This window comes from Euphorbia lathyris, chromosome 2, assembly GCF_963576675.1.
Source record: "Euphorbia lathyris chromosome 2, ddEupLath1.1, whole genome shotgun sequence".
Lineage (NCBI taxonomy): Eukaryota > Viridiplantae > Streptophyta > Magnoliopsida > Malpighiales > Euphorbiaceae > Euphorbia > Euphorbia lathyris.
In genome coordinates this window covers 77667290-77728237 of record NC_088911.1, presented here as the reverse complement: position 1 = coordinate 77728237, position 60948 = coordinate 77667290, and the positions used below count along the sequence as shown (strand labels likewise).

Genomic DNA, 60948 nt, shown 5'->3' with positions numbered 1-60948 from the left:
ATAAAAGCGTCACTAACCAGAGCTCTATCCAGCTTGCATTCAATATGTCGAGAACCCAATCTCCCATTAGACTAGGTGTATTGAAGGCCCAGATTATCAACTTCAGTTAGATTGCCATTACTGATAAAGTTCCTGAAGTCACGATAGCTGCTGGCTGACGGTGGGATGCTAGTTTTTTCATGGGCTCCCGTCACAACATTAAAATCCCCCAGGACAAGTCTTTTCTCGCCTCCTCTGATAGCTAAGATTGATTCCTAAAGTAACTGGTGCATACGCGAGGAGTTGCTACCATAGACAAAGGAAATCTGATAGTCAGCCCCATTCAAACTGTACTTTATAGTGATGTGCTGATCATGGATAGTAATGATGGAGCACCGAACTGCAGATTCAATTCTGGAGAAAATCCAGATAGTGTTGTTGTCGTTTTGTGAGACAAATTGCAAACCAAGAGAAATCCAAAAAGAAGAAGAGACTGAATTAAATTCTACCATCGGCTTCGAGATGCATACTAAATCCGGTCGATTATTACTGCATAGGAGCTTTAAGGCTCTCTGTGTGCCCGGATTATTGATGCCTCGACAGTTCTAGTACAGAGTAATCATGCGGAAATGGTGGAAGAACTAGCCCCTCCCTTCAAATTTGAAATAGTTTTCCTAGCCTTGGGCTTTTTCCTCATTGTAATCCATTCAGTTCCTTCATTTCTGTTCATGTCATTCATTTTCGTGTTATTGGATCTCATCATATGCTGCACCCATTCTGGTGAGTCACACAGGAAGTTTACCTCCTTTGGCAGGGCTGAAGTCAAGTGCAGAGTGTAGCCTTCGGATTCTGAAGCCGATTGATCCTCTCCCTCATAGCAGTCACCCCAAGAATTCATTCTGATAGGCTCCTTATCCTGGGTCGCTTGGTGAACTACCAGTTGTAGCGAGTCATCATTTCTGTGTGGCTCATCTGTTGTCACTGCTTTGGCTTTTTCAGCAGCAGAGAACTTACGATCAGTGACATTGTTTTCCTTAGTCTACCTTTTCTTCGGGGCCTGAGGCTTGCTAGGTTCCGTGTTCCGTCTGCACTGCGTAGAAGAGTGCCCAATTGCAGAGCAGGAGCCACATAACACCGGAAGATGTTCATATTCTAAGTAGACCCAGTGCTTTTGATTGTCAGTGTCCACCCAAATCTTTGATTGGATTTCCCTTATCAGCTCAACGTCAATGAGGACCCTGGCATAGTGTCCAAACTCTCCACTTACTGTGTTCTGATCAAATCTGATAGGAACCCCAGCGGCTCTTGCAATGCTGGCAATTATTTTCGTATCCCAGAATTCCCATGGAAGATTGTAAAATCTCACCCAGACTTGGGCTGAAGTAGATTTTTGCATATCAGGATTAAATCCAGGGGACTAGGGTGAAAACCTTATGATGCCTGGTTTTAGCGAGATAGGTCCATTTCCCCAAATTAATTGGATTGCAGATGCATTAGGCATTATAATCTGATAAAACCCCTTCCCAAGAGAAATCAATTTCCAATCTAAATTGCATTTCCATACCTGGCTCAGTTTTTGCTTTAATTCAGCATGTCTCCATGGGCGGTCACCCTTGCTCAACGAGAGACGACTAATGACCGAGTTCTGAAGAGACCTAACCCGTTCTTCATAGATATCCTGATGCACCTTAAATCCACCTTTTTTAGTTACCAACGGCTGTCGCGGTGATAAAGATTCCACAGGGATCGCGCCCTTTAGCACATCAACAAAAGAAGACTTCGCAGGGATTTTAGAGCCATCATCGGCTTTCGGAGAAGTGAATCGGGAGAACGATGCTCGATCGAAGAGGTGCGCTATTGCAAACGGCGCTTCTCCGGCAACAGCGGTGGATGACGACGGCGACATCAATCGGTTATCGCATCTCAGCTTAATCCTTGATCTTTTAGACTATGAATTGATATTTAAACTGAATTATCAGAAACCTTCAATCCATTCAAGTCGATTTCAACAAACCCTAAAGTGTAAATCGACTTCAACCTTAGACAGATCAATTGTTAGAAAACAATGAGAGAGTTTGAGAGAAAACCTAGAGTTTAGGTGAAAGAGATGGCGAGCCAGAAAACGTAATACGATTTCCGCTAATGCTTCAATATAAAAATTGCAATACAAGACAGATGATAGTCACTTTTTATCCTAGCTAGTTTGATGTTTTGTGTATAAATTTACCTTATAAGATTTATCTTTTGGTTTAACTAATTTAAAAATGGTTATGTGGAAATGTATTCTAATTTCAAAGATCATTTGAAGGATAAAATTAATGATAATTTTGCTCGGGACTAGCAAAAGTTTAAGTGTGGGAGTGTGATAAGCCCAAAACAGGGGAGTAGGAGAAGGGTGTACAAGGAACTCTCCCGCACAGGGCCCCAAATTTAAAGGGGTCCAATTTTTTATTATACAAATCTAAATAAAGTTTTGTTATTAATTATTATGTGAAAAATTAAATGAATATTAATTTATCTAAAAAATTAACGCTATAAGAGTCTTAAGGGGTCCAATTTTTTTATTGTTATTATACAAATGTCTAATTTAATTATTTTTTATATATTTATAATGCTAAAAATCAAGTTAAAAGTATTTTGGTGTTTCATTTTATAGAAACATTATTATTATATGAAAGTCTTAATTTTTTTAATGAATAGAATCCAATTTTTTTTCATTTAGCACAGGGTCCCAAAAATGTTTAAGACGGCCCTAACCCAAAATATACCTAAACTATCATTAATAATTACATTAGTTTTGTATTAAAATCATGTTAATTATATTCATTTAGAATATTTTGACGTCTATATTTGTTTCTATTATGCAAGGTACTTAATTATTTGGAAAAATTCAAATAGGAGCAAAAACGGAGCAAAAACGAGAGAGAAATCTAATTTACAAGCTAAAAGGCACGTACATTTTAGAGGCCGAAACAAAGAGTTGGGAAACGATCTACGAACGGAGACAAAAGTCTCTGTCGCGACCGAGATTCCCAATATCTCGATCGCGACACGCGTGTTTCAGACTTGAAAACGCGTGTTCATACAACATTCTCCCTCAACCCAAAGCCGCGACCGAGATTCCAAGAATCTCGACAGAAACAACAACTTTCCTGCACATATTTCACATGTTTTAATTCGAAACAACACGTCTGTTCATCCGGATAGAAGCGACTCTTCATTAACGGATACGACCCTTCAAACACACCTTTTGGAATATTATAAATAGATGTAAAAATTCAGAATTAATGTTAATCAGTTGAATGTTTCTAATTTATGTTAGTTTTGTTACACAAACTTGTTATAAAGTTACAAGTTGTGTAAATAGTTTGAGATACAATATCTAGTTATTATAGTTGTTGTTTGGAGTTCGAGTTTTGTTCGAAGATGAGTTTACACTCTGATAGTGGATTCAGCGATCTCTATTTCGAGGATTCAGTGAGAAGAATTAGCGGCTGAAGCGCCCCAAGGTCTGACAAACCTACGAAGTTTGAGGAAAGGATTGACAACCCGGAACTCAAATTAGTTAAAATGCTATCCATGTTTCTTCTTCTCTGTGAACTTGTGACGATTCACAGTTCATTAATAATATATCTTTTCAATTCAATTTATGTTTAATGTTGTTATTTTGAAGTCTGTTCTAACAAATGTTCTTCAAAATAATAAACTTGTTTTTTCAATAAAACCCTTTTTACACAAAATATATTTCAATGGAAACTTTGTTTAACACTTAAAAGAATTAGGATTTATGGTTGATATGATCGATAGCTCGGCTTATCAAACATAGAACACTAATTTGATTAAGGTAGCAATCTGTTCCGACCGTAGAAAGATTGTCTGCAGTTCGAAGCCCAGTAGTTGCATTATTAGATAAATTGTTACATCTTAATAATCTGATCAAAGTTATAAGTTGCTTTCTTTCTTTGCGTAAACAAGTCTTGAATTCTATTTTAACCTAAACATAATTGCTATAAATTGCAATCTTAACTATAACCAAAATTAGGATTAGAAACCAATTTAAAACATTTTAAACCATTAACGATTTCTTATAAACCTCGCGAAAACGAATGTAATCAAGACAATAAGTTCTAATCAAATTATCATACGTTCTCTGTGGGATCGATATTTTATTACTACAAGCGAAATCGTTCACTTGCGGAATTCGCCTAACATTAGGAAGCTAGAACTGATTGAGTATGTGTATGAATGTTCATTGGGCATGTAGTTGATTAGGCTTAGTCTAAAGCTATGAATGTTCATTATGATATGGGAAGACTCTTATACCTACGAGCTATACATATAGAACTGATTGAGTATGTGTATGTGTATGAAGCATGTTTATGTTTGATGTTCTATTTAGGAAGCTAGAACTGATTGAGTATGTGATGAATGTTCATTGAGCATATAGCAGATTAGGCTTATTCTAAAGCTATGAATGTTCATTGTGATATGGGAAGACTCTTATATCTACGAGCTATACTGATAGAACTAATTGAGTATGTGTATGAAGAATGTTTATGTTTGATGTTGTTGTAGGTGATGTTGAGATAGGTTTACGATATATCATCCATGTGGCTTGTTATCTGATTGAAACCATTCAGAATGATGATGGGTTTTCGATGCTATCAGCATAAGTTATGAACTTGTGGTTACAACATCTCAAACTTCATCACTGTGCTCACTTTTCAACGAGTACAATCCAAGTGGCAAGTATATCGTAAAAGGTTATGTATGTGCATTGTTATTAAATGTTTAGGAAGCTAGAACTGATTGAGTATGTGTATGCATGTTCATTGGGCATGTAGCTGATTAGGCTTAGTCTAAAGCTATGAATGTTCATTGTGATATGGGAAGATTTCTTTCACTTATTGAGTATATATATTGTTATGTTGGTTTGAACTGATTGGTTACATGTATGATGTTGTTGTGGGTGATGCTGAGATAGGTTTACGATATATCTTCCACTTGGCTTGTTATCTAACTGAAACCATTCAGAATGGTGATGGGTTTTCGATGCTATCAGCACAAGTTTTGAGTATGTGTATGTGAATGAAGCATGTGATTGGCCATACTCTTACGATGTTCTTTTCACTTGGCTTGTTATCATCAACAAAACATTCAGCATGGTGATAGGTTTATGATGCATTCAACATATAGAGAGTCCATTGTGGTGACATCATCAAAAACTTCGTCACCATGTTCATTGTTCAACGACTATAATCCAAGTGGCAGGAACATTGTAAAAGGGTCATTGAGCATTGTAAAAGGGTCATTGAACATCATAAACTTCTTTACCTTGTAGTAAAGGGTCAATTTAGGCTACTTGTATGTTCTGATATGGCTTGCAGACGATAAGATTTCTTTTGATATGACTTGAATATACATATACATATGAACTAAATAGCAAGCTCTACATTATATTACAAAAGGGGGGACAAGTGTTACCTTCTGATTCTCCTCATTTGGAGCTCATATCCACAGTGCATGCTCCTCAGTCCATCTCCAGGCGATCCTACCATAATTTACCTTGTTGCTGAGGTATTGTTTAGCAACTTCTTCTTGCCCAGGAAATGGCACCTCAGTGTGGGGATGTAGTAGTAGATCATATATGTGCCACAACATCTACAAAATGCATAAAATAATTAGATCACAAACATGATTAAGTGTTTATCAAATGGACTAGATAAATTGTGCTATGTCTATACTGTGGCAGTGGGATAGGGAGGGTGAGTAAGGAGACGGGGAAGATAAATCATCTCCTCAGGAGCCACGTTAAGATAATAGATCTTATTCCAGAAGCGAAACTGAGAATAAAAGGATACATTGATTAGTGTATGTGTATACAATGTCATGTAGCTCCATATATCTTAATGAGATAAGTTAATATTATTATTCGAGGTATTTTTGGGAACTCCAAAGGGTAGCTGGTTCTGATTTCAAATACACCCTTTCATATGGGGTGTATTGAGGACCTTTTATTATGACTGCCTATTTTAACATGCTATCATCCAAAGGATATGTTATCATCAAAGAAGAATCTTTACAAGTAGAAAGAAGAAATCAGGAAGAGTTAAAGAAGAAAATATGGATTGACAATGTAATACCTTCGATGGCCAGAAGCCACCCTGGGTTCTCGAGGTACAAATCTTATAGGTCAGAAATGACCTGTTCCTAAACACTTGCAAGGGGATCCATTATACAATGTAAGTTTTCTGGGTTGAATGTATATGGATTGACAATGTATGGAACTGAACAATTGAATAATGCCTATTATTTATACTGATGTGATAGTGGCTAAGTGAAAGGGGAAGGGTCCTTAGTGCGTTTAGGGTTTTGTGTAATGATGTTAGTGTATTAATGACCTGCTTTGGGTTTTATAGATACATCAAGATCTCGATTTGTTTCAGAAATTGGATATGTATTGACAGTATTTTTTTTAGTTTTAATCCAGAAATTTATGTGTACAAATGTAAACAGATTATGAGCATTTGTCTCTAATAAAATTAAAACCATTGATATAGAATTTCATGTTCATTTGAGTATGTTTCATTATTCAGGTAAAAACCAGAAATTTATACGAAGAAGGCAAAAAGTGACATTTTATTTTTAAAAATGTCATCTAAACAACAATAAAAAGACAATAAAATGAACGAATCTATCATCTGAAATTAAATCCATTGACATGATTGATTAAGACCTATACCATCTAAAACAAGCTAGAATGAGAGAAATTATTATACGAACTGTCATCGCAAATTCAATATGCCAATTTCCCATACGTCAACTGATGCGTGTCACCTAGTAGTGTTCTTTTTTAACGACGAAATGTATATCACGATGATTACGCTATGACTATGGGTGTGGTCTTTCTAAGTGCTTTATATCTACTAAATGTCACTACTTAGGGGCAAGTGTACCCCGTCGTATCAAGTAATAATCCGGTTAAGACCGGGTATCGAATCCACGGGATTTATAACTGCAAGTATTAGACGACTCGGTTTTATACGTTATTTAAGCGGTGAATACTTTGAGGTTGGTGTGAGACACAACTACAAACTACTCCTACTACGTGTGAGGCGAATTTATATAACGAAACTCTATGGAGTGATATGAATGCGATAAGTTATAACTATGACAAATAATGACTTCTAATGTTTATACGGTTGATGGTTTGCTCGTGCAAAGACGACTACGTGTAGAGAAACCGACCCGTGAAGTACTTAGACTACGTGGTTCCTAGTCAAGGCGTGTCTAATGCTTGGGACCAGAAATTAGGGCCCGTAAGTTCCGTGGTTTGTCAATTCCTACGGTTTCCGATTTGTCACTTCCGGTAAGGCAACACCTATATGAATCCCTAAAAATAGCCCGAATGGCGTCGGAAGTCGCGTTCTCTTACACAACAATCAATTATAAATATCAAAACAAGTAACAAACATCAACACATATATAGAAAAGAAGATTACGAATCATAAATTATAAATATGGAAAGTGTAAATATGGATTACAAACAAGCCTAGTACATAGGATGAGATCAAGCTAATTAGCAAGTGTAAAGGGAAGAATCCACCCTCGGAACTAGCTAACCGGACTCAAAAGCCGTCTCTAAGGACTTGAATGGTGGAGCTCTCGAGCTTGGTGTGCAGAGATGGAGCGGGACTTTGATGAAATATCGGGAGCAACGGACAAGCTCTCGAGATGGAAGAGTTTAGTTACACAAAGCCTAAAAACAAATCTATACGACAACAATCCAAACAAGTATAGTTTTTGCTATCTCTAATGTATATTCCTCAAATGAGTGCTAGACACTCTTATTTATAGATCAAGCTAGGGGCAAGTTTGTAATTCCACAAGGTGCAAGCATGGAGGAACAGTATTTTGTGCAGAAATCCCATGATACGCCCCGCGTATGGTGGTGTACGCCCTGCATGTATGCCCATTCCGTCAGAAATCTCCTGCATGTGGACCAATTCGGATCTTGTTGTCTCAAACATGCCCCGCGTTGATTGGGATACGCCTCGCGTGTTTGAGTCTCTGAGATTTTATTGCTTGAATTGAGCCTTTTACGCCGCGCGTAGCTTGAGGCACGCCCTGCATAAATGAGTCTCTGAACTTTTTGTATTGACGAACTCCCTTACACGCCCCTCGTGTAAGGTGGTACGCCTCGCGTATGGATCCTTGACTCAGGAGACAATGCAGTCTGACTTTCAGGATTAGGCAATTATTTCTGACATATGTTTATATGCCTCGCGTAAGTTGGCGTACGCCTCGCGTATGCTGACTCGATACCACGCGGCGTCTGTGGATAGGGCAATCATTTCTGACTTTATGTCTCACGCCCCGCGTATAGGATGATACGCCCTGCGTATTGGCATGAATTTTGCTTCTTCCTTGTACCTGAAATACAATTCTTGAGAGCCGAGTTAGCTTGACGTTTTTATTTCCTAAATATATCAAAAACAAGGGAATTTATCCGAAAATACAGAATTTATTATTATTTCGTTATTTTATTCAAAACACTCTATTTTTGCAATTAAACTTATTTATTTCTTCTAAAATTAACCCGTAAATCACGCTAAAAGATAGGGGTAAAATACCCCTATCATCAACTTGACGGTTTTAATTATTAGTATGTTATGCGATGACATTAAAAGTGATGGTAGTAATAAATAAGCTGCATCGTAACAAGAGTAAGATGACCGTACGCAAATGAGCTAATATCATGTGTCGTGCCTTCACATGACAGAACCTAACCGTCGTTTGACGGGGCAACAGATGGCAGCGAGCCCCATGACAGTTTTATATCTCGCAGGACGACGGTTTTTAATCGTCGTCTGAGAAGCTATTTGGCGTAGTGCATACTTATTCAAGTCAATGAAACATATATATGACTCTTTATTTTGTTGCAGCATACTTATTCAAGTGAATGAAACCAGATGTATGGCCATTTATTTAGTTGCAACATACTTATTCATGTCACACCAAAAGATATATGACCCTTTATTTAGTTGCAGCATACTTATTCAAGTGAATGAAACATATATATCCATTTACTATGCTTCATATATAACTATGCTTCATACACAATGATATGACTATGCTTCATATACACAACCCTTATCTACATATTCATGTCTAGTTAAGGTATACAAGCGAAATCAGTTCATACCAATATACCCCACTATGATTCATACACAACCTTTCACTAGATGACTATGCTTCATACATGCAAGTTCAGTTTATACTCATGTCTGACTGAGGTATACAAACGAAATCAGTTCATAGCAATATAACTCACATGCAAGCTTTGTACACATACCCAATTTAGTTGCAGCATACTTATTCAAGTCACACTAGAAGATATGTGACTCTTTATTTAGTTGCAGCATACTTATTCAAGTTAATGAAACCAGATCATGATAATCAACTAACTTGTTTTGTCTAACTTGTGCATATATGACTTCATACACAACCCTTCACTATATGACTATGCTTCATACACAACTATATGACTATGCTTTATACACAACCCTCCACTACATATTCATGTGTGGTTAAGGTATACATGCGAAATCAGTTCATAACAATATAACCCAATATGATTTATACACAACCCTTCACTATATGACTGTGCTTCATACATGCATGTTCAGTTCTTACATACTCATGCCTGATTAAGGTATACAAACAAAATCAGTTCATTGTAATATAACTCACATGCAAACTTCATACATAACCCTTTACTTGGCAGTTCATACCAATATTCATACAAGCTTTATGCACATACATATTCATACAAGCTAACATACAAGCTTCATGCACATACTCAATAAGAATTTTTCCCATGTTATAGGCATGAACTGATTGACCATCTCTTCCATCAACCTTCCTATGTACATAAGCATTCTTACTATCCCTGCAAATATTATTTTCAAATAAAAAGGGAATCGGATCAGTTCATAATCCTTATTGTTAATAATATTTGCAAATAAGAAGAGCAAGATCTACTTATCTCAGCATCACACATAACAACATCATGGAGTATATTGCCCACCTGTAAGATAAAGACCCAAGTTTTCATTGGTGAATCTCACAATGAATACAGTAAAATTAGTGTATCTAAGCGAGAGATCTAACCTTTTCAACGGTAACTTTCAAAATTAATAGATCCTTATTCTAGTAGCTGAAATCCACATCCTCAAGAGTAAATCGGATGAGGAAAAGATAGATGAAGGAACAATGAAACTCTAATACATCGAGGAACGAAGTAAATATGGCTTACCATTACCGTGTTTTGATCTCAGTCTCAGTGATTTGCATGTAGAAGCAACCAGAGATAGCCAAAGAGAGGGGTGAGAGAGATGAAGCCTGACCTGAAGGCAAAACCTAATTTAGTCTCTAAGTTATGCTTTATATATGAGCTAAAATTTTAGTCAAACATTTTGAGCACCTTAAATTTGGGACCCGTTTTAGCTGGCCGCGTAAGTGAAATTTCATTTGCCGCCTTTTTTGTTTTCTGAATACAATGACAGTCATTTATCACAAATGTCATCTGATGGTTAAGTAACTTTTTAATTAAACACGTGTTTTCTTTAGATGAGAGAATTCTGTCATTGAAAGGCCACATGTGAATTTAGCTGGTTTACAATTAAGCTTTCAGATGACATAATTTTAATATATTGTCACGAAAAACAATCAGACGACACGAAAAGAAATATTTGTTATGTATCTTGTGTCATATGAAAGGAAACATAGTATAGTGAGAATAACAGTGAATATCATGAATCAGTTTTGAAGAGAAAGAAATACCATGGGTTTGAGATCCATAAAAATAGCGAATAACACGTTTTACCCCCGTTACAATTCTCATCTGTCGGTTTGTGAAGAAATTAACATAGCTTGTTAACAGAAAAGGCAATATCAGATCGAGTTAATGTTAAGTACTGTAATGCACCAACAATACTCCGATATTCATCCCTGGATGCCAATGGAGAACCATGTTCACGTGATAAGTTCGGGATTGTGGCCATGGGTGTAGCACACAGTTTATAATCCTTCATCTCGACCCTATCAATTATGTCACCCGCATACTTGGCTTGCGAGAGATGAATACATTGACTATTGTAAATGATCTCAAGACGTGTTCTAGAGAAAGGGAGCGTATTTTTGAAATCATAAATGTCTATTGGTCCACGTATCTAGTTAGTTAAGATGGTTAACCTTCATGTTAAAGCTCCCAACCGTTACACATGTTACAACTTATTCATTTCATTCAGTGTGGGCCTATGGTGTAAGCCCAATTCACCGATTCGGTGTAGGCCTGTTTATTTCATCCTATATCAAAATAAATTGAGAGATAAAATTAGTGTAGTTTATGAAGGAACAAATAATGTTTGAAATGAAAAAGGTGTTAAAATTTTATTTATATATCTATGTGAGCTTCAAAAACAATCAAATATAGATATTTATATACTTATTATATATGAATCTATTTATATAATTAAAAATAGATTTTTTTTATCAATATGCATATAACATCTTTATTTATATTAATAACTCATATTAATTAAAAGTATGACTAGGGGTGTAGATATTAGGGATGGTTTTGGTTCCCCTGTTTTCGAAAGACTGAGAGTTGAGAGTACAAGCCAAATTATCTTTTGAGAAAAATTTAAACTGAGAAATATGTAAAATGAGATTAAATAAAAATTGGTCGAGAAAAATATAATTAGATTTTATATCGTGAAGAACAAAATTATATACATAGATGTAGAATTGCCTCTTAGCGAAACATTTCAGTATTGGTCATTGAATATGACCGAAATTAAAATTATATTCGTCACCCAAATTTAAAATTATAATTCTTGATTGTATTATTTAAATTTTTATTTACATTCCTCAATTGCATCATATTTATGATTTTAAGTCTTTCATTTTACCTTATAAAAGAAAGAAAAGAAGAAGAAAGAAGGAAAAAAAAAAGTCTTCCATTGTACCTAAATTTTGTAAAAGTTGTCATTCAATTGTATTATCCAATTGGATGGATGATTATGTGACTCACAAATTAAAAAAATTGTACCTAAATTTTGTTAAATCGTATAACCGCATTGATTATGTGACTCACAAATTTTATTATGCGACTCACAAATTGTGTTCTAGATTGCCATAGCACCATATAATTTCTTCTTACATTGTGGCTAGAGGCGAATATGAAATTGGTGTATTAGAGGGGCCAACTTTTTTATGTTTGTATGTAAAAAAATTTGCTAAAATGAATTTGCTGAAGTTCAATTTTATATATATATATATTATTTGAATGGTTCAAAATCAATTTTTACCTACGAATGTAAAACCTTTTAAAATTAAGTTAGATTTGAATTTTAAAAGTAAGATTGAGTCATTTTTATAAACTTAGAGAAATTTATTGCATATCATATATTAACAGGGGCGGAACCAAAGGGGCGGGGAGAGTCGTCTAATCCTCCGGCTCCGCCAGAAACACCCTAAATGGGGGTTTTGAATCTTGGCTTTACCAGGGGCCGCCATGGCTGGAGCCCCTCCAGCCATGACGGCTGAAGAAAAAGAAGACAGAGATGTCTTCTTCTTCGAAGATGGGAAGGGCATTTTCCCCCTTCCATCTTTTATTTTATTTTTTTTAACCCTAAACAGTTCAAAACGACGTCGTTTTGGGCTGTTGCGGGTTAAAAAAAGAAAGAGATGCCCTTCCTATCTCTTTCTTTTTATTTACTTTTGCTTTCTCTTTTTTTTTTCTTTCGACCCAGAGAAAGCAAGGAAGAAAATGTTTTGACATTGGATATTTTTCAAATTGATCCTTATTTGTTTTGAAATTTCAATTGATCAATTAATTTTTATTTTCACTCAACTTCTAACTTTAAGTAAGTTTTTTTATTCTTTATTTTATTTATAGATTTAGTTTCATGATTTTTAAATTAGAAATTGTTAAATTGGGGTTTTTTTTTGTGAAATTTCTAATTTAGGGGACTATTAATATTTTATTTTCTTAGAGATCCTTTAGTAATTATAACTAATTTTAAGATTTTTAATTTAAAATTTAAAATTTAGAAATTTCTAATTTAGAGTTTAATTTAAGGTATGTAATTTAGGGTATAATTTAACATTTCTAGTTACTTTAATTTAAATTATGATTTATTTACTATGCTGGGGATTAATTTCGTTTATTTGTTTTTATTAAAACTTATTAAAAACTTGGTGAATTGAATTGAATTGAATTCGATTTAATTGATGAATTGAATCGAATTGATAATATTTATGGATTTTAGTTTTAGGCATAAAATTAAATAGAATCCTATTAGTTTAGGTATTTTCATATTTTAGCTCAATCAATTACAAGTAAAGAATGAACATACTGGAAAAAAAATAATCAGAACAACTTTTGTATATAAATACATTTTTAGTAAGAATCAAATTCTTAAGTCGTCACACAAAAAAAAAATTCTACATATAGTGGAGCCCCCCGAACTTGGAGTCCTGGCTCCGCCACTGTATATTAATCAAGTTGAATTTTGTAATTAAATACAAACTCAATGTGTTAATTAACAACTCAGAACCTTAATTTGTCGGAAACAAAAGGTCCATACCATCCATAATAGAGGTAGTTCCAATAGTCACGGGGCAGGAAACCATCCATCGTAGGGGTGGTTCTGGCGGTCAGGTAGAAAAAACTGTTTGACTGGTATTTAATTGTTATTTCAAACATTCCAAATATCAACTGTTTAATATATTTAGTGTATTATTAACAAAATTACAAAAATTCTATTAGAATGTTAAAAACTAAATCTCATACATATAAGTTAATTACAAAAAAAAAAAACCAACAAAAAATGTATGAAACTGTTTCAATTTATCGACAAATTTGTTTGCAGGTCCGATATGACACTTACGTAACATTTAAATTAGTCTTTTCAAATTTTTGATAGTGCAAGACTAAAATTGATTTTACTTAAAAACGTTAGGGATACATTTAGGGAAAATTACACAGAAATTCATATTTTAAAAACTATTTACAACTATATCAAGTCATCATTTTAGATTATGTCAAACTAATAAAATCAGTATTTTTAATATATTTTAAGAATGAGAATTTATAAATTAGGAGTCTAGAATATATTTTATAGAGTTTATGATTTATGAATTGGAGTTTAGAATTTTTAAATTACAGTATAAAATCATAATATACAAAGAATAATGATATATTAAGAATTAAGATTGATGATATGACTTAGTTGTAATTTTGTACTTAATTATGATATTCATATATTTGACCCTTAAATTTACACAATTTCACATATTAAAACTAAATCTACACTTTTACTGAGAAATATTAGGATAAATTTGCCGATTATCCCAACTACATATATTAGCAGGGGGGCTTCAACCTATTTATACACACTTAAAAAGTACCAAGTTGTATAATTAGAGATTTAAGCTTCAAATTTGTTTTTTCGGGAATGTACACTTAACTTAAAAATGTACCTTTAAACTTATTAAATAATGTCGATTTTACTTCTAAAGTAATTGAAAATTTAAAACGTATTGGTTTGACATTGTTATATCAAATTTCATAAACAAATTTATTCGTACATTTTAGTAAGTTGTTTGTAACCATGGTACGAAACCCATTATTAGGCTTTTAGTCACTCTTTTATTAGCCTCTTAAGTTAAATTTTGAATAGTTTGAGTTAAAAACACACTCAAGAGTCACTACTTAAATCACTAACAGACGTTTACTATTTGATAGGATAGAGATAACAATAAATGTTGGAATATGGATAAAGATAAAAGATTAAAATTGAGATAGAGATAGAGATAAAAATAAAATAGTGAATAATTATTATTCCATGTTTGATATTTTGGATAGAGATGGAGATAAAATAATACATTGATTTGAGGAATAATATGAATTTTTCCATCATATTAAAATTACATAAGCTTATCTCACTCATTCTTTGGTATAAGATTTGAGGGATAAGACCATTGTTCATCCCTTACTGTCCATCCCTTAGAGCAACTCCAACAACCTAGTAGTTTAGCTCTTAACATAAAATTTAAGGAGAGAGAATTAAAAATCAACTTCAACGGTCTCTTAATGGTTCTTCAAATCATTAAGGGCCTGTTTGGTAAGATGTAATGAGCTTTGTAATGGAATGCCCATTACATTGAAGAGTCATTACTATGTTTGGTTGCACTTTAAAATTTTATTGTAATGGAATGAGAAATCCATAGATTAAATTTTATTTAACAACTATTGTAATTTCCATTACATAAAAAAAAAGGATTGAATTCTCATTACATCCAACAAGTAATTCTAATTTCTATCTTTAAAGTTTCATCTAACCTCTCATTTGTCAAATCTCACTTCTTATCATTCTCAAAAACACAAAAACTAGAAAACCTACAAAAATAAGCAAAAAAAGAAAAATAAAAAAATAAGAAAATGAGAAATAGAAAAAACGGTGAAAAAGGAAAACGAAAAACGAGAAAAATGTAAAAAATACAATGAAAACACGGAAAATTATATACTAATTTCACGATTTTCGTATTTTTTTTTTGTTGATTTTAATTATGTAAATAAAATTTTGCGATTATATTTAACTAAGCAAACATAAGTAATGTAATGCAATTACATTTCATCATTTTTTTAACCAAACATGGTAATGGAATCACCATTCCATTCCATTACATTACAAAGTTGATTACATTACAACTTTGATTACATTACATTGAACTACGTCATACCAAACACACCCTAAAAGCATCACTCCTTATTTCATTTTTTATTAATAATTTATTATTGAGGAGTATCTATCATCTCATTACTGGTAAATATAATAATAATTAATAATAAAACAATAAAGTGCAACATCATTACTTGTCGTTGGCTCTTTCACACTAAATTGAGAGCCGATGGATCAGTTGAGCACTACAAAGTGCGTTTGGTTGCTCATGAACTCACACAATAATCAGGTTTGGACTACAAGGAAACATTTAATCCCGCGGTCAAAGAAACTACCATTCATATCATTTTTTCTCTTGTGGCTGCTAATAATTTGTCCATCAATCAATTGGATGTTTCCAATGCTTTTCTTCATGGTCATCTCAATGAAACGATTTATATGGAGCAACTCCAAGGTTTCAAAGACATTGACCATCCTAATCATGTCTGCCTCCTACAAAAATCACTCCACGGTTTCAAACAGGCTCCTCGTGAGTGGCTCTTACGTCTGAAACAATTTTTCTGTCATCTTGGTTTAAGTATGTCACAGACTGACAACTCCCTTTTCACACGCCACACTGCTATTGATAAAATTTTTATTCTCTGTTATGTGGATGATATACTAGTCATCGGCACTAGTTCCGCTTTGATTAATCATACTATTCAGGCTATTGAGAAGGAATTCCCAAATCAAATTCGCAATCTTGGTCGTGCCTCGTACTTTTTTGGTCTTGAAATCACCTATTTAAAAGAAAAGGTATTCACCTGTCTCAGACAAAATATGATGGTGATATAATTGACATTGTCAAAATGAAGGATTGTAAACCATGCTCTACCTCGATGGCTATGACTCCCAACTTGTCCAAAGAACATGGCACATCTCTTTCTTCGAGGGATAATATCGCAACATTGTTAGGGCATTACAATATCTTACTTTAACTCGACCAGATATTGCTTTCTCCATCAACAAACTTTGTCAATTTCTTCATTGCCCCACCGATGAGCATAGGAAAGGCATCAAACGAGTTATTCCGTATATTCATGGCTCCGGTGATCATCGAATTATCCTTTCCTCCACACCAATTACTTTTATTCATTGCTATTCCGACAATGATTAGGGTGGTTCTCCAGATGATAGTTGCTCCACCGGTGCATTTTGTGTGTATCTTGGACATAGTCTTATCTCTTGGAACACTCGTAAGCAGCCTACAATCACAGGGTCCTCCACAAAAAGTGAATACAAGACTGTTGCCAATGCCATTGTTGAGCTCCTTTGGATTCAGTCTCTTTTTCGCGAACTTCGAATTCCCATTCCTCTACCGGTTTAGCTTTGGTGTGACAATGTTGGTGCCATCTATATTACTGTCAACCCCGTTTTACAAAACACGTAGAACTCGATTATCACTTTGTTCGGGAGCAAGTTGGTAATGAGTTCTAGTCCGTTTGTTTTATCCCTAGAGATGATCAGGCTGTCGATATTTTAACCAAGCCTCTATCCAGTACTTGCTTTCTACTCCTTCGAGATCGTCTTCAACTTCGACCTCGACATCAGCTTACGGGGGCTGTTAGTGCATATATTTTTGGATAATTAGAATTGTATACAAACACTTTATCCTATAGCTAGACATTAAGATATTCTGCAACCCCTATCTTCTGGTCTTACCTGTGTATTAAAATCATAGAGGACTTAGGATACTTTAACTATATATATATTCTGTATGAATCATAATAAGGAAATACAAAGATTCACATTACTTAATCCTACAGATACATCATTCACTTTCAGATTTTCTTCTTATATGTCTTTTTGAATACATCTATGCGAACTAAACACCCTTTTAAGCGGCTTGTAGTCTCTTCAAATAAGACAGTCATGGATGTGAACTTGTGGCTACAGACATTGATGAATCAGCTAGCTTTTTCATTGGCTAGAGTTTTAAGTTTGAAGGTGGATGCTCATGAACTTGTTAGACGATGGCCATGTTTGGTAAAGAGCATTTTGGGATAAAAAGAGTGGTTTTGACCAATTTTAGAGGTTTGACCACTGAAACCGCTGATTGGAGTGTTTGGTGGAGAGAGGTTCGAGATGAAAACGCTAATTTAGAAAAAGCTCTTAAAATGAGCTTTTTCAATTAGCGTTTTGGAATATTAAAATTAATGGACTTCTTTAACCCTAATAGATAGACTCCCTCTTTTCCTGCGCCAAAATTAATGCCCTTATTCGTCTTTTTGCACAAACCGCTATTATCAATCAGCTAATTTTTGCCAAACAGGTCTACACAAACAGCTAGTCAAATCAGCTAACAGTTAACGGCTAATGTAATCAGCTAACAGCTAACATCTAATTCCCAAACAGGGCCGATGTCTTATTTAACCTCTTACGATATCCTATGCATAAAGAATGATTTTCCTCTATCATTTTAGTATTAATTTGGATATTTCTTGTTAATGTAAAGTAAAAATAAAATCCAGTTGGTATGGTTGTTTGGCGAAAGGGAAAAAAGGTTGGTATAGTTGGCTTGGCTATGACAAGTGTCCTATTCTTTCTTTTACATTTTTGTTTTCATATTGAGTGGTAGGTACGGACTTTGCAACTTCATTCGCCAAATTAATTCTTCGATATTGTCTCCTCTCACGTCTATTCCATATTAAATAACTTAAATTTTCTAAAATCAAACTAAGACCTAATTTAAACGAATAATTGTCTTGTCATTTTAAAGCAACCTTGTTTATTTCTTTTCTTTTTACCCATCTTAACAAATCTTGAAAATATTTTAATTCTATTTAGGGTAAATTTCAAAAAAAACCTCTGTGGTTTTTTTCGTTTCAAATACAGGACTGTGGTTTATTCCGTTACACTATTTACGGATTTGGTGAAGATGCCGTTAATTTGCTGACGTGGCTGAAGGGCAATTATGAGTTTTTAAAAAAATTGGGATAAATTTTTTTAAAAACAACCCTATGGTTTCACTTTTTGCAGAAAAATGATTGTGGTTTTTTTTTCTTTTCAAATACAGGACTGTGATTTATTCCATTACACTATTTACGGATTTGGTGAAGATGTCGTTTATTTGCAGACGTGGCTGAAGGGCAAATATGAGTTTTTTAAAAAAATTGACTATAAAAGGCTTTGAACAACCATGTGAGATTGCGCTCATGTGAGATTTTATAGTCAATATTGTAGCCACAAAATAGTTATAAAAAATTCATCGGTAAATATTGTAGACCCAAAATAGTTATAAAAAATTTATTGATCAATTTTTTTAAAAATCCATATTTACTCTTCAGCCACGTTAGCAAATAAACGACATCTTCACCAAATCCGTAAATAGTGTAAAGAATAAATCACAGTCCTGTATTTGAAAAGAAAAAAAACCATAGTCCTTTTTCTGCAAAAAAGTGAAACCACAGGGTTTTTTTTTTAAATTTACCCTAATTTTTTTAAAAATCTATAATTGCCCTTCAGCCATGTCAGCAAATTAACGGCATCTTCACCAAATCCGTAAATAGTGTAACGGAAAAACCACAATCCTTTTTTGGCAAAAAAGTGAAACCACAGGGTTTTTTTTTTTGAAATTTACCCTTCTATTTATTGTTGTATACAATGACAAGACAAGGATGAAAAAACCTCAATTGAATTCATTCATTTTTCTAGAATAATTTTGTTAATAAATGTTAAAATAAAAAATTCATCATTCTAGTTTCAACTTCAACATATAGTATTTGAAATTGCCCAAGAAACATTCCAAAGTCCTAATTTAAAGATAAGCAGTATGCCCTAAAATGATGAAATTTTGAGGAGCCTATATTTTCTTCTCTTATAATAATAACACCCCAGTTTTAGCAGATTCTGATCCAATAAAGAGCAGCAAAAAGCATCTTCAACCCCATCATTATTCTGATTTTGATCAATCATCTTTTGTTTATTTTTAGTTAATTAAGTCCATGTCAACATAATATTATTCATTTTATCAGCATTCAAAATTCAAGTTGCGTGTGATCAGACAACAAAGAAACTACAATAATCTTATTCCAAACTATAAAGAATATAATTTCACATGTAAAAAAAGTTTCGCTCTTTAACTGGATTATATATGTACAATTTAACTAATTGAGCATGCAGTAGCCTAGTGTGACAAAAAAAAAAAAAAGATGGGAAGACGATCAAATCGGCAAAAATCGGTTGTGATGATGCTTTTCCCGAAAGGAATATGATCCATGCATCCCACATAAACTAGCACTTTAAAATAAGTTAAATAAAATACAAATTATGCCTAACCTCTTCTCTGTCTGCACATGACAATGACATGATTCCAGCACGATTACTTGTTTCATTTTTTTTTTTTTTTAATAAGAGGTTGGGTATCCACTTAAATAAACATTACATATATGACTATTTCAATTCAACATAACTTATCTTACCCTTTCTAATCATATGCTTCATCAATTCCACTTGTTTTTGTTACAAAAATGTTACGTATTCATCATTGATCAATTATAATCACACACATTAACTCTAACTAACGAGATACTTAGTTGTGAACTTTAAAACCAGCTAAAAACATACATGGCTTGCTCATTTGCATTCTTTTCCATTCAAAAATGAAGTTTCTAAATAGCCACATCAAATATGAATACCTATTTTCAAACAGTAAACAAAATATTCTTGATGTTCACAACTATCTCGCTAATTAGTGCAATTATGATTGATCAAGGAGTCAATGTAACAAACTAAAACTAAAATGTAGGAGCTCAACACATAAAAGTTCAAGAACATCTCTTCTTTTATCAAAATGCTACAATCCATTCATTGGCAATTCCAAACTAATTGGAAGTATGTATGGAGTGGAGTTATATATATATTCTTTCTTGGTTTGTTTCTTTTTGTATTGACAATGACAATGTGAATCTATGAGATTAGACAGATGGTATGTGTAATGTGTAATGTGTTATGAAACAAAATACAAGAAAGAAATAGTCTAACCTGCACTCAGTAGCCATAGCATAATAAGAGATGATACAGAAAGGGTGATCCAGCTCAAAAAGGCCAATGCAACTGACATTTGGTATTTTTGGCATTCGTTATAATAATTACAATGTCCCACATCATGAAATAATAGCATAGTTATACCAGCTGAAGCTGAAGCTGCTGCCAGAGACAATGTACATGTTACCTGTTCAAAATTAAAAAGATTACTATATATATATAATGTAAGGATCCAAAGATTTAGAAAACATTAAGAAGCTTTTACGCGAGGCTGACCCAATCACCGACTACAAAAAGGCTGACCAATATTGAGTTATGGAGAACCTTCTTCCGGATCAAGGCATATGCATCCAATAATGCAAGTCCAAAGCTCCATATCACTTGTAAACCCATTGAAGCTATCAGGTAGCTGCAAAAGCAAAATAAAACTCAACTTTTCACATTTCATAACTTGGGACTTTGAATTCCAAAATTTAACACTTTTACTTGCTACTAGAAGACTTGGTTTGGGAAAGAGAAACATATTTTGGGGAAATAAAAGCACTGCTAACCTTAAATGCACCACTCTAAAGTTTTTGGTAATGCATTATGACACTGGAAATAAATTCACTATTAGAAACTAGAAGGAAAAAGGTACTCTTGGAATTTTATAAAAAGTTGAGCAAAAAGTGTGGAGTAGAAGAAACTACAAAAAGGCTCCCCTTCCCCTTCACAAGAATTGGAATTGAAAATCAGCACTCATCTCGTGTTATTAAAGCATCATTCTATTCTATGGCTATTATGCAAGTGCTAAAGTCATGAAAAAAGCTCAGTAGAACCTCTTTCCTTTGGGCTTAAATCTAAAACAAGAGACAATGCAGCTTCTGCTCTGCTAAATAAATAGTCACTAACTTGACTTCATCTTTATAACATTCTTCTCTTGAATCATCAAAATTAGTTATGAAAATAAGAATTCTGGCATGGATTAAAAGGCGCAGTACAGAATCAATCATATCCCCAGACTTTCCACCAACAGATATCATACAACATTCGTATCCTTCTTTCAGCATAGAAGAATTAGGAACGCAGGGCATTCAAATCAATTTGAAGGGAAATAGATAATAATAATAGAAGGGGAAATTTTGTTGTCAATTAAATTTAAAGCACAAAGTAAATAGAGTCTCTATTTGTAAATAATCAATTGAGAAAAGGGAAAAAAGCTAAAGAAAATAGTACCAGAAAGCAGTGAAATTGAAAAAGTTGGAGGTGGTGGCCATGGCAGTAATTGAGCCGGCTGCAAAGATACACTGTGATATCCTCAACGCAAGAGAAGTAAAAGTCCCTGGAGTCCCAGCAAAATCCTTCATTTTCCCCAAAAATTCAACCTCTTAATTTATCAACAAAAACACCCATCTTCCTAATCGTCAACAAAAACAAAGATCTTTCAACTCCTAATTGGAGTAAACAAGATACCCAAAAACTGCAATTGCGAAATTAAGGGAAGATTGTATTCGTATCTGGGCAATTGAAGATTATGAGTAAAGCAACAAATGGCGATTGAGAAGAGAGAGAGAGAGGGAGAGCGGCTCTAATTATAAAAATGGGGACAGGTAGAGCAAAGCTGTTAATAGTAGACTTTTAGACTTTCAAACGTATAATAAAAAAGGCAATAAAAACATACACAGGTCCATAATTATTATGATTTTGTTGGATTAACCTCCTCTTCTTTTATTTCAATCTATTCAGTTTTGATTTCTTTTTATTACATTAATATATGCAATAATAATAAAAACAGCTTTACAATAAATGAAAAATCAGCTTTAAATATAAAATTATAACAAAGCATTATTTATTTTCTTTGAATTTAAAAATTTACATTTTTAAGGCTTCAAAAACAGTTTTATTTATGTGATGTAGTTATAAAAAATTATTTCAAATATTAATATTCTCTTATCGCAAAAAAAAAAAAAATATTAATATTCTCTTAAATAGTTAGATATTTACATTAAATTAAAAGTATCTCCAATGGATAAAAAGAGCGGTTTTGACCAATTTTAGAAGTTTGACCACTGAAACCGCTGATTGGAGTGTTTGGTGGAGAGAGGTTTAGAAGAGAGTTTTGAGATGAAAACGCTAATTTAGAAAAAGCTATTAAAAAGAGCTTTTTCAATTAGCGTTTTGGAATATTAAAATTAATGGACTTCTTTAACCCTAATAGATAGATTCCCTCTTCTCATGCGTCAAAATTAATGCCCTTATTCGTCTTTTTGCACAAACCGTCATTATCAATCAGCTAATTTTTACCAAACAGGTCTACACAAACAGTTAGTCAAATCACCTAGTCAAATCAGCTAATGTAATCAGCTAACAGCTAATTCTCAAACAGGGTCATCATCAATATGAAACCAATTTAATAAATTTTCATTCTACTAAAATATCCATTGGATAATTCTACAATACAACCATTAATCATGTACCACCTACTGATTAATTTAATAATATATTATAATTTTTTAATAAAAAAAATTATTTAACTCAAAGGCTGCCAAGCCAGCTGCAGCCTTTGAGATGCTCATACCGCTTGTATGAGCATGTAAACTCTCATTGTAGATGCTTTAATTTGTGAAGAGACACTTAATATGAAGGTTTAATACATCATTTGCTCCCTGAATTTGTCTAAAATGGTTGATTGGCTCTCTGAACTTTCAAAGTGTCTCGATAGCCCCCTGAACTTGCATAAAATGTTCAGTTGGCCCCCTGAACTCGCATAAAATGTAATCAATTAATCACTCAGTTGTAAAAAAGTAAGTTAAATGCGGAAGATATGTTGCACACATCTTAAAAAAGTAAATCGACCAAGATCGGGATATGCGATTATAATATTAGAGAAGAAAATGTTTTATAATTGAATAAGTAAGAAATTCTTTTTTAACATGTTTTATTTTGTGAAGTATGTAATAACATTTTAAGGCACGTGTAACATATCTTCCGTATTTGACTTGCTTTTTTACAACCAAATGATTAATTGATTACATTTTACGCAAGTTCAGGGGGCTAGCTGAACATTTTATGCAAGTTCAGGGGGCTATCGAGACACTTTGAAAGTTCAGGGCGCCAATCAACCATTTGGACAAGTTCAGGGGGCAAATGATGTATTAAGTCTAATATGAATGAATAAATAAATAAATGATCAAATATCTTGGAAATAAAAAATAAAGATTCATTACAACAACTAGGGTTGTAAATAGCCCGTTCATGAATGGTTTAGTATTTGGCTCAATAAAAACTCGGTCGTAATCGGCTGGATTTATAAACAAACTGCACTTGAGCACGACGAAATTCGGTTCGAAAGCTCGCTGGTAGGCTCGATTATAGGTTCATGAACAAGCTCATGAGCAAGTTTGGTTCGACTACTTTTTACTAATAATATTTCTATAAAGGGGAATGTAAAACAAGGTAGTTTTGTGTAAACTTTAGTTTGATAGATTTCAAAACTATGTAATTTTACGTTAAAGCAATTTTAAATCAATATAATTAATGAAAATAAGCAATGAGTTGTTCGCGAGTAAAGCACATAAATAAGCTCGTGAGAACAAAATATAGAGCTCAAGCTCGTTAATTTTTTGACGAGCATGAACAGGAAAAATTTGGCTCGGCTCGATTACATCTCTAAATGCAACAAACTCATACTTCAATAAAGAACCTTGAAAATCAGATGCATCAATTATCTAATATGGTTGCCTAAAAGAACAATGGTGTTTTAGACCATAAACGGAAAGGCTTAGCAATATGAGAGGAAATCAGATTAAAATCCACTAAAATGGGAGCATGATTAGACCGGTTTTAAGGAAGGTGATGAATAACAGCTTCGAGAAAAAGCAACTGCAACATTATATCTATAAGAGTCATGTCGAGCCGACAAGCAATACAAGTTCGAGGAGAAGAGATCTTATGACAACTGAAGCAAGGACTCGTAAAACCTAAGTCAATAAAGCTCATCTAATTAACCCAAGTTACAAAAGTGTTACATCGCTCCAAAACATGCATAAATCATCTTTGATTCTCCTCAAGAGACTTGATACAATTAAAATCCCCTACAACAATCCAAGGGTTTATAATAAAGCCTTCTAACCCCCTCATATGATCCATAAACATACCTTTAAAACAATATTGAGGTCTAACATACAGAAAGGTATCTTTAAAAGTTACGTCTGTTGGTCCCGTGTGATTAGTTCCAAAGGGGGGGGTTAGGAACTACTATAACTTTTTTGATTAATTACGCTGACTTAATCAATTCTTTGAATTACCTAACTCAGTTTTGGTCAGCACGGCCGAGAGATGTAGGACAGCTTTAGTCAGAGACTGACTAGAACCGTTTTACTTGTGAGTTGGGAATTAACACTTAAGGTCAGCTTCCAACTCAGCACTCTGATTACTCAGTGTCAGCTTATAAAATTTATATCATGAGTAATTTAAGCAAACAACACATACATATATATTGGGAGAAAGGGTTAGAAGTTACTCAGCAGATTTATCCTGGTTCGGCCTCACCGCCTATGTCTAGTCCCCAGAGTCCTTCCGGACTTTTTCAATCCAATACTGAGCTCTTTAAAGGTAGAGCACAAACCGTTTACAAGCAATTGAGTATGCAAGAGTACCGTCCTCTATTCGTCTACTCAACCCCACTAAGCGCTATAACCGAACACTTAGATTTTCTTTACCGCTGAGTACTAAAATCGAGTACTCGGCGCCACTCTCTCAATTTTTACAATTGATACTAACTTGTTCTTTCTAGATGAAGAACACTTTAGATGAATACAAATTCAATCTAGCTTTTACACAGGAATAGAAATTTGGTGTAAGATCTTCTTTTCTTGTTTGAATGTGCTTTGTATGTATGATCTTTTCTTTTAGTATTCGACTAAGGATCCAAGTGAAGCACTTGTCCTTTTATAGTGAATTCCTGATGCCTTAATCATTTGAATCTGGATGTATTCGTTGAATTCAAATGGCTCCTCCCGTCATTCACTGGTCAGCATACAGATATAGCAGGCCAATCCTGTCGTCTGAAATTAGCAGGCGTCAGGCTTGTCTTCTTCCACCAGGTTCGTCTTCTAGCGCTAGTTTCATATTTTAGCCAACGACCAGTTGACCCATGCGTCTCGAAACTGTCTCCTTGCGTAATTCCAAAGCTTCTGAATTGGTGCAGACAGCTGTCGGATCTTGTCTTTTAGCAAACAGATCATTGGCGCTGTCCTGATGAACACTCAGCATGACTTTAATAGCCGTTATCTTTGATCTTTGTTATTGACGATACTGAGTTGCATTCTAATCAGCTTCCATGGTCAGCTTCGTCTGCAAGCTTTAGTTCCGAAGAGGACTTTTCTTCTTTTATGCTGAGTTGTGTTATACTCAGCTTCTTCGGTCAGCTTTGTCTGCAAGCGTGTGTTCTGAAGAAAACTTTTCTTCTATTATGCTGAGTTATATTCTACTCAGCTTCTGTGGCTCATGCTAAATTCATTCTGTCGTACTTTTTATTTCTGTTCTTACTTATAATTGTACTCAACATTGAACAAACACATTAGTATAATTAAATCAAAGCACATAAATTTAATTGCCCCTTAATCATGGATTAACTTAAATAATTTTGTCAAATCAAAATCATGTGGAAAGGTGTTTCAACAAACTCCCCCATTTTGATATTGGCAAAAGTATTTAATTGTGGAACTCAACATCGAGATTCCCCATGATTGTTTTACCTTTTATTCTTCTGAAGTTACTCGCCCGTAAGGGTTGCATCTTTTGACTTAAATTAACTCTAAACCTTCTAAGATTTAATCGAGTAAAAATAAGACATGCCTATACTGACTTAGTTCAATTCTAGACCTTCCAAGATCTAATTTAAGTGAGCCTTGGTCAGCTTTCAAAAGATGGTTAATACTTGGAACATGTAGTTGTTACTCAGTTTTGCACATAGGTATCAGAGTTATGTGTGCTGAGTATATTTTACTTGTATTTTCCTTATGTTCACAAGATTTTTACTTTGTTCAATGTTTAGTTTAAGTATGACAGATCAGCATAGAATTATAATAGGTAAGCATCGCATATAGATAAGTCAGTTTGGAAAAGAAGATGCTTATAATAGATAGTCAGCACAAAAATAGAATATGCCACATATGAAATTACAAGTCTAAGGCTATTTTTAATCTATCTCTTTAAGTTGACTTGAACTTTGCCTTTTCCTTTGACAGTTCTTTGTTGCTGACTAGGATTTCTTGGGTCAACAGAAGATGGACCAGGCTTCTGTTGAGTTTCGGCGGCAGATTGAGTGATCTCCCCCATTCTCTGCTGAGTTCCAGCAGCGCATTCTTTCTCCCCCGTTTTGCCAGCATCGGGATTGGAAGGAGGAGGAAAGAAGATTCCCTGTTGAGCAGCACGAGATAATTTGGATGAGTATAGTTGAAGTTGACTCATACTTTCCCTAAGACTGTCGAAGACTGCCATGCCATCGGCCATAGTGGAAGCGGGGATCTTTATGTTGGCACTGAGCATACTTAAGAGATACTCTTGAGATTTCCCAATCCAAGTGATAGATTCTGTTAGTTTGGCATAGGATTGATGATACATCCTGAGCAGGGCAGTGTCATATTGTTGACGTTGAATGTTTGTGTGCCGAACCTGCTTAAGGGTAGACTGAGTGTGTTGGCTCAACATTAACAGACCCAGCAGCATCGGCATTGGTTTGATGAATATCATGAAGTAAGGCTTGAGCTGAGTCAATGATTCTTCGTCCAGACTTAGTAGCATGTAAGTAAGCATAGGATTCATCATTTTGTGGTTCAGAGGCTGGAATATGAGTAGCACCGGATGGAGGCGGTGTTTGGTGTTGTCTAGAATTAGATGTGCCAGCGTGGTCAGCGGCTGGACTTTTATTCAGGTCAGCAGTAGGAACTGACTGGTTATCATTCTACGTTAAAGGATTTAGAAGAGGTGGATCAGCAGAAATATTGACTTGCTCAGGGTCATTCTGAAGCTGATTAGTTTCAGAAGGTTGAGGTAGTTCAGAGCTGACTTGAGCAGGATTTTCCTTTGCTAACTCTTTGTCTTGAGTAGGAGGGACTTCGAGCACTTGCTCGGCAGAAACAGGACCTTGAGGAGCTTTGGGATCAGCTTATTCCTCAGCTTGAGAAACAGAGGCATGCTTTTCCTTGAGTTGGTCTGGGGTTGGCTCAATGACGGTGGAGAAGAATTGAAACTGGAGTTTGGTGAGGGTAGTGATTGGTTCCCTTCGTGGAGAATCGTCCAGAAGGTCGATGATGGGAAATTTCCGAGCCTTTCGTTTGAGTCGTTTGCCTGTGCTGTCCTTGTTGGTTTGAGAAGAGGGGTCAGCAGCAATGAAGTCAAGTGACTCTGAGGCAGAGATAGGACCAAGGTCAGCATCAAGGCCTTCCACAAACTTGTCCTGTACTTGTTGCTCTTTGCTCAGCATCAATAGTTTTATTTTGCTTAGCAGTAACTTCCTCACTTGGCTCAGCAGGGCCTGTCTTGTCAGCATGAAACTGACCTCCAATATCACCCAGTTCTTCTTCTTGGTCAGTAGGAGTTTTCTCAAGATCAATTTCTTGACTTCTCACAAAGTGTGAGTCTTCAGAGACTACAAAGTCAAGAGGAGGTGCATCAATTGGTTTCAACCTAGAATTTTTCTTCTGCTTTTGCAAAGGTTGCTCAGGGGTTTCCTCACTTTCTTCCTCAGGCTCAACTTGCCTTTTTAGTTTCTCTGCTGACTTAGGTTCACCTTGAGTTTTCTCAGCATCAGCTTTATGTCCACTAGATACTATTCTCAGCTTCCTCGGAGCTGTGTTGACATCCCGTGCGGATTGGTCAGCTTTCCGCTTCTTATCTTGCCTTGTTCGGTCAGCGGGTTCAACCATTACCTTATTTCCTTTCCTGGTTGGCACATCCTGTGCAGCTTCAACCATATTATCCCCTTCTTCATTTTCTTCTGCACCTTTTCCCTTCTTGCACTTGATGGGTTGGTTATAGGCTAACCTAAATAGCAGGGCCGCAGTGATTTCTGTTCCCCAAGTCTCAACTTCTTCGACCGTGCTTACTTGATGGTCCTGAAGAATTTTCATGATGAGGGAACCCATCCTGAGTTCCCGGTACTTCGTTGGAATGCGCCGACAAGAAAGACGGGCATATTGAGTTGTTGGTAGGTCAGCATATGCCAAATGAAGCATTGCTCAAAGTTTGAGGCTGATGAGGAGGAGTTGACCTTTGGGAATAGGAAATTGGTCAGGATGTAATGAGCCATTTTCTGAGGCTGACCCATGCACGTGCTGGCTATTTCTCCTTTGTGGGTTTTTAGCTTACAGAACTCAACATGATAGTCAATTTTGGCGTGGTCGTTTATGGTCCTGAATTTTGTACCTTTGGCCGACAGCTTTAGTAGAGTTACGAGATAGGTCGGAGTGATTGTGATATCATTGCCCTTGACTTTGGTGATCAGGTGGTCAACATTGTCCTCGTTAACTCTCAGGTTTGTGTAAAATTCCCTTACCAGCTGTGGATAGGTGTTACCTGGGAGAGAGAAGAGTTGGGTCCAGCCGTTTTTGGAGATCCATTCACAGAAGGGTTTCTCAGCCTCTATGAACCCTTTAGAGAACCAACGACAGCGGAGTACCTCACAACCCTTAATGCTGTTGTATACAGGGAGGAATACCTTCTCTTGTGGTGGCTCGTTCTTCTTTTCCTTTTTCTTTTTCGAAGGTGTTGCTTGGTCAGCTTTAGGGTTTTTGCTCGGAGTAGAACCCTTAGTTTGGTCATGCTGACCGTGTCCTTGAGACTCACTTGAAGTCTCTTCATAGTCCTGCTGAGTAGGAGAATGAGGGTTTTCATCGGAGCGATTGTTATTGTAATCGGCACCGGAGATATTTTGTGAATCGTTAGACATGATTCCTTAAGAAATTTTGAGAGGTTTTGGGATTTAAGAGATAGAGAGAGATTGAACGTCAGAAATTTCGAATGTAAAGAGAGATGAGTGGGAATTCGTCAACTATTTATAGGAGTGTCGAGTTGATCTGATAGGTCGAAATGGCGGTTTGGCATCGAGATGATCAATCGACAGGTATCCTGGCATTATGACACATTTGGCGCATGTGTTTTCTAATTATTGCGCTTACATAATCCTAGGTGGCTATTCAATGCGCGTGCTAGCATTTATTGTTTTACTATCTTTACTCGCTGTCTAGAATACTAAGCATTTTTAACTTTCTAAGTGCTTAGTTTTACGTAGAAGAAATATTCGCGTGCTTAGTAACTCGGTTTATGATAATCACTCAATATGTATGTCTACTCAGCATAGGGTGATATAATTCATATTTAGCTCAACATACAATAGTTACTAATTTCGCACAAATCACTCAGCATGGTAATCACTCAACATTCATTTAGACATAGAATTTTATTGAAGAGGATTAGACATACCGATAGCTTCCCTTAGTATGTTAAATTTCTCACGAGCCAGAGGCTTCATAAAAATATCCGCAAGTTATTCATCGGTTGGTACGTAGGTCAGCTTGATCTCTCCTTTGAGTACATGGTCTCTAATGAAGTGATGCCGAATGCTGACATGCTTCATCCTGTTGTGTTGGATTGGATTCTTGGATAAGTCAATGGCACTCTTGTTGTCACATTTGACTTTAATTGTTTCAGTTTTTACTCCGTAATCCTCCAGCTGTTGCTTAATCCATAGGACTTGTGCCACACAGCTTCCAGCAGCAATGTACTCAGCTTCAGTTGTTGACAGGGCCACTGATGATTGCTTCTTGCTGAACCAAGATACTAGACAGCTTCCAAGGAAGTGACACCCTCCTGAAGTACTCTTACGTTCTAGCTTATCTCGTCCATAGTCAGCGTCAGTGTATCCAATAAGTGTGAAGTCATTTGTATTTGGATACCATAAACCTGCATTAACTGAGCTCTGCAAATATCTGAAAATTCTTTTTACAGCTATAAGGTGAGATTCCCTAGGGTCAGCTTGGTATCTTACGTAATAACATAATGAGTACTGAATGTCAGGCCTACTAGCAGTAAGATAAAGTAGAGAGCCAATCATACCTCGATATAACTAAATTCCCTCATCATTGACATCTTGAACTCAGTTTGCATTCGTTTACTAAATTCTTTGCACATAGATTCATCAGTAGCACCAAAGATTATATCATCTAATAAATTTGTGCCAGCAGGGTATTTTTACCCTTTTTCTTAATGAATAAGGTTGTGTCAGCTTTGCTTCTGACATAGTTCCTGGTCAGCAGGAAACTGGTCAACCTCTCGTACCAAGCACGTGGTGCTTGTTTCAGGCCGTACAGGGCCTTCTTGAGTTTATAAACGTGGTTTGAAAATTTTGGGTCTTCAAACCCTGGAGGCTGACTAACATATACCTCATCGTTTATAAATCCATTAAGAAAAGCACTTTTGACATCCATTTGATATAGTTTGAAGTTCATGAAACTAGCATATGCACATAATATTCGTATAGCCTATAACCTAGCAACGGGAGCAAAGGTCTCACCATAGTCAATGCCCTCTTGCTGACTATAGCCTTGGGCTACAAGTCAGGCTTTGTTCCTGACTACATTACCTTGCTCATCTAGTTTGTTTCTAAAGACCCACTTAGTTCCTATGGTCTTTTGATTCCTAGGTTTTGGTACTAAATCCTATACCTCATTTCTCTTGAATTGATCAAGCTCTTCTTGCATAGCATTGATCCAGAATTCGTCGTGCTAAGCTTCAGTGAAATTCTTTGGTTCATGGACTGAGACGAACGCAACGTTGCTAAGATATCTCCTGAGTTGATTTCTTGTCATCAGGTTGTTCTCAGCATCATCAAGAATGGACTTCTCCGAGTGTCCTCTTGGAATTTTGATTTCTTTGGGTAATGTTGAGTTGTCAGCAGCAGGTGTTTCAATAATCTCTGCAGTTTTAGAATGGTCAGCAAAGGTAATTTTAGGTTCGTTTTTACCTTTGGTCAGCCCGTGTGGTAATGACTCAGTGGCTCCATTTTGGTCAGCGGAAGCTGAGCCAGGGTCATCTTCGGTAGACTGACTTGACTTTCCTGCAGGGTCAGTTTCATCGAACTCGATATGGACAGATTCTTCTACGACTTGAGTTCGTTTATTAAACACCCTATATGCTTTAATGTTAGTTGAGTACCCTAGAAAGATTGCTTCAAAGCATTTACAACCAAAAGCACGAAAGTATCCAATATTGGGCTTTCGTCTTTTCCAAAGTTCGTAGGGGGTTTTCTTAAGAATAGGTCTAACTAAAGCCCTATTGAGTATATAGCATGCTGTGTTGACAGCTTCTCCCCAGAAATACTTTGGAAGCCTATTCTCACTCAGCATTGTCCTAGCTATTTCAACTAGTGTTCTGTTCTTCCTTTCAACGACCCCATTTTGTTGAGGAGTTCTAGGATCAGAAAAATTGTGGTCAATGCCGTTGACTTCACAGAATTCATCAAACTGTTGGTTTTTGAATTCTTCGCCATTATCACTACGAATGTGAGCTAATTTTAAATCTCTGTCATTTTCAAATTTTATGATCAGTGTTGAGAACGTCTCAAAAGCTTCATCCTTTCTACTTAGCAAGATGACCTAAGTGTACCGAGAGAAATCATCCACAATGACCAAGGAAAATCTCTTACCGCCCAAGCTGAGTGGTTGGACAGGTCCGAAAAGATCCAAGTGTAGTAATTCCAATGGACGCTTGGTTGAGACAATATTTTTACTTTGAAAAGACTTTTTGGTTTGTTTACCGTGCTGATAAGCATTACATAATTGATATTTCTCAAATCTAAGTTTGGGCAAACCTTCAACTAATTGCTTTCTTGCTAATTTGGCAAGGAGGTCCATGCTTACATGACCAAGTCTCCTATGCCATAGCCATGAGTTATCCTCCTTTGACACTAAGCATATGTTTTTCGAAAAATTCTTTTCTAAACTCAACATGTACACATTGTCAACACGAGGGGCAGTTAAAATCAAATCGTTTGTTTTTCCCTCGAGTATCCGAAACTCAGTTGCATCAAATACAACATTTCTACCGCTGTCACACAGCTGAGCCACGCTCAATAGGTTATATTTGAGACCCCTGACTAAGGAGACTGACTCAATAGTAGGGTTACCTCCGATAGTACCTGAACCTACTATCTTACCCTTCTTGTTGTCTCCGAAGCTTACACTTCCACCTCATTTACGCTCAAGTGTGATGAATTGAGTTTCATCACCAGTCATATGCCTCGAGCATGCGCTGTCAATATACCAAAGCTTTGACTTCTCTGTGCACCTCAGGCTCACCTGCATTTTAAACTATTCATCTTTAGGTACCCAATTCTTTTTGGGTCCTCGTTGGTTAGCATAAACAGGTGACGCATCATATTTTATTTTGTGACGGCATACATTCATACAGAAGTCACAATAGGTTACCCTTTGAGGGTGATTTTGTTTCTGGTCAGCACGATTGGGCTGAGCATGCCAGCATACCTTAGTGGTATGGCCTTTCTTTCCGCAGAAGTTGCATTGGACATTCCACCGAGTATACCAACACACATCAATGGTGTGCCCTCTTTTCCCACAGCAGTCACACTGACTGTTCTGCTGAGTGTGCTGTCTATGCTGACTAGTACCTCGATACTCAGCATTGGGATAGAACCTTTTCTTAGCCGATGTACTCAGCTGGTTCTGTATGGTTGTGATGTCCTTTCTCAGCTTCTTAGAGTCTGATTGGACTTCAGAGACAAATCCATGCATTATTTTTAAGTTTTCATCTTGCCTAGTGTTGTCCTGAAGGAGATGTCGGATGTCACTCAGTTTGACTTCCTCGATCTCATCACATCGCCTGCTGAGTGCTCTAATTTTCTTATTACACTTTTTAGTCAGTGTATAGAGATCACTCAGGGCGTTAACCATTTCATTTCTGAGCAAAAGAAGAGATGTTACCTCATTTGAGTGGTCCTTTTGGTCAGTGTCATCTGAGAGGTCAGCTTGCTCAGATCGGCCTTGGTCAGCAGATTCGTCCGCCATAAAACATATGTTTGCAGACTCCGTGGCATCAGCTTCAGATGAGGTTGACTCATCACTGTCGCTCCATGTTGCCACCATTGCTTTTCTGCTTCCTTTCCTTTCTTTCTTCAGAGTGCGACAGCTTGATTTAATGTGCCCAGTCTGATGGCATTCAAAGCATGTAATTGGCTTCGAGCTGTCCTTCTTGTGCCGACTGTCACTGGGCTCAGCTTTATATTTATCGCTTCTCTTAAATGGCCTCTTGCTGTTCTTGTCATTCTTTCTGAACAACTTCTTTATTTTTCTTGTAAACATGGCCATTTCCTCATCATCTGGTGACTCAGCTTCGGTTGAGTCAGCTTTCATGACAAGTGATTTTTGTTTCTTGTCCTCTGACTTTTATTTAGCTTCAAAATTATTCATTGAGATCTCATAAGTCAGCAGAGATCCGATCAGCTCGTCATATTTGTACGTGGTCAGGTCCTGAGCTTCCTCCATAGCTATCTTCTTAGCTCGCCAGCTCTTGGGTAGACTTCTCAAGATTTTCTTCACCTGCTCTTCTTTTGTGAAGTTCTTGCCGAGTCTTTTCAGCTCATTTATGATGTTGGTGAATCTAGCATTCATTTCAAAGATGTCCTCATTGTCATTCATCTCGAACAGCTCGTATAATCTCATGTGTTGGTTCACCTTTGATTCTGTGACCTTGCTTGTACCTTCATAGGTCACTTCCAGCTTCTTCCATATTTCCTGTGCTGACTCGCAACCTAAAATTTTGTTGTACTCTGCAGCATCTAACGCACAGTGAAGCATATTGATAGCCGAAGCATTATTTTGTAATTTTCTAAGGCCATCTTCTGACCACTCAGTTTCACTCTTAACAACTTTCTCGTTGTTAACCATTTTGTAAGGAACAAATGGGCCTTGAACTATTGCAAGACACGCACTCATGTTTGTAGCTTGAATAAAAATTTTCATCCTGTTCTTCCAAAATGTATAGTTTGATCCGAAGAATAAGGGAGGCCGACTAATTGATTATCCCTCAGGGAGAATCTGTGTTGTTTGATTTCCTGGAAGGAAACGAGTGCTGCTCTCAGCCCTTTATAGGGATCAGCTCAAGATAGTTATATCTTTGAGTAGTGAGCTAATGTGCTCTGATACCACTTGTTGGTCCCGTGTGATTAGTTCCAAAGGGGGGGGGGGTTAGGAACTAATATAACCTTTTTGCTTAATTACGCTGACTTAATCAATTCTTTGAATTACTTAACTCAGTTTTGGTCAACACGGCCGAGAGATGTAAGACACCTTTAGTCAGAGACTGACTAGAACCGTTTTACTTGTGAGATGGGAATTAACACTTAAGGTCAGCTTCCAACTCAGCACTCTGATTACTCAGTGTCAGCTTATACAATTTATATCCTGAGTAATTTAAGCAAACAACACATACATATATATTGAGAGAAAGGGTTAGAAGTTACTCAGCAGATTTATCCTGGTTCGGCCTCACCGCCTACGTCCAGTCCCCAGAGTCCCTCCGGGCTTTTTCAATCCAATACTGAGCTCTTTAAAGGTAGAGCACAAAACGTTTACAAACAATTGAGTATGCAAGAGTACCGTCCTCTATTCGTCTACTCAACCCCACTAAGCGCTATAACCGAACACTTAGATTTTCTCTACCGTTGAGTACTAAAACCGAGTACTCAGCGCCACTCTCTCAATTTTTACAATCGATACTAACTTGTTCTTTCTAGATGAAGAACACTTTAGATGAATGTTGAGCGATTTCCGCAAGTGCACGGTTTCTCTTGTAGTAATAAAAATATCGATCCCACAGAGAACGCTTTTTAACGAAAATTTATATTAATTTAGTTTAAATACGACTTAAGGTTTATTAAATAGATAAACGTTATTTGAAATTGGATTTGGTTTTGAAATTGCTAGAAATAGAATAACGATTAGAGTATTTTAGATGTTAGAAATTATTTATGATTTAAAAGTTAATTTGCAAGACAGGAACATTTAGAACTTTTTAGAAAAACAAATAAATGTATTCGTTTGCATTGAGCAAAGAAAACAACTTTAAACTTTGTATTAATTATAATGATGAAATAATGACGGAACCTCTAATTAATTGGCTTTGAACGCGACAAAACCCTTTCGGGATAGTTGCCCTTACTCAAATTAAAACTCTTTTGAGATGATAATTTGCCTAAGTGTTCAACAAAGTTTCCTTGTAATGATTTTGAATTCAACTGCGTATTAATGAAAACACCAGCCTCACTTATATTGGATTGGACCGTGGCCAAAAGTACGCTTTACTTATTAATTTCTTCCCTTTCATACCTCGACTGTGATAAGGTTGGTCTCAATCGTGGCCAAAAGTTTAAGAATACGATTTATTGATTATAACTTGGGAAAAAGAAAATTAGCACATTCATCCTATATTGACTTAAAATTCAACATGTATTATGGCTAAAGTTTCCTTAAAAACTTCAATTGGTGTTAATGTAAGACAAAATCAAAACCGAGCTAAAAATTGTTAGTTCAATTTAATGCCTATAAACCTAATTGAAAATTTAAAATAAGATTTATTGTATCATGAATTTCATGATATGAAATAGATGAAAATTAAGAAATTGTTTTTTACTTAAATACATTCACTCGAGACAATTTTACTTAAAATCGTGTCGAAGATTTGTGAAAAATATTTTGAAAAATATTACCCGTATAGAAATATTTATTTCTATCGATAATGATAACCTAAAAATAATCATAAGTTAAATATATTTTAAAATAATGTGAAATAAATTGTTTTGCAATATATGTTGCTTTAAAAATTATTCTTATTCGTTGCATTTATTCGTACTAAAAATGATATATGCAATATCTCCTCCCACACTTAAATTGGACCATGTCCTCATTGGTGCAAAAATTGATAAAACACGAAAAATGGTACGAAAATAAATCATACGAATGAAGAAAGAAAAAGTTTGAAATTAAAGTATCCAAATTAAGATATTAAAAGTGTACCAAACATAATATAAAATAGGTGTATGGTAACAGATCAAAATAAATTAGTAAAGAAAAGTTTAGATATAACCTGATTACGTGAACGTGAATCTGGTGGAGACGGTGTGGTCAGTACGCCTTGACGATGAAAAAATGATAATAACCGGCGTCGGGTTGACGTGTGTTCTCTCCTTAAAGTAGGATATTGGTACCCACCACGGATCATCTTTGGAATGCTTGTAACAATATCATCTAACCATACTTTTGTGCTTGTGTGTAGAAAACAACATGCTCTTGTGCGTTGCATGCTCTACATTTCCATCATCATAATGCATATCGTCATCCCCCAAAAAAAAATGGGTCTGCTCATTACCATCCTCTTTAATACCATTACCATGTGAACTTGTAGTACCAAAATTGAACTTCTAAACTAACCAACATTGGCGTAACTACTAAATGAATGTGGAAAAATATGAGGTATAATCCAACATTGGAAAATAATTAGGAGTAAGTGATTGAAAACAATTCCACGATACCCGTAGCATCCAAAACAATAAATTTGGTAAAAGTAAAGGTGAAATGGTGTGGAATTAATTTGTACTGGGAAGAGTTTGGATTGTGTAATTTGGATAAAATTAGAATTAAGGTGATGTTAGGTTTGTGTAAGGGATAGGTATATATAGGGTGGAATAGGAAGAGTAATTAGTATAGTTGGAATAGGAAAAGGTGTAAGTAGAGGTTGAATAGGAAAAAGGTTGAAAAATAGGCCAAAAATCCGGACTTGGAGTTGCCTCTAACACGCGTGTCGCGGTCGTGGATGTGTATCCGCGGCCGCGGATCGCGTTGTCTAGCCAATTTTTTTCTTTGAATTGTTGTGGGAATTCACTGAAGTTACCGAGAATCCACTGTTCGCGGCCACGAATCGCGTATGGCAGCGAAATTTTTTTCTGAATTTGGAGTGAATTTGCTGAAGTTACCGAGAATCCATTATTTCTCGGCCGCGGATCACCCTTTGGTCACCCAATTCTGCGTATTAACTCCAATTCGTGTAATTTCTTTGATAAATTTGATCCTGGACTCCTGGACAATGTAATCTGTACTTAAGAACATAAATGTAAAACATTAAATGATAAGGAAAACCAAAGGTTTATCCTTATTAATGAAAAAATAAATGAAAATGCTTTAATTAATGAATGTTAAAATTAGAAATATGAAAGGTTTTGAACTAAAATTAATTGAAGCATTTATGTGCATTTAATTATGTAAAAATGAATCTAAATTTAGTCATTTACATTTAATTTAGTCATGTACTTATTAATGTCTTATTTAATAGATTCATAAGATGTTAAATATAAACTGAGAATTATCGATTAATTATCTCTGAGAAAATCTAAACAGACATAAAACCGGTAATCAGACGAAATAATAAAAAGAATGGATTTATTATAATTGCATGAACAAATAAAATAAAATATCAAATATGAATTCAATTATAAACAAACAAACCTATTTACATACTGTGTGAAAACAAAAATACTAAACAACACAAAAGCAAATTAAAACGTCATCCCGTTGAATTGTGGCCCAATCTTGAAAACTTTTTTAACCAGGCCCGATAACGATCAATCTTCGCCTGCACGAAGATCTGTCTTTCTTCTGCAGAAAGAAATTGTGGGCCAATCCTAAAAACATTTTTAACCAGACCCTCTTTTTCCATGTATTCATAATCCAGAAATGGAAAGGGTTCTGGATCGGTCCACGGAACATCGACTAATCCTTTCGCTCCGAGTATAATGCCACAGATTATATTCCCATATCCCGTTGACTCTCTCCCTTTCAACCTAGAAGCGGCAACCAGACCGTCCATCAAAATCTTCGATGAATTCACGGTATTGCCTCGGAAGATGTCGCCTAAGACATATAGGTCAGTGTCTTGGACCATACTACTAGAAGTGCGTCCAAACAAACTGTGACACAAGAATTTATGTAAATAAACTATAGAATTGGATTTGATACTCTTATTGTAGGCGAGGCTGGGATTGAAACGCCAAAAACCAGTTAGCATTCGCCAGATTTCTCTAGACGTCATATTTTTGCCAGGACGATGTGTGGATGTATTCCGTAGGGGAAAACCAAACCAGGCATGTAACTCTGGGTAACCAAATGTGTAAGTTTTGCCGTCGTGGCGAAAACTAAGACGCATCCAACGTTTGTTAACAAAACGTACAGAACAGAGAAATTCCAGAATCCAATCTCTAATTATTGGAAATTTCATATGAGCAAACTTAGTCCACCCCAATTTCTCCAAATAGCGATTCATATCGTCGCTTATTCCGAGTTCATCATTCAAGAACTCGTCCATATATAATGACGGCGTCCCTCATCATGATTATACACCGGAAAGAAACAACCATAGCGTGCTGACAAGTCAGGACGTTTATTGTCTGAAACAGAAGTCATGGTGTTTGAAAATAGGTAAGGAAGCAAAGTTCTCTGAACTTTGTTTCTGGTTAATAAAGATATAAGAAAATCAGAGATTTATGACAGAGATGAAAAGAATGTAACAGAACTTTGATCCTCTATAACTTATTTATAAAATCATAGGATGAAAGTAGGTGTTGTTTTGATGTGAAAAGGTGTTAATCAAACCTCCTAAAGATGAAGAGACTCAATTTTTCGTTTCTGAAAAGTTGTGTCTGTAGGAAAAGAAGAATACAGGTCTGATTCTGCAGGAATTCACCGTGTCGCGACTGAGGATACTGAGCCGCGGTCGCGGCACGCTAAATTTTTTTTTTTTCGCTGATGTTACAGAGAATTCTGATCCTCGGCCGAGGATTTCAATCCTCGGTAAGTTCAGAAATTTTTGTTTTCTCTTCATTTCCCTTGAAATTTTGAAATTCTGAATTCTCAACTGAGAATTCAGATTCTCTGTAAGTTCAGAAACATTTAAGGCTTTGAAAATAAAATTCTCAACTGAGAATTCACATTCTCAGTAAGTTCAGAAATATATTTTTTCTTCCTTTTGCTTGGACAAACTTAGAACATGACTTAAATAAATTTTATTGATTTAAAACTTGACATACGCATATTTAAAAACTAAAAATTATAAATTATAAATAGGTAAAGGCTATGCTTACTTTGTTTTTGACAAAGTAAGCCTTACTTTGTGTGTTTTTACCATTGGATGAATTTTATACTCCATCATCCAATGGTGAAAACACACAAAGTAATGGTACTTTGTCAAAAACAAAGTAACCATAGAAGGCACCATTATAAATAAATGTAAATTAAATTTAAAACAAGTAAAGATGAAAATAAAACAACAAATAAGACTAAAGATAAACAACAAAAGGTTTGAAAACTTACCTGGAAATAGAGTTTTTATATTTTTTTATCTTTTTTTTTTAGCATTTTTTAAGCGCTTTCTTTTTAGCGTTTTCTCATTTTAAGGATCTAGTGATTTCGGTTGAATGTCCGAACTTCTGGTTCTGGCCTTGAACAAAAACTACGCACATAAACCGAAACTTTCAAAACTATTTTAAAAGTATACAATTCCTTCCTAGAGGATAAGGTAATTTCTTCCTACTTCTGATATATCTGTCTGAGAAGAGTTGATCGGCTGTTTCTTAGAGAGATAAATGTAGGTGTTGAAGGAAATGATAAAAAGGAAATTATTTGGGGTATGTGTAGGAATTGAATAAATTTCTTAACAAAGAGATATGATATTTTGGTGAAGGGTTAAGTGTATAGAAAAGAGATAAAGGTGTTTGGGAAAAGGTAAATTTTCTGGAAAAGTCATATGTCACGTCTGACATCCTGTTTCAAAAATTTGCTTTCCTCTCTGATGTATCTGTATACTGAATTTCTTTTCTGTAGACTCCTTCTGTGTATTTATACTGATGATCAAATCTCCAGTTTATCTTTGAAAAAACTTGGATTTTCTTATCTGCAAACATTTAATTGCAAACGTTAAATAACAACGAGGATTTAGTCCTAGTGACCATCCTCAAAAACTAAATAAAAACTATAAAAATAAATAAATAGATATGTAAACCAAAGTTCGAAATAAAACACGAATAATATAAATTTTTGTAAAAAATTTGGCGTTCCCCGGCAACGGCGCCAAAAACTTGTTGAGCGATTTCCGCAAGTGCACGGTTTCGCTTGTAGTAATAAAAATATCGATCCCACAGAGAATGCTTTTTAACGAAAATTTATATTAATTTAGTTTAAATACGACTTAAGGTTTATTAAATAGATAAACGTTATTTGAAATTGGATTTGGTTTTGAAATTGCTAGAAATAGAATAACGATTAGAGTATTTTAGATGTTAGAAATTATTTATGATTTAAAAGTTAATTTGCAAGACAGGAACATTTAGAACTTTTTAGAAAAACAAATAAATGTATTCGTTTGCATTGAGCAAAGAAAACAACTTTAAACTTTGTATTAATTATAATGATGAAATAAATGACGGAACCTCTAATTAATTGGCTTTGAACGTGACAAAACCCTTTCGGGATAGTTGCCCTTACTCAAATTAAAACTCTTTCGAGATGATAATTTTCCTAAGTGTTCAACAAAGTTTCCTTGTAATGATTTTGAATTCAACTGCGTATTAATGAAAACACCAGCCTCACTTATATTGGATTGGTTACCATAAGTGCTGCATAACGATTTGTCGAATAGAACGGACTTTATTAGATGAAATATAAATTGATACAAGTTTACAGAGTGAAATCGCATGGACCCTTCGAGGGCGTGCAAGTGAACGGATTGATCAGTCCCTTCCTTGGGTTTCCTTAGGAGGTTGTCAGGCTCGGGGGCGGATCCTTTTACTAATTCTTCTCGTCGAATCTTTGGAATGAAGAATAATCTCATCTCCCACCAAAATGTAAACTAAACTGGAACAATGTCTAAACGCTTCTAAACTTGTTATTATTGAGTAAACAATGTGTGTACAGCATATTGTTTTGAACAGAAATAAAATCTAAACTCTGACTCTTTTCTGAGTCAGAGTTTCTACATAAACTCTGCACTAATCTAACTCTCTCAATATTACATTACATTACATAACATAACATGTTACATAACATAAAAACAACAACCTTTCTCTCCATATCAACTCTTTATTTATAGATGTTGAAGGGTTGTGACTGAAGCGATGTATCCGTTGGTTAAGAGTCGTGTCCGTTATGAAAGGACGTCTTTATCCACTTGAACGAACGCGTTTCTGGGATTTTCAGCATGTGTTAAATGCTCTTGGTGAATTTTCTGCACTTACCGAGGATAGTAATCCGCGGCCGTGAATGACGTAGCACTGAGCTGAGCGACGGACGAAGGGGAGAAATAGTTAAACCACGCGTGTCGCGGCCGCGGGTTCGAGATTCACTGTCGCGGCCCGACAAGTTTTCTTACTTCTTGCTTTCGTTCGTGTCCTCGACTTGGCGCTTTCGATTTACGTCGTCTTTGACTCCTTTTGAAGGGTTTTTCTTCTGTTTTAGATCCTTTTTCGTTCCTATTTGGATTTTACCAAATATTTAGGTACCTCGCAAGAAAGAAAGATATTCGAGAGTAAAAGTAATCTAAACAGATATAAATAACACGAATATGTAATAAAAATGATATAAATATTAATGATATTTTAGGTATATTTTGGGCTTAACAATGAATACAAATTCAATCTAGCTTTTACACAGAAATAAAAATTTGGTGTAAGATCTTCTTTTCTTGTTTGAATGTGCTTTGTATGTATGCTCTTTTCTTTTTGTATTCGACTAAGGATCCAAGTGAAGCACTTGTCCTTTTATATTGAATTTCTGATGCCTTAATCATTATAATCTGGATGTATCCGTTGAATTCAAATGGCTCCTTGCATCATTCACTGGTTAGCATACAGATATAGCAGGCCAATCCTATCGTCTGAAATTAGCAGGCATCAGGCTTGTCTTCTTCCGCCAGGTTCGTCTTCTAGCGCCAGTTTCGTCTTTTAGACAACGGCCAGTTGACCCATGCGTCTCGAAACTGTCTCCTTGCGTAATTCCAAAGCTTCTGAATTGGTGCAGACAGTTGTCGGATCTTGTCTTTTAGCAAACGGATCATTGGCGCTGTCCTGATGAACACTCAGCTTGACTTTAATAGCCGTTGTCTTTGATCTTTGTTATTGACGATACTGAGTTACATTCTACTTAGCTTCCATGGTTAGCTTCGTCTGCAAGCTTTAGTTCCGAAGAGGACTTTTCTTCTTTTATGTTGAGTTGTGTTATACTCAGCTTCTTCGGTCAACTTTGTCTGCAAGCGTTTGTTCTGAAGAAAACTTTTCTTCTATTATGCTGAGTTATGTTCTACTCAGCTTCTGTGGCTCATTCTGACTTCATTCTGTTGTACTTTTTATTTCTGTTCTTACTTATAATTATACTCAACATTGAACAAACACATTAGTACAATTAAATCAAAGCACATAAATTTAATTGCCCCTTAATCATAGATTAACTTAAATAATTTTGTCAAATCAAAATCATGTGGAAAGGTGTTTCAACAAAGTCATGTAAGGAACCACCAATTGGAAAAATACGAGTATGAATAAACTAACAATTCATGGAGAGAATAAAGATACGAACCCTGTCATCCTGCCAAAACAACCAAATTCCTCCACGAAAACCTTCCATCTCCACAATCTTACTATTAGTAAATTGTAACTTCCAACGAATCTCCTTAGCTCTGGCCCTAGGAAGTCGAGTTTCACAAAGGACAATAATTATTGGATCAAAAGTACGAATAAAATGATTAAGAGCTCGGTGAAACTCATAATTGATGGTCTGAAAGGAATTCCAAGTTATTATCTTTACAAAGAAGTCTAAAGAAAAACAAACCGTACCAAAACAAGTAGATCATCAGATGCACATAGGAGCTACTTGGAGCTCACTGTCAACATTCTCACTAATCATTGTTGGTCCCTGGTAATTAGTTCCAAGGGGGGGTTAGGAACTAATATAACTTTTTCGCGTTTTAATTAAGCTGACTGGAAGTTATTTTGAGAGTTTATTAACTCAGATTTTGGTCAGCTTGGTGAGATATGTTTCAAGACAGCTTTAGTCAGATGTTGACTAAAGTTGTTTTCTTGTGAGTTGAGAGTTGACACTCTTGGAGGTCAGCTTCTAACTCAGCACCACTTATTTACTCAAGGTCAGCTTAGGCAATTTATATGCTGAGTAAATATAGCAAACAACACATGCAATATAAGAGAGAGTTCAGAGATTACTCAGTATCACTTATCCTGGTTCGGCCTCTCTACTTACGTCCAGTCCCCAGAGTCTTCCGGGCTTTTTGAATCCAATACTGAGCTCTTTAACGGTAGAGCACAAACCAATTACAAGGCAGTTGAATATGCAAGAGTACCTTCCTCTATTCGTCTACTCAACTCCTACTAAGTGCTACAACCCAACACCTAGATTTCTCTACCACTGAATGCTTACAACCAAGCACTCAGCTTAACACTCTCAATATTCCTATTGATCACAAACTTGTTCTTTTTATGCTAAAGAACACTTTAGATGATTACACAACAATCAATCTAGCATTTACACAGAGAATAGAAAAATTGGTGTAAGATCTTTTGTATTTGAGTGCTTTCAAGATTTTCTCGCCTTGTATTTTTCTCTTGATGCTTTAGTGATGATCCAAGGTTCTTCATTGTCCTTTTATAGAAGGAAACTGCAGATTTGGATCGTTTGAATTGTTGTTACCGTTAACACCAAAACGGCTCTTTTGGGGAACAATTTATGGTCAGCTTCAGACTGTTCCGCCATTCCCTTTCTCTGTTTTCTTCAGGCGTCAGGTTTGTCTTCTTGCGTCTGGCTTGTCTTTTTGCGCCAATTGTCTTTTACTAATAATCTAACGACCCATGTTTCTTGGAATTAGTCTTTTGTGTGTCTTCGAGGTTCCAATTATTGGTGCAGAAGATTGGCAGACTTTGTCCTTTAGTGAACGGATCCTTCATGCTGTCCTGACTGTCACTCAGCTTTCTTCGTTATCTTTGGATGTTCAACTTCTAAGGTGAGTTCCTTCTTGGTCAGCTCCGTTCTCTTTAAACGCTTCTGAAGAAGTCTTCAAATTTAGTTAGCTTCATTTTGCTTCTGAGTTCTACTCCACTCAGCTTCCATTCTGTCATGCTGAGTTCCGTTCTACTCAGCTTTGCTTATGCTGACTTTTGTCCTGTCTTTACTTTATATATATTTTTGCACTCAATATTGAACAAACACATTAGTACAATTAAATCAAAGCATTTAAATTTAATTGCCTCATAATCATGGATGTTTTTGTCAAATCAAAATCTTGTGGAAAATGTGTTTCAACAAACTCCCCCATTTTGATGTTGGCAAAAAAACATAATTATAGAACTCAGTTATAAGTTACCCCATGATTGATATTTTTGAAAAGATTCCCCCGTAAGGGTTGCACATATTGTCTTAACTTAATTCACAAACCTTCCAATGTTTAATTGAATTATTTTTAAGACACTTGTGTATGCTGACTTAGTTAAATGTTGGATTTTTTAAGATCTGATTTTTAAGTCAGCTTTCAAAAATATTAGAAGTATGTTGTTACTCAGTTTATTACCTAAGTGTTTTAGAGTTAATGTATACTGAGTAAATTTTTACTTCTTAATTTGTTTGTTCAATTTTATCGACCGGTTTGAGGAAATTGTACTTGACATAGATTTAAGCAAAAAGATAAAGCCAACCAGGACATATAAATGTTTCTATGCAAGTTCTAAACAAACAATATTTACTTAAACTAGACTACATCTAGTTCTACTTCTTCTTAGCTTGGTGATCAGCATGAGCAATTCCTTTGCCTTTCTCTTTACTTCCAGAAGCATTACCTGCAGGCTGAGTTCCTCCTTGACTTCCAGAAGCATTACCTGCAGGCTGAGTTCCTCCTTGACTAGTCTCCCCCATTTTTCCATCATCGGGTTTATAAATGAAGGTTTCATTGCGAGCGGCATTGGAGAGGTAGTGAGAATAGCGCTGAAGCCGCTTAGTGCTTTCACCCAAACCATCAATTACAGGAACGTTGTCATCCTGAACATGCCGAGGAACCCGGAGGGAGCTGCTGATCATGCTAAGTAGGCATTCATGGGATTTGCTCAGCTAGGTGAGCGAGCTTGTGATCTGACCAAAAGATTGATGGTACAGCTTTAGCAAGGCAGAATCATAAAACATGCGCTGGGCATTGTTGATGCGCATTGCCTTTATTATAGCTTGTGAAAAGCTCATGAGTTCACTGTTGGAGACTGGATCAACATCCATTTGTGCTCTGTCGATGTTGAGTAGGCTGACTGCTTCACTTAGTTGGTCAATAGTACACTGAGAAGAGGAGGATACTAAGTCACGTGTACTGGTCAGTTCGACATTAAGCTTGGTAAAGCACTATTGAAGTTCCGCAGAGGTGGCAAACTCAGCATTGCCGAGTGCACTCGATTTGGTCAGTTCTTCAGTTAACTTGGTAAAATATCCTTGAAGTTCAGTGGAAGTGGCATACCCTGGATTGACTTCCGACAGTTGGTTAATTTTGCCTTCAAGCGAATTCATATGGTTCGCCATTGTGAGCATCAGTTCAGTCAGTTTGGCTATCTGGCCTTGATTTGGTTGCTGAGTTTGAACCGTAGTGATAATACTGACCAGATCCTTGAGTCCTTAGAGTTCATTTAGAAGCTGAGTAATACCTGATAGTTGGGAGGACTCAGCTTGAGTAGATTGGTGTGCATCAGCCTGAGGAAGGTTTAAGTCTTAAAGCAAGGACTGAGCAGAAGCAATGACACGGCGTCCTGACTCAGTAGCACTCAAGTATGCAAAGTGAGCAGCATTACACTCAGAGGCTGGTATTGAGCTTGATGGTGGTGGAGGAGTTGGCTCTTTGCCAGATTGAGTACCTTGATTGGTAACTGGACTGTGATTGATTTCAGGAGCTGAGTCATCACCATGTTGAGTTGGAGGTGGAGTTTGCTTAGACAAGTTAATCTGCTCAGCTTGGATAGGTGAAGTTGAAACAAGAGGCGTGCCACCTTGAGCAGCTTGGATTGGATCTTCAGGGTTTTTAGCTTGTTCCTCATCCTGAGTAACAGAGGCTTGTTTTTCTACAGGATTTTCTGGTGGTGACTCAGTTTCATTCGAGAAGTATTTGAACTGGATGTTGGAGAGGTCATCCTCAATTTCTTCCGGAGAGAAGGCATCCATAAGATCAATCGGCTTTTGGGCCTTCTTTTTGAGTCTCCTTCGTGGATGAGCTTTGGGTGGTGAAAGGTCAGCTTGAATTTCGTCGCTGGACTCAGTAGCAACTGTCTCCTCTTCTACAAGTTGCTCAATATGACCTTCAACAGCATCACTTTCTCTTTCTCCCTGCTCAGCATCATCCTGAGATTTCTCAACATTGGTAGGTTCTTCCTACTCAGTATTAAATTCTTCCTCAGCATGAGTTTCATCTGCAGCTTGTTGCTCAGTTCCTTTCTCAGCTGCTTTGTCTAGGTCAGTTCCATGATCTGTAGAGATAGCTCCATCTAGGGGTTCAGTTTCAACTATTTGTAAGGTGTTAACCTTCTTCCTTTTCATCAAAGGGGATTCAGGGGTTTCCTCTTCATCCTTAGGCTCTTCTTGCCTTTTTCTCTTCTCTGCTAACTCAGCTTGCTCTTTAGCCTTGTCAGCTTTAGCTTTTTCCTGAGACACAAGTCTCACCTTTTTGGGGATAGCATGGATGTCTTTAGAGTAGGTTTCAAGAGCCTTCCTCTTCTTCTTCTTCTGCTCAGGCTGAGCTATCTTAGGGGACTCAGTATGAGTCTCCACTTCTTTTTCTGGCTCAGTTTGAAGCTCAACTTCTGGTTGCTCAGCTTCTTCATCTTCCTCAGCATCTCCAGCTCCTTCATATCCTTTCAAGGGTTGATTGTACAACAGTCCATCCAGCAGAACTGCAGTGATTTCACTCCCCAAGCTACTTGTTTCATTTATCGTCTCGATCTGCTTGTCTTCGAGAATTTTTGTGATTAGAGACCCCAAGCGGACTTTCTTACCACCTCGTTGAAGAGCTCCAACTAGGAAGACGGGGAGATTGAGTGGAGTGTAGGTCAGCATGTGCCAGATGAAGCACTGCTCGAAGTTAGAGGCGGATGAAGTTGAGTTGAGTTTGGGGAAGATAAAGTTGGTCAGCATGTAATGGACCATCTTCTGTTCTTTTCCCATACAGGTGCTGGGTATTTCACCCTTATGATCCTTGGGTTTACAGAACCCCTTGATCTTCTCAGTCGTGTCTTTTGGCACTTTCTCCTTTGTTGTTCTGAACTCAATTCCTTCGTCTGGTAAATCTAGTAAGGTGGCTAGATAAGCAGGGGTTACGATGATTTTCTGACCTTTAACTGTGGTCTCCAAATAATTAGAGTCATCTTCATCAACATGTAGATTCGAATAGAATTCCCGTACTAACCTAGGATAGGTTGTTCCTGAGAGAGAAAAGAGGCCAGTCCACTTGTTCTTCTCGATCCAGTCACAAAATGGTTTCTCCGAGGTGACGAATCCTGGAGAGAACCATCTGCATTTCAGAACCTCCAGATTGTTGACCTTTTTGTGTACTTTGATCATCTTTCTTTCTATTTGTGTCGAAGGACCCGCGGAGTCACCCTGAGTGGGTTTGTTTGAGGTTTGAGTTTTAGGGGTTTCGTTCTTCCCGGAAGCCATTTTTACAGGTGAAGGTTTTTGTGGTTTTAGGGAGAGAGAAGAGTTTGATTGTAAGCGTAAAGAGTAAAGAGTGGGGATCCTTCCGCTTTTTATATTAGATTTTCGACGGCCCTATTCAATTATCTAGCCGTTTTTGCCTAGGGACGTTCAACCGACAAGGATTCTGTCATTTATGACATCTTCGACGCATGGGATATGTCATTAAAGTGCGTCTTTCCAAGGTGCCAGTAGTTACACGTGTAGGCATTTATTTTACGCGAGTGGGTTTCTACGGGATTTTGCTAGAATTCGAAACATTCGCGATGTTGAGTGCCTGGCTTTCATGAATTTCCTATCTCTAAATAACTCAACATACGTCAATCACTTAGCATGTTCATCAACTCAGCATAGGGTGATTACTCAATATGTTTATCTACTCAGCATAGGATATTTACTCAACATTTGTATCTACTCAGTATAACCACTCAATGTTTATGTCAATTTAGCATGAGGTTATTTTTCTATTTTTAAGCTTAATAAAGAGTAGATATTTATTGTTAATTTACTCAGCATGTAATTTGCACAATCATTCAAATTTCCACTCAATATAGCAATCACTCAACATTCAACTATACAGATTTATTTAGAGTGGATTTGACATACCAATGGCTTCCCTTAGTATATTGAATTGTTCTCGTGCCAAGGGCTTAGTGAAGATATCTGCAAGCTGATCATTTGTTGGCATATAGGTCAGTTTGATCTCATCTTTTAGTACATGGTCTCTGTTGAAGTGATGCCTTATGCTAACATGCTTCATCCTGCTGTGTTGGACTGGATTCTTAGATAGATCAATGACACTTTTGTTGTCACATTTGATCTCTATTGTCTTTGTTTTGACTCCATGATCCTCAAGCTGTTGCTTTATCCATAGGACTTGTGCAACACAGCTTCCAGCAGCCACGTACTCAGCTTCTGTTGTAGACAGGGCTACGGATGATTGCTTTTTGCTGAACCAAGATACTAGACAGCTTCCAAGGAAATGACATCCTCCCGAAGTACTTTTCCGTTCTAGCTTATCTCGTCCATAGTCAGCATCAGTATATCCAATGAGTGTGAAGTCATTTGAAGTTGGATACCATAGACCTGCATCAACTGAGCTTTGCAAGTATCGAAAAATTCTTTTTACAGCAGTTAGATGAGATTCCCTGGGGTCAGCTTGATATCTAGCACAATAGCATACTGAGTACTGAATATCAGGTCGACTAGCAGTGAGATAGAGTAAAGAACCTATCATACCTCGATAGAGTTTACTATCAACTGAATTACTCTTCTCATCCTTGCATAGGACAGTATCAGTACCTATGGGGGTTGATATTGGTTTGCAATCTACCATGCTGAATTTCTTTAACATTTCATTGGTGTACTTAGACTGACTTATAAAGATGCCATTCTTACCTTGCTTGATTTGAAGTCCAAGGAAGAAGTTGAGTTCACCCATCATGGACATCTCAAACTCAGTTTGCATCTGTTGGCTAAATTCTTTGCACAAAGATTCATCAGTAGCACCAAATATTATATCATCTACATATATCTGTGCAAGTAGGGTATGCTTACCCTTTTTCTTAATAAACAAGGTTGTGTCAGCTTTCCCCCTGACATAGTTCCTGGTCAGTAGGAAATTGGTCAACCTCTCATACCAAGCTCTTGGAGCTTGTTTTAGGCCGTACAAGGCCTTTTTGAGTTTATAAACGTGGTTTGGAAACTTTGAATCTTCAAACCCAGGAGGTTGATTAACATATACCTCTTCGTTTATAAGGCCATTAAGAAATGCACTTTTTACATCCATTTGGTATAGTTTAAAATTCATGAAACTAGCATAGGCACACAATATACGTATAGCTTCTAGCCTAGCAACAGGTGCAAATGTTTCTCCATAGTCTATACCTTCTTGCTGACTATAGCCTTGGGCTACAAGTCGAGCTTTGTTTCTAATCACATTTCCATGCTCATCTAGTTTATTTCTAAAGACCCACTTGGTTCCTATGGGCTTTTGATTCCTAGGTCTAGGTACTAGATCCCATACCTCATTTCTGGTGAATTGGTCAAGTTCTTCCTGCATAGCATTTATCCAATATTCATCTTGCTCAGCATCAGCAAAATTCTTTGGCCCAAGCATTGAAACGAAGGCAACATTGCCGAGGTATTTCCTAAGCTGATCTCTGGTCATCAACTTGTTATTTGCCGCATCAAGGATGGACTTTTCTGTGTGTCCTCTTGGTATCTTTATTTCCTTGGGCAATGTTGAGTCGTTTGGAAGAGGTGTTTCTACAATCTCTATAGGAATAGATTGGTCAGCAAATGATATTTCAATTTCTTGCTTACCTTGGGTCAGCTCCTATATAGATGACACAGAGGCTTCTGGTTGATCAGCGGAAGCTGAGCTTGGTTCATCTTCTTCAGGTTGAGCTGACTTACCTGTAGGGTCAGTTTCATCGAACTCAACATGTACAGACTCTTCTACAACATGAGTTCTTTTATTAAATACTCTATATGCTTTACTATTTGTTGAGTACCCCAAAAAGATCGCTTCGTCAGCTTTAACATCAAATTTACCAAGGTTGTCTTTTGTATTGAGTATAAAGCATTTACACCCAAAAGCACGAAAGTATCCAATGTTGGGCTTTCGTCCTTTTCAAAGCTCATATGGAGTTTTCTTAAGTATAGGTCTAACTAGAGCCCTATTCAGTATGTAACATGCCGTGTGAACAACTTCACCCCAGAAGTACTTTGGAAGCCTATTTTCACTCAACATAGTCCTAGCTATTTCGACAATAGTTCTATTTTTCCTTTCAACAACCCCATTTTGTTGAGGTGTTCTAGGAGCGGAGAAATTGTGGTCAATACCACTGATTTCACAAAATTCATCAAACTGTTGGTTTTTGAATTCTCCACCATTGTCGCTTCTAATGTGAGCTACTCTTAGGTCTTTATCATTTTCAAGCTTTTTGATCAATGTAGTAAACATCTCAAAGGTTTCATCCTTGCTACTCAGCAAGATGATCCAAGTGTACCGAGAGAAATCGTCTACAATAACCAAGGAAAATTTCTTACCTCCCAAGTTGAGTGGCTGGATAGGTCCGAAAAGATCCAAGTGTAGCAATTCTAATGGTCTCTTGGTTGAGACAATATTTTTGCTATGAAATGACTTTTTAGTTTGTTTGCCTTGCTGACAAGCTTTACATAATTGATCTTTTTCAAATTTTAATTTGGGTAATCCCTCAACTAGTTGCTTTCTAGCTAATTTGGCAAGAAGTTCCATGCTAACATGTCCAAGTCTTCTATGCCATAGCCAGGAGTTATCCTCTTTAGACACTAAGCATATGTTTTTAGAAAACTGTTTTTCTAAATTCAACATGTATACATTTTCTACACGAGGAGCAGTTAATATTAATTCATTTGTATTTCCCTCGAGTATTTGACACTTAGTATCATCAAATACAACCTTTCTGTCGCTCTTGCAAAGCTGAGCTACACTCAGCAGATTGTATTTGAGACCTTTAACTAAGGAGACAGATTCAATGGTTGGGTTACCTCCGATAGTACCTGAGCCGACTATCTTACCCTTCTTGTTGTCTCCAAAGCTTACACTTCCACCTCGTTTAAGCTCTAGTGTGATGAACTGAGTTTCATCACCTGTCATATGCCTTGAGCATGCGCTGTCTATATACCATAGTTTTGACCTCTCCATGCATGTCAAGCTGACCTGCAGTTTAAACTATTCATTTTTAGGTACCCAATTCCTTTTGGGTCCTTTCTTGTTAGTATAAACAGGTGCAAAATCATATTTTAACTTGTGACGACATACTTTTATGGTGTGGCCTGGCTTACCACAGAAATCACAAAAATGTACCCTTTGTGAGTTGAACTGAGTATGATCAGCATTATTGTGTTGGGCATGCCAACATACTTTTGTGGTATGCCCTTTTCTTCCGCAGAAGTCACATTGGACAGTCCGCTTGTTATGCCACAACACATCCTTTGTGTGCCCCCCTTTTTTACAACACTCACATTGAGTGAATTGCTTATGCTGACTAGTATTTTCGTACTCAGCATGGGGTTTATTTCTATTTGAGCCCTTCCATTGACTCTGTAACGTTGTGATATCCTTTCTAAGTTTCTTTGACTCAGATTGAACCTCGGTGACAAACTTATGTAAGATTTGCATGTTGGTATGCAAGTCAGAGTGGTCCTGGAGAAGATATCGGAGGTCACTCAGCTTGACCTCTTCAATCCCATCACAGCGCCTGCTGAGTGCCTTAATCTTTTTGTTACACTTCTTAGTTAGTGTATATAAGTCACTCAGGGCATTTACCATTTCGTTTCTAAGCAAAAGTAAGGATGCTACCTCATTGTTGTGATCCTCCTGGTCAGTTTCATCAGAAAGGTCAGTTTGCTCATATTGGGATTGGTCAGCTCCATCATCTGCCATAAAACATATGTTGGCTGTTTCATTTTGCTCGGCCTCAGATGATGTTGACTCATCACTGTCACTCCATGTGGCCACTATAGCCTTTTTGCTTCCCTTCTTCTCTTTCTTGAGGTTGGGACAGCTTGACTTCATGTGCCCAATTTGATGACATTCAAAACATGTGACAGACTTCGAGCTGTCCTTCTTGGACTTGTCACTTGACTCAGATTTATACTTGTCATTTCTTCTAAATGACCTTTTGCTGTTTCTATCATTTCTCCTGAACAGCTTTTTCATCTTTCTGGTGAACATGGCCAATTCCTCATCATCAGTTGACTCCGCTTCAGTTGAGTCAGCTTTCATGACAAGTGACTTTTGTTTCTTATCTTCTGATTTTTCTTTCTCTTTGGCTTCAAAGTTTTTCATAGAGATTTCATGGGTCAGCAGGGATCCGATCAGCTCATCATATTTATTGGTAGTCAAGTCTTGGGCTTCTTCTACAGCTGTTTCTTTGCTTGCCAGCTCTTGGGCAGACTTCTCAGAATTTTCTTCACCTGTTCTTCTTCAGTGAAGTTCTTTCCAAGCCTTTTTAGCTCATTTATAATGTTTGTGAATCTTGCGTTCATTTCTGAGATGTATTCATTCTCATTCATCTCAAACAGTTCGTAGAGTCTCATATGTTGATTGACTTTAGACTCCTTAACTTTGCTTGTGCCTTCATAGGTTACTTCAAGCTTCTTCCAAATCTCCTGTGCTGACTCACAACCTGAAATCTTATTGTATTCTGCAGCATCTAACGCACAGTGAAGCATATTTATAGCCGAAGCATTATTTTGTAATTTTCTGAGGTCATCCTCTGTCCACTCAGCCTCACTTTTAACAATTTTCTCATTGTTAACAGTTTTGTATGGCACATGTGGACCTTGAACAATTGCAAGCCAAGCACTCGTGTTTGTGGCTTGTATAAAGTTCTTCATCCTATTCTTCCAGAATGTATAGTTTGACCCAAAGAATAGGGGAGGTCTAGTGATTGATAATCCCTCAGGGAGTATCTGTGTTGTTTGATTTCCTGGAAGGAAACGAGTGCTATTCTCACCCATTTTTAGGGATCAGCTCAAGATTGTTAGATCTTTGAGTAGTGAGCTTAGGCTCTGATACCACTTGTTGGTCCCTAGTAATTAGTTCCAAGGGGGGGTTAGGAACTAATATAACTTTTTCGCGTTTTAATTAAGCTGACTGAAAGTTATTTTGAGAGTTTATTAACTCAGATTTTGGTCAGCTTGGTGAGATATGTTTCAAGACAGCTTTAGTCAGATGTTGACTAAAGTTGTTTTCTTGTGAGTTGAGAGTTGACACTCTTGGAGGTCAGCTTCTAACTTAGCACCACTTATTTACTCAAGGTCAGCTTAAGCAATTTATATGCTGAGTAAATATAGCAAACAACACATGCAATATAAGAGAGAGTTCAGAGATTACTCAGTATCACTTATCCTGGTTCGGCCTCTCTGCCTACGTCCAGTCCCCAGAGTCCTCCGGGCTTTTTGAATCCAATAATGAGCTCTTTAACGGTAGAGCACAAACCAATTACAAGACAGTTGAATATGCAAGAGTACCTTCCTCTATTCGTCTACTCAACTCCTACTAAGTGCTACAACCCAACACCTAGATTTCTCTACCACTGAATGCTTACAACCAAGCACTCAGCTTAACACTCTCAATATTCCTATTGATCACAAACTTGTTCTTTTTATGCTAAAGAACACTTTAGATGATTACACAACAATCAATCTAGCATTTACACAGAGAATAGAAAAATTGGTGTAAGATCTTTTGTATTTGAGTGCTTTCAAGATTTTCTCTACTTGTATTTTTCTATTGATGCTTGAGTGATGATCCAAGGTTCTTCATTGTCCTTTTATAGAAGGAAACTGTAGATTTGGATCGTTTGAATTGTTGTTACCGTTAACACCAAAACGGCTCTTTTGGGGAACAATTTCTGGTCAGGTTTAGACTGTTCCGCCATTCCCTTTCTCTGTTTTCTTCAGGGGGCCGGTTTGTCTTCTTGCGTTTGGCTTGTCTTTTTGCGCCAGTTGTCTTTTACCAATAATCCAACGACCCATGTTTCTTGGAATTAGTCTTTTGTGTGTCTTCGAGGTTCCAATTATTGGTGCAGAAGATTGGCAGACTTTGTCCTTTAGTGAACGGATCCTTCATGCTGTCCTGACTGTCACTCAACTTTCTTCGTTATCTTTGGATGTTCAACTTCTAAGCTAAGTTCCTTCTTGGTCAGCTCCGTTCTGTTTAAACGCTTCTGAAGAAGTCTTCAAATTTAGTTAGCTTCATTTTTCTTCTGAGTTCTACTCCACTCAGCTTCCATTCTGTCATGCTGAGTTCCGTTCTACTCAGCTTTGCTTATGCTGACTTTTGTCCTGTCTTTACTTTATATATATTTTTGCACTCAATATTGAACAAACACATTAGTACAATTAAATCAAAGCATTTAAATTTAATTGCCTCATAATCATGGATGTTTTTGTCAAATCAAAATCTTGTGGAAAAGGTGTTGAATACCATTACCTTCCAATCTCTCATTATAAAAAACCTACTCTTGGATCACCATTATGGGGTTTTGTCCAACCAAAGCAACAAAAGAATCCCCCAGCCAACTCATTGCGACTTCACTTACTATACGACCACCAGTGTTAGGAATATGCTTAGCCAAAATATTGTAGTTGTCTCAACCACCAGTCTATCAGAATTACTCTCGTGAACATTCTTTTTCCCGTTAACCAACGGGCCCTTATAATGCATGTATTGAAACCAAACACACTTGGAGCTTTACCTTTATCCACAACAATTTTAGTCAAATTAGTACGAGGCTTTTAAGAGCTTTGGACTAGCTGTTTCGCACGATTGGAAGTTTTATAGTGATGAACCGTCATCCAAGGGCCATTTCTCGGTCGATTTCTCCACAGTCTCTCCACTTAGAGCTTCATCACTATCCATCATAACATCATGGCTCACAACTGTTGTCACAGGTGTAGCAGTAGTAAAGAGACGTGGGTGGATATAAACTTCCTAGGCATAGTCGTAACAGCTAAAATTAGTCCAAGCGACACAGAGACCCTCATATTCTATTCAATATAAAATATAAACTTTCTAGGGACGAGTCCAATCCTTAATTAGTTACAGGGAAAAAGTGAAGCTAGGATGCAAAGAGGATGCAAATGCCACCTCTTCCATGATAGCTTCCTCTAATATGTCCTCAGCTAGACATCTCTCCTTCATATAAAATGCCTTTTCTTCATCTGGTTCATAGTTCTTCATTCTCACCTTTAGGTTGCAGAGATCTCATTAGTTCATCAAATGAGTAAGTTTCCAAGTTTTTAGACTCCTCTATTGCTGCCACTATATGATCAAACTTTGAATTCAGACTCCTCAACACCTTTGCAATAATAGTTTGATCTTTGATTTCCATTCCGTAGGACCTCATTTAATTGATGATAACATGTATCCTTGTAAGGTAGTCCTGTACTGATTCTCCATTTTTCATTTGTAAGGTTTCAAAATCACGACAAAGTGATTGGAGTTTTACCGTGATTACCTTCGAGGAACCTTGAAAGTCTACCTGCAAAGTTATCCAGGGATCTTTCGTTGTGTTTGCTGTTGAAATCTTAGTAAAGATTAACTTATAAACAACCTGCTAAATAAAAAACATGGCTTTTGCATCCTTCTTCTTGTTTTCCTTTAACTTAGGCTCCTCGTCCCCATCAGGATAACCAGTTTCCACTAAATCCCACAAGTCTGTCTTGAGATCTGAACAATTTTTCATCTTGATGCTCCATAATTCATAGCAATCTCCTTTGAAAACATGAATTGATGGTTGGTAGATGTTTAGTGTATTGTTGTTTTCTATGAGCAAGCCCAGTTCCAATCAAACCTTGGTCTGATACCACTTTTGTTAGGAAATTGCAAGTAAGAAAGGAATATGGAGACTGGAATTTTGAGAAGCATTTTATGCCTTTATTGCTTAATTATGAAAGGAGAAATAAGTCCCTATAAATAGGATTACAATGTAAACGGAAAAGCTAAAAACTCCCAACTGGTGGAGAAAATTAAGGAACAATAGATACAAAATTAAAAGATAGATATATATTAAAAGAATACAAATATTAAAAGACTAAGTCAGCTGTTACAAGACTTAATAACGTTTGAATTAATTCTCAACACAAGTAACGTTTGAATTAATTCTCAACAGTTTGTACTTTTAGTGATGAAGAGACAACTTTGAGTTCCATCCTGAAGTGACTGCTTCAACTTAGAATATTTTTCAATATAAATTCACACCCACTCCTCTTGTTTTCTGAAAGCAAACACTCCTCTTGTTGAAATCCCTTCAATGGCTAGCATCTATACATTATCGATTCCAAAAAAGAAATTGAAAAATGTTTTGGAGATAGATTGAAAAAAGTGAAGGATTTAGAATCAGTTCAAACAAAGAAACTGAGGAGCGTAAGACAAGAAATAGAAGATGATCAGTTTTTGTATACTTTACGATCTAAATTGATGGAGGTTGATCCGAGACTGGGATTAGAGTGACGAATGGATCTGGTCGTTCTATATTTGTGGGTGGACGTAGATTGATGAAGTTAGGGGTTTTAACGTGAATTGAAGCTAGAAGAGAGGATTGTGTGTTTAACAAGCTCTCATATTAGGGAGCAGGTATGGAAACCCTCAATTCACATTTGGACATATATATTATGACTCCACTCAAAAAATTATAAAGATGAAAATGTGCAGGTCCACACTACACACGTCTAAATGTGTATTGGGAGTCCTCCATTTTATATGAAAGTGAAGGACCCCTAATAAGTTTCGGTGTTTAACAGTAAAAATAAAATAAAAATTAAAGCCTCATTTAATTTTTCTCACATGTTATATTTTTTTGGTAAACATGAAAAGAAAACACACAAAAAAGACTAAGTCATAATCATCATCGGAAAGCTAACACCCAAAAGGTCATCTAATAGCAGCTTTCGAACCTCATGTGATGAAAAAGAAAGAATAGAGACTCCGAAGTCAAAATCATAAGCCATACCAGCCAAAAAATCTGCAACCCGATCTTGCTCCCGGAAAACATCACGAATCCGAACACACTCAAAATTCCTGATAAGATGCGTAATACCTTTAAAGAGATTCCGACCAATGCAACCAGCAACACCATCTCCATTAAGAGCATCCACAATCTTAGAATTATCCGATTCAATCTCAATCAAACGGTAGCCCTTATTTGAAGCAAGAGAGATACCAGAGAAGAGTCACCAGAGAAGAGTCACCAAAGCTCCACATCATTGGAGGGCCCTTTACCAATCTTCTAACCGAAACCAGCCACCCAATCCCCATGACAGTCACGAATGACCCCGCCAGCCGAAATGGATCTGTCACTCATCCTCGAGCTATCGGTATTAAATTTGAGCCACTCCACAAGAGGTCTCACCCAGTGAACATTAGTCCCAACACGAGAAGGCCCACAACTGCCTTCCCCCGAGTTATTCCATACTGCCTGAAAATCATTAGCAGTCGAATGTGTTACCAATAAAAAGTTAGAGGGAATTTCCTATTTTCTATCAAACACAAAATAATTACGCCACCGCCATAAGAGCCAGCAACAAGTGATAAAAGTAATTTGCTAATTATTAATTGAGTTTAGCTCATTATCGCAGAGACACCATGAAAACCAGTCTAGATCCGGTTTTGCAATAAAGACAGACATCAGGCGAGTCGGAACAAGGTATCACCACACATTCCTATTCTGCTGACAATCACAGAGCGTGTGAGTTATATTCTCACAACCAAGCACACAACAAGAGCAAAGTTCCGTAGAAACCAGGTGTCTACGAAATCTCTCTTGGTTCGTTAAAAGCTTATGGTGAGCAGTCAGCCAAGCGAAACTGTGAAATCTTTATGGAATTCTTAAGGCCCAGATTTTTTTCCAATGACCCAAAACAACGCCTACTAAAGGTTCACAAACAAGGTCATATTCCGATTTGCAAGTAAATTGTCCAAAATTGGAACCACCCCAGATGCGAACATCAGAATCAGCCCCATCCACGCTAAGTTTAACACTATGAATCCTCAAAAGCCAATTCATATTAAGAAACAGTTCAATCCTATCCTAGTCCCAATCTCCATTACTATTGACATAGTCCACCACCCTCAAACCAAGAGCAGAAGCATGCGGTTTTTTTTATTAGCTACATCAATCAGTTTAACATTGTTCACCCACACATCACTCCAGAACCTCACATCAGTCCCATTTCCAACATTCCATTTAACCCTACTGCAAAATTCCTAGAATATAGAGTGGAAGCTCTTCCAAAGGAAGGAACAATTTTTGACACGGCCAGTCCCTCCAAACACCTCGTCTTTGCTATATTTACCAAGAAGGACCTGTACCCATAAAGCATCAGGCTCTTTCCACATACGCCAAACAAGATTCATAAGAAGGACCTTATTATTATCTTTAGCTTTTCTGAGACTAGCTCCGCCTTCATCGTTAGACCGGCAGACATCACTCCAAAGAATAAGATGAACCTTTCGATTATTATTAGTACCACCCTATAAAAAATGATGATTAAGTTTGTCAAACTCTTTCAGGACGAGATTAGAAAGAAATGAGGACTGCATAACATGATTAGAAGTAGAACTAATGACCGATTGGACAAGAGTCCTGTTATTATTATGTTTTATGTAATTTAGTTGACTTGGTCAATGGGGGCGTGAATCTCACTTTTTTCTTGGTTCCAAATGAGGGATTTATGTTATACAAATTACACAAGTTGGAGGCTATCGAAATATGATCGAAGTAAAAAGTTTAGGATGTTTTGAACGGATGTATTAAAGCTAATGTAAATTAATTATAAAAAGGGTAAAGTTCAAATAAAACCCATGTGGTTTCACTAATTTTCAGATAAAAGACTGTGGTTTACTTTTTGTCAAAACGAGGACCGAAGTTTTCAACTTTAGCAAAATAAGGACTTTTTCGATTGATAATATTAAAATCACCCTTAACAACTTCAAAAATGACATATTTTAAGAAATACTAATATTCTAAGCAACTTTAATTCTTCGACTTTTTTATTTCGAGATTATTTAGATGATGTTTGGTGAAGAGAGAGAAAGTTAATGTTTAGAGAGAGAAAATTGCAAAAAAGATGATTTTCTAAAATCGAAAACGTAGTTCCATAGAAAATATGAAATTGAACAACTAATTCTTGAAAATTTTCATTTTCAGGTCGTTAAAGATAGTTTTAATAGCATTATTAAAAGTACGAAACCTCATTCCTCGTTTTGACAAAAAGTAAACCACAGTTCTTTATCTGAAAATTAGTGAAACCACGGGGGTTTTATTTGAACTTTCCCCTTATAAAAATTAGTATGAAACATAAAGTGAAGTATTAGGTAAGTTGTGCGCATGTTCTTGCAAAAGAAGTGGAACAAAAACTAGAGATATAAGCTTTAAGAACGTTAAAAAAAAAAAAAAAAAAGTAAGACATGTTAGTTAATAGGTAGCTTTATTGATTAATGAAACTTTTCATAGGTGCATGTGAAATGGTGGATCCATTATAGTTATTGGTAAAGCTTCACTCTTTTAATATTATAGCTAGCAATAAGGAATTCACAGCTTGTAATCATTGATACTAGGCTTTTCATTGAGTCGTTTGGTGAAGAATCTGGAAACATATTCACGAACAAAAACATGTTTATACTTTGGGGGATTTTCTTCTGATAATATCTCTTTTATTGGACCGTACATTCTGGCCGGTGAAGCAACACGCCCAGCAAAAAATCCTAGCACGGAAACTCTTGGAACTCTGCTTGGAAGCACCCTGTGCACATTGCTCTTCAACTTGTCATTTGATACTATCTGTCCAAATTAAATATCATTTAGCTACATTCATGCAAATTG

At 36.4% G+C, this 60948-nt stretch overlaps 2 protein-coding genes across 4 annotated transcripts in view; both read right to left on the bottom strand.

Moving 5' to 3' along the window:
• Positions 1–15386: 15386 nt before the first annotated feature.
• Positions 15387–22374, bottom strand: LOC136218671 (CASP-like protein 5B3). Of its 3 annotated transcripts, none has more exons than XM_066005703.1 (4): positions 21972–22374; positions 21033–21165; positions 20754–20943; positions 15387–15448 (listed from the first exon to the last, which is right to left on the bottom strand). In XM_066005703.1, the coding sequence occupies exons 1-4, from the start codon at positions 22100–22102 to the stop codon at positions 15402–15404; spliced, it is 501 nt and encodes a 166-aa protein (XP_065861775.1). In that variant the 5' UTR covers positions 22103–22374; the 3' UTR covers positions 15387–15401. The 3 variants fall into 3 exon arrangements, with proteins under 3 accessions (XP_065861775.1, XP_065861777.1, XP_065861776.1); XM_066005705.1 differs by lacking the exon at positions 15387–15448 and adding an exon at positions 15654–17331 and having other exon boundaries at positions 21972–22373; XM_066005704.1 differs by lacking the exon at positions 15387–15448 and adding an exon at positions 17401–17432 and having other exon boundaries at positions 21972–22373.
• Positions 22375–60657: 38283 nt separating this feature from the next.
• LOC136217151 (1-aminocyclopropane-1-carboxylate oxidase homolog 11-like) overlaps positions 60658–60948 on the bottom strand; it is a 1203-nt gene continuing 912 nt past the window's right edge. The window contains exon 3 of the mRNA XM_066003735.1: positions 60658–60906. Within this exon, the coding sequence (XP_065859807.1) occupies positions 60658–60906 (249 nt within the window). The remainder of the gene's footprint in view (positions 60907–60948) is intronic.

Bases quoted from the DNA above. Each gene is read 5' to 3' on its own strand.
- LOC136218671 (XM_066005703.1), bottom strand. From the start codon at position 22,102: ATGAAGGATTTTGCTGGGACTCCAGGGACTTTTACTTCTCTTGCGTTG. The intron at 21,166-21,971 runs GTACTATTTTCT...TTGCTTTTGCAG, and splicing joins TTCAATTTCACTGCTTTCTG to CTACCTGATAGCTTCAATGG. The intron at 20,944-21,032 runs GTCAGCCTCGCG...AATTTTGAACAG, and splicing joins TTTTTGTAGTCGGTGATTGG to GTAACATGTACATTGTCTCT.